This window comes from Schistocerca serialis, chromosome 1 (genome assembly GCF_023864345.2).
Source record: "Schistocerca serialis cubense isolate TAMUIC-IGC-003099 chromosome 1, iqSchSeri2.2, whole genome shotgun sequence".
NCBI classification, from domain to species: Eukaryota; Metazoa; Arthropoda; class Insecta; order Orthoptera; family Acrididae; genus Schistocerca; species Schistocerca serialis.
Window position 1 is genome coordinate 1021794893 of NC_064638.1, and position 72089 is coordinate 1021866981.

The following is a 72089-nucleotide window of genomic DNA, read 5'->3' on the forward strand; positions in this document are numbered from 1 at the left end:
CTATTGTTTATTGATAGCGCGTAATCATAGAGAGAATTTCCTTTGTAGTTGTAGTTTTTCATTGTTGTACAGTAAAACTGTCGTGGCATGCATGTAGATTTGCACCAAGTATTTCGCAGCTGCGCTGGCAATTAAGTAGACATTATTTCCATTGCTATGTTATTTTATTTTGCTCTTCAAATTGCGCTTTTCTGTGTTATCGTGTGAAATATTGTGACAATTATGGCGTGTGAAAAACGTAATACTAGGCTCCAAAGTAAACTGAGAAATGACAGTGAATACGAAAGCAGTGTGTTAGCGCCGCAGAGTAATGAATTAACTAATGTTCAAAGTAGTAAATTGGTAATTGCGCATAGGGAAATGGAGCGGGCGGCAAACAATGGTGTAGACAGTGAAACAGGTAGTGAACAGGGAAGCGTTATCGATCGATTGGTCGGCAACAGCTCGCCTCAGGAATCGGGAATGACAGAACACAATATTGCAAATACTGCAGACTCAGGTTTTGGGTTCTCACCGTTTTCTCAAATGAGTCAAGACACATTTTCCGCTTGTCAAAATGTGAATGTTGCCGGTGCATCTTCACTGCCGAAAAGCACTGAGGAACATGTTTCAGACACCAGTGCGTTGTTATTACAATTAATGCAAGAAATGGAACAAAATCAGAGACAAACACAGCAAAAGTTAGACACAGTGGAACAAAATCTTCAAAAGTTAGACACAATGGAACAACACCAGAGACAAACACAGCAACAGTTAGACGCAATGGGACAAAATCTTCAAAAGTTAGACACCACACTTGAACAAACACGTGAAGATTTAACTACTGAGTTACATAACATTGAATCGAAATGTCAAAAAGTCTGTAATGACGTAAAAACACAAATTTGTGAGCATTTTCAACCATTTTTTCGCGGCATGAAAATGCATTACAGAATCACGAAGCAGCCATAAAAGAACTGCAAACCATTGTTCATGAAAATCACGACACCTTGCAAGCTAAAATTGACTCAGTTGCATCTACCGATTCGGTTACGCAACTTAAGGAAAACTTAAAGGACACAGTAGATACTCTGAAACTTGGTTCAGAAAAACATACAGAGGAAATAATTTCACTATCGAATAAAGTAGACGAACTTTCAGATCAGTTCACTAACTTATCTACAAAGGTAGATGAGGATCTGAATAACACAACACCTGTAGCCTTCACTGACACTGAAGAGTATGTAGAAATTAGAAAATTCAAACAAAATCAAAATCAAATTAATACGCAACACAAAAGAGAAATCCGGGAAGTACAAGATCAGCTGACACAGGTAATACAAGAATTACGTATTTCAGAGGACACTCGCGCCCCAATACGGGAAGAGGGACACAGAAATACGGAACAGCCACAAAATAATAACACAGGGCATTTCGGAAGTTATGAAAGAAATTGGCAATGTGCACCGAATTTTGAGATGGAACGGCCGACATGACCTAACAATGACCGATATGCGACTCGCCGACATGATGATTTTGACTATAAGCTGTTCATTACTACATGTAAATTCAAAACATTTAAGAATTCTGGCAACGACATTCATCCACAAGCATGGCTCCATCAATTCTCGCATTGTTTTCCTCCCAACTGGTCGTTAGAACACAGATTAGAATTTATGTGTGGCTACTTGGAGAATGAACCAGCTGTAAGAATGCGATCGGTAATTCACGATTGCCACAGTGAAGGAGATTTTTACCATGCCTTCCTCTCAGCATATTGGTCTCAAGCCACACAAGACCGAGTAAAACATAGCATCATAATGATGAAACGTTTCGAACAATCTGAATTTTCCAGTCTTATGAAATATTTTGAAGACATGTTGCATAAGAATCAGTATCTTTCAAACCCATACAGCCCCTCAGAACTCATCCGCATTTGCTTAATCAAACTGCCTGAACATTTACGACATATTATTTTGGCAGGACGTTGCAAAGACGACATTGAAGCATTTCAGGGACTCTTACAAGAATTAGAAATTGACACTGACAATCGCGGAACGCAAAACCAGGAACACAACAATTACAGGTCACATCCGTCGCAATTCCGCGATGAAAGAAGTAATAACTTGACACGACAAGGCTATTCTCACAACACAAATCGTGACCAAAACAGACACCACCCGTATGACAACTGTTGGCAGAGTAGTAATAACTACAGAGAAAGATCGCATTTCCGTAGTAATGACTATCACAGAGACAATCAGAGAAACAGACAATGTGGGAACCAAAACAATTATTATCAAGGGAGACAGAATAACTTCAGATGCAACAGTTCAGCGCGGAGTTACGATTCAGGGAGAAATTCTCCACCACGTGACCGACAAGGAAGAAACTATGGAATCTACCGACATGACGACAGACGATATAATCATAACGACAGACGTCAATTTCACCAGAACTGGCGGTATTCTAACACGGCTGGGCCCTCTGGTCACGGTGAATTTGTAGAAGTTAGGTCTCCTAATCCCAATAACGGCGCGCGCCAACAAAGAGACAGACAATGACTCGCACCGCAGGCATCCGTGTGTGCCGGCTGGCTCAGAGAAAAATAACATAGACGATAACCTTGAGAAAAATTCCAGTATTCTTTACCGACGTATACCACATGATAATTGCGTTGAAGTTGAAACTCTGCGTACTAGGAACTGTTTATTGAAAGATAATCTACTTTTTAACTTTGTCTTTGCCATAAAACTTTTCACTTCACATTTCTAGTATGCTTTGTCAGACTTAAGAAACTGTTAACATGCAACAATGTTTGAAGTTAAATATCCAGTCAAGAACCAAGAGAACTTATTTAAACAAAAATTACGAATGCATTGTTATTGTGGAGAGACGACACAGTGTTATTGTGTGTGTGCATTCTTGCTTGTTAGTTGCACGATTATGGAACGACTATAAGGCTTACATAATTAAAACATTTACCAGTACTGCTAATGAGATTTTAATGCAACATTTTGGTTTACTTGAAAATATATTCTGGATTTAAAGTACTTTCAGTGAGATACCAGATGGCACAGTGGTTAGTTTATGTGACAGCTACACGATTTTATCACGACGCTACTAATGAGTGACAATTTACAATGTTGCTTTTGCAGTATTTCTGTTTTATATCTGCACAGTTTTCTGTTTTATTCTGGAAAGTAAAACAGGTTTTAGTAGTAACTTTTGTGGTATAGCTACAATGAGACTGCCTTTCCGTAGCACAACAATACGTTACAGCACAGTACTTTCCTCATCACGGCAATAAGCGTAATAACTATTTATACGCAAAGCATTTCACTTTTGTGTATTATGAGGTAAGTACATTGATTTCTGCAGAACTTAGCTTTCGGAGGATGATAACTACGACACTTCCACACAGATTATGTTGCAACAAGACGCACATTTAGCGCTACAGTACACGTATTTGTGTGATTAATTTTGTACTTAAAACATTTATTTTTAAAGGTTTTTGAATTATAAAGAAAGTTTTCCGTGATGCATTTCATTCCATTGCTGTAATCTGTAACACCTGAGAGTATAATTACATTAATCCTCAGGGGGGTACACGCTTACTTTGTGTACCATGTGTGTGGCAACCACAAGGAACCCTAGCTAATATGGTATTTGCTTATACAACTTTACACATCGGTACCATATTTCTCTAACACACAAATTACACAGCTATCTGATCATGTAACTGAGAGAGACAAACATTTATTTCATTACATCAGTGACAGATGTTTACGCAATTACACAGTTGGATAACTTCACACTTATGAAATTGTATTTTGTCTGTACTTTGTGAAATGCTCATATTTTTTCGGAACCATTGTGATACTATGAGAGCTTTGAATGATATATTTGGTAAGGGAGCATGATTTTAAAGTACGTTTGAGGTAGATGACACTATTGAAATGAGCAGAGAATTTTTTTTAGGTTTTGAAATTATTGGAGGAAGCTACGACGATTTTGAGAATTGACTGAGATGTTATGACATTATTACGACGACGATGTGTACTATGCTGTTGTGATATGTTTATGATCAATAAGATGATGCTACTGTATATGAGGAATAAGTAGTATGTTGGAAACCAAGAAGTGTACTTTAAGGGTTATGAAATGTGCGTAAATGCGTGACTGTATCACAATGCTGACGAATATTTTATTTGGACACTTATATTTATAGGGTTTTGTCTACACATTTGCAACGCAAATTCTCGACCTGTGAAATTTTGTATATGAGACTGTCACAGTAGCGGAAACTGCTGTCGTAAATATTTCCGTAAGAAAGTTAAGTGACCACCTGCACGTAATGCATCGTGGGCACGCAGCTGTGTCAGACGCCGGGAGAACAAGTCATAAGTGAGTGCCTCATCAGAAGCACAGGTAGAATAAAAGAAAGGTGAGGCCATTGTCCTCGCTATTGACATTTCCTTGTTGAAAGCATACTGTGGAGCTCGTAATTTATGATATTTACTAAAATGCCTAATGAAATGATTAGAAACATTTTACATCTATTGTCTTTGTAGTTAAGAGATTGCTCATTTTGTTTAATATCTGGTTTACAGCTGTGTTGCAGCATTGGTTTTATAAAATAAACTTAAATGCATCTGCTAATGTGAACACTTTCTGTCAACAGATTTATTAAATAATTATTTTCTGATCCACATTCTTCGAAAAAGGAGCTCTTGGAATGGAGAGAACAATAAGAAGGGACTAATAACAGTAACTGCATCTATAATGTTCTTTTCAAGTACTTGGTAATTTCTTTTGTAGAATAATTTGTGGAGCACCACTTTAATTACATAGACATTAAGGTGTGAATATACATTTCCCTTATCTGCATTGTTGTTTTTACTGTAATATTTTTTCTGCTTGAGCTATGTCATGTTAGGTATAAGTTACTGCTGTTTGCCAGGCATAATGTTACTGAATTTGACTTTGTGTTACTCTGCTAAGCCAGTTTTACTACTCATTTAATTTTATTGTTGCTGCACATTGGCTCATATTAGTTGTAATGTTGCATTGCTTGGTAATTTAGATTTACTGTAGCTTGCTTTGCAATTTTCCATTTTTTTGGTCATTGCTGTTTGTGTTACTTATTTTGTGCTGCTGCATTGCCTCGTCCCTTAGTTTAGCATCTGAGCTCAGTAGATTTAAGTTAGCTTAAGAGGGGGTATCCTCTAAGAGAATGAGTTGCGATGAATTGGAAGAAATGCATTGAGAAGTTATACGAAAAAAAGTACAGAAAACAGGTTTAGGTAGGATTTTCTTGGAAATAAATGTTGAGGTAAGAAATGTGTGAACATATAAATACAGAAAGCATGCTTAGATAGAATTTTTTTGGTGGAAACAAAGGATGAAATAAGAGGAAAGATATATGAAGTTTTGGGTTGGACTGCAGTACCAAATGTTACACTGAAAACGAACCCTGTCCTTTCCTATTGGTGTTATCCCACTATATGTTTGTGTACCCTTGTGTATTTGTTTTCTTCCTGTCTCTGTGTACTGTTTCATAGAACTTTTTTCTCTTGTAATACTAAGTTACATTCACTATGATGAGGAATACTGTTATCCTCAAATACAATTGGCATTAATAATGTGTTATTTACTTTGTAAAGATGTTTAGACATTATTTATTCTGTTTTGTGTTAATGCTCATGTGTGAAGTTGATGTTTCGAAAGTTATTCTGATCTTTTATGTATGTACTCATGTCATAATTCCTGTAACACTGATGTATATGTTATTTCGATTCTTTTGTAAAGCCCATATTACTACAAATGTTATCTGTACTATTATGTTCTTTAATGATGTATTTTGTACCTTTGTAATTGTATTTTCATGTTGTAAATTTATAATTGTATAGACACCAGTTCTTCAAATTAAGTTACATTTCACTGCACACGTTTCTGTTGGTCATAGTATATGGACAATATGTGAGAAGTAGGGACTGATAGTGTTTGCACGTGTGTTGGTAATTCAGCAAGGGACTGGATAACAGCATTGCTGGTTCAAAGGACAACTAGAAAAAAAACTTTCTGAGTGCACTAGTGGTGATTTATGGACTTGGCTATATTCTCTGCAAGACTCTTCGATCGTGATTTTGCACCTGCACAGTCGCAACAGATGGCTGCTGGCCATCTCTACATGGACTACAGTGGGTCTGCATCTTTGATGGCCCACCAGTACCATTAATTCTACAAGGACTGCAGTGGGTCTGCACCCGTATACTGTAATCTCTACCAGGACTACAGTGGGTCTGCTCTGTGATGACCTACCTACCAATACTCTTCAAAATTTCGACTGACTCTGCTGTGGGTTTGCTCTGTTGTGGCCCATTACCTGTCTGCATGTCAAGAGTCAGCACTGTCTTTCCGTTGGAAGGACAACACTACTTCTTCAAGACTGCATGGAAATCCACTACTTCTGTGTGCAATTTCTTTTACTAATGAGACTTTGCGAAAAAAACTGTAATTACTATTAATGATGAATGATCAGGACTGTCTCTATGGACTGTGACAAAATTTTAGCTTTTGACCAACATCGTATCAATAAGTGTGTGCATTTGATTTCTTTGTTATTGTAATTATGAAAAATTTTTTCAAATCTGTATTGGCCACTGCCCAAACCAATTTGTAAAATTTTTTGTGGGGAGCATGGGGGCTATGTAATTAGGCTGTTTAGGTTTTTTTATTGGTAACGCCACCTCTGTATGAAAATCACTGGCTGTGCTGTGTGCAGTCTGTGGCTGCTTTGCATTGTTGTAATACTCGCCATTGTAGTGTTGGGCAGCGGCAGCTGGATGTGAACAGCGCGTAGGGTTGCGCAGTTGGAGGTGAGCCGCCAGCAGTGGTGGATGTGGAGAGGGAGATGGCGGAGTTTTTAAATTTGTCATGAACTGCTATATTTATATATGATGATATCAAGGTAAATACATTGTTTATTCTCTATTAATATCTTTCATTTGCTAACTATCCCTATCAGTAGTTAGTGCCTTCCATAGTTTGAATCTTTTATTTAGCTGGCAGTAGTGGCGCTCGCTGTATTGCAGTAGCTTGAGTAGCGAAGATTTTTGTGAGGTAAGTGATTTGTGAAAGGTATAGTTTAATGTTACTCAGGGCCATTCTTTTGTAGGGAATTTTGAAAGTCAGATTGCGTTGCGCTAACAAAATATTGTGTGTCAGTTTAAGCACAGTCATGTATAATTGTTCAAAAGGGGACGTTTCAAAGACTAAGGACTATGTCGTGTCAAGAATCCAATGAAGATTGTGAAGCGAGACTCGCTGTGATCTGTTAACATCAGGCTTTAACGCACTCTTTGGAAACTCCTTCCGAAAGCGAGGTGCGATGTAACTCTTCTCGAGACCTTATGTATTTTGTCCCTCCTCACAACCCTTCATTCGTAGAGGCTTAGGTACTCCTCCCCAGCCTAACAATATACAAGCGGAAATTTTGACGGAAAGGGACACATGCGAGCGAGTTGTATACGCTGAGATCAGATTATTCCAAACAATTTACTATATTACTTTAAATGTATACAATTCACAGTGAATTTATGTTATGCCGTGACCATAATCAAAGTACAAGACTAGACGTTGCGTCTTGTGGGCGTGGACCACAGTGTCATCCGTTTTTCACACCACCAGCTCTGCTTGGCTCTCTCCCATGTTAGTGAAGGAAACAAGCTCTTCGTTCATACTACTTCAGAGATTGTATACACAGAAGCTAACTTCATTAGTCAAAAATTAGTTCCACGTTGCATGATGTCTCAGGCTCAGCTATAAATAAATAGCCGGGCAATGCACGGTACCTAAGCTAGTTTAACATAGTTCCGTATTTTTTTGTTTTTTTTTTCTTTGCTCTATCTACGTAATCTCCAATTGTTTCAAGAGATATACTTTCCTACTTCCACTTTGCTTGTGTAAAATTGTCAAAACTTCAGTTTCCAATAAGGAATGGTTAGTTACATAAATATGGATCACTACAGCCGACTTTACAAAAGTACTGACTTGAAATGATCACTGTACCTTGTAACCTCCCCTCAGTAAAAATAATATTATATATCATTCAGATTTAGTGTAACCTCCCAACAGTTAAAAGAATATAAGTATATAATTCACATTCAGCGTAACCTTCCAACATATACATTCCAAAACCGCCCAATAGTAAAATTTTGTAACCTACCAATAATACAATGTGACTAACTTCTCAATAAAATTTGCGCTCACTTATAACCTTCCACTTAAACTGGTGAATTTTGGACGTCAGCAGCGCTGCGTCATGGCCCTGAAAACCATTCTGAATAAATTGAAAATTCTTACCTCAGTAAGGTCACCGGATAACGCGTATATATCTGCTCCTGTAAGAAATTTTTCTGGCACAGCCCTGTGCAATGCTGGCCGATAGATTTTGTCATGTATAAAAGGAAACAACTGACTTTTCTTTACAATAATCGGGATGACCATTGATTGGAGAAATTAGTAAGTTCTTTAGATTGAGATGAATGATTATCAAAAGTTAATTTTTTATATGAAAGATTATTATTAAGAGATTTTTAAAAACATTTACATGGGACTTGGTTTAACAATACTACATATGCGCGACGCTGCTTTTACCTTATACTACAACGCTCAGGCTCCGCCATCGCTCCCCACGACCGGCCCAGCCAAAATGATACACCAGACTGCTCGCTAGCAACTACTTACTCCTACTGCTACGCAGTTCCTACTGGTGACAACACTGCTCTCTGGTCTGAGATTCTCTAATAGCTTACATATCGCAGGTAGCGCGTGAGCAACCCATCGAAATTACATCTGTTCGAGTGCGCTAGCAACAAATTCCTTAATCGTGGACCTCTTACATAACCCTCCACTGGGGGGGTGGGGGGGGGCAAAAATTTGGCAACGATGGTGAGTCAATTGGACTTGCCATGAGCAACAAATTTTTCTGTAATCTACTTAGTTTACTGAGTTTACAGTCACAGAGTATATACATATATATAACATTATTGATAAATAATATAAGTACAGAACATATTAAGAAATGAAATAGAGCGTACAAGCACCGAGTACAAAATATATTATCAAATGACATAAAGTGCACATGCACTGTATAAGTCTTTACCATTTGACAATAATTTAAACATATTGAGAAATGAAATAAAGTACACATATACTGCATAAATCTTTACTATTTTACAAGAATTTAAACATATTGAGAAATGAAATAAAGTGCACACGCACTGTATAAGTCTTTAGCATTTTTTTTACAAGAACTGAAAACATTAACAAATGAAATAAAGTGTACACGCACTGTAAAAGGCTTTAGCATTTTACAAGAACTGGATACGTTAAGAAAAGAAATAAAGTGCACATGCACTGTAAATGTCTTTAGTATTTTTACATGAATTAAATCAATCAGGGAGTGAAATAAAGTGCACCCGCACTGTAGACGTCTTTATCATTTTTACAGGAACTGAATACATCAGAAAATAAAATAAAGTGCATACACCCTGTATAAGTCTCTAACATTTTACAAGAACTAGGAAAGGAATGGGAAGGATAGCATCATGGTTGTAGCACAGAGGGTTGCACATAGCTGCACTGAAAGTCCATATCTTTCTACAGAAGCACAACGCCAAGTGAGACAATCTGAAGTTCTCTTCCCTGAAGTATTTATCAGTGTAGCCAAGACACTGAAATGTTGTATTAATATTCTATGTTATCATTTTGGTAGTACATTAGGTACACCAAACAGTAGGACCATGATGACATCTCCATCGTTCAAGGTGGTGGACAGCTTGATATGTCAACACCACATTCTTGCAGAATCCATACTCTTACGTCAATGTAGAATTATTGCAGATAGCAAATATAGTGCTCCATGATCTTGAGGATGGACAGGACATACGGATATTGCAGTAATTGCTGGTAATTATGTCAGATGGTGAAGGACATTAACTCTTATGCTAGTCATAATTCAGAATTGCACTAGTGTATCAACCGATTTGAATGATTATTTGCACTCATTGGCTAGTTACTAAACATTTCTATGTATGTATGTATGGAGTATTGCGGAACATTAATCATAAGTCATCTTATTACAGCAATTATTGGCATAGTATTTATGCATAAGTCATCTTATTACAGTAATAATTGGCAATGGAATTTATAGAGTATAACAAAACACCATTACAGTAATTATTGGCATCATGTCATCTCATTACAGTAATTATTGGCATAGCATTTATGTATAAGTCATCTCATTACAGTAAACAGTGGCATTCATTTATACATATGTCATCTCGTTACAGTAATCAGTGGCATTCATTTATGCATAAGTCATCTCATTACAGTAATCAGTGGCATTCATTGGCCAGTTACTAAACATGTAGCAAGTATTGAGTATTACAAAACACTATTCATAACTCATGTCATTGCAGTAATTATTGGCATTCATTTATAGAGTATAACAAAATATTATTTACAGAAATTATTGGCATAGCAGTTATGCATAAGTCATCACATTACAGTAATAATTGGCATCATAAGTCATCTCATTACAGTAATTATTGGCACTCATTGGCCAGTTACAAAGCATTTTTATGCATTATTCAGAAGTCATTATTCAAAACAAGAGTTCATTATTGGCATAGCACTTATGCATAAGTCATCACATTACAGTAATAATTGGCATTCATTGGCCAGTGACAAGGTATTTATTATGCATTATTCAGAAGTCATCATTCAAAACAGGAGTTAATTGAGTGTACCATCAAGCTACTGGTGTTTATATATGGTATCATGTAAGTGACCTAAGACATATTTAAAATGTAAGGCATTGGAACTGGTATCGAAGGTGTTTAGTCCAATAATACATAGAAATAATGGAATCAATACATCAGAGAAATTTGCATTATCCTTAGGACTAGAAATATACCTTAAACTGGTAGCATTATTTAGTTGTATACTAGTAATAGTTGGGACTGGTAATTTTTTTTTTAGCAATGCTTTGCGTTGGGATCGATAGTCAATTGCTGGGGCATGAAAATAGTTGCTTTAGACTTATTGCTGGAAATAAGGTTTAATAACGTCATTCGTCATGAGTCAGCTGTAGAAAGGTTATGAAACAAGTACAGTATATGTGATCACATTCATAAATGATAGACACAACTCGGTAAAAAATGCAAGTACTAGAACAGATTTAATAATTAAGTGCTTATAGCATATTAGTATCATGAAAACTTCTGCTGGAAAAAATACAAAGTGGATTATTAAGCTGAAAGAAGAAATGTATTCATATTATGCTGAAAAGAAGTAAACTTCGAATTAACAGGTAATGAAATGTGTACTTAATATGTATGTACTCTAGCAGTCTTTCCCAAAACATTCAGTCATAATACTATGCAACATAAGACATACTGTCAAAAGGAACTGTAACAAACACTTAAATAACTATGTAGCATCTCTTATCTAATACAAAATATATAAACTTTATCATTATCATGATCTGCAAAGAAAAACGTCATTATTCATATTACTATAACTTCATCATTACCATCATCTGCAAAGAAAAACGTCATTATTCATATTACCATATTCTTCATATAACTATTCATCATCATTTATCATCATCTGCAAAACACTGACACTTCATTATTCATCATCATATTACCATTCTCCTCTTACAACTATTCATTATCATTCATTACTTCATATATTATAGAGTTTCTTACTTCTAGCGTATTTCATCACTAAAATTAACATGTGCAGTTCTGTCTGACAGCCTGCAATAATCGCCTTGTATTCTGAAAGAAAAATAATTAGTTAAGACTGCTATTATACAGTGTGTATAGTATATTCTTGTTAATGCTTGTTAATTCTGATCCATTTACTCCTCATGACACAGTACTGCATTTTCTTTCGTTCATTCCGATGGTGAAATTTCCGTTTCATAGTAAACCACTGTGGTTTGTTTAACTTATTCCTTTTACACGTTATTGCTGTGTGAAAATGATGAATAGGGATTAATATCTTGCATTTAAATCATACACCCATTAAATAAAAACTTGTTTCTAGTGATACGACTAAGCATACAGCATAGCATGACAGAAAACGTATTATGTCAAAATCATAGACAATTTTCAAGTGCAAAAATGTACACACAGTATCATAATGTAGTAGCAAAAAATGTAGAGTAGTCAAGATATAGAGATATCATAAGGCAAAATGTCAAAGTCAACTGGTGTTTGTTACATCTTAAAGATTACATAGTGCATACAGCAAAAAAATTCTACTTTCGATAGGAAAACAATCATACATACACAAAAAAAATGGAAAATGTGCACGGTCTGATGTCTAACGACAAGAAAAGCGACCTGCTAACCTTACCTCGCCGAGCACTTGCCAAGAAAAATATAATAATCATCAGTAAGTGGTCATATAAATATCTGGAAATGGCATTACAGTGCGATAAATCATAAAGTATGTTCATTCAATAAAGGGTTTAATTTGGAGACATGGTGATTGCCCTTGCTTTTCCTGGTTCTCAAAGTTTCGACATGTGCTACATTGGCGTGAGGAATGCTTCGTATTCTATACGGACCTGCGTATAGAAGCTCAAATTTACTGCATCTACTCTTTCCTATGTTGGATAAATAATGCGTGCGTACTAATATCTTCCGTCCAATGTGAAAGTCACAGCGTGTACAAACCTGTTTCTGCTGTCGTCACCGGCGCTCTGCGGCACGTTTGATGTTGTTGAGCGCAATGTCAATTATTTCATGGTGGCGTAGTCGACGAGATGTAGGTAAGGATACTAATTCTTTAATTTTGTTAGGTGGTTCAACATTTTTCAATATAACAGTCGGAGATAGCATAGTAGATTCATTTGGTATGGAGTTAATTACATCCTGGAATGAGAATATGTGTGTATCCTAATCAATATGTTTTTTATGGCAGTATATTCTACGTAGTTTACCAATTTGGTTCATTAGTCGTTCAGAAGGGTTCGAAGAAGCGTGATACCTGATTATATAGATCGGAGAATTGTCTCTGGCTCGTAACATATGTGTCCATATCGCAGATCGAAATTGTGGTCCATTGTTGGAAATTACTTTCAATACATGTCCTACATGAAATAAAAAATGTTTTACAAATGCATTCTAAATAGCTTTAGTAGTAGGTTTGCGTAACGGAGTGAAGGTAACCAATTTCGAAGTGAGTTCAACAGCGACAAAGATGTAGCAAAAACCTCTATTAGTTCTGGGAATTGGACCAAAAATGTCTACAGCGGCCATGTGTCTCAATTTAAGGGGTACAATAGGATGTAACGGAGGAATATGTCAAGTCGTGTCTGATTTAGCTTTCTGGCAGATTTTACATGACGCTAAAACTCGTCGAATACGTTTCTCCACGTTGGCAAAATAACAGTTCTGTCTCATTAAAAGAAAACATTTTCTGGCTCTGTAATGTGCGTAACTTAAATGAGTATACCAAATTAATTTGTTAACAAGTTCGTCAGGAATGCATAATAACCAGTTGTTGCTGTCAGGGTGAGAGTGGAGAAACAGAATGTTATTGCGTACAGTGTAATGGTTTCTAATGGTAACGTTATTCTTATCTTGCCAAAGGTGTTTAATTTCTTTCCAAACGTTGTCTTTGCACTGCTCCTGTGCTATGTCTCGTAATGACGACGAAATGAAATTTTCAAATGCAACTTGTTGGATATACATGATTCTAAAATTTGCTTGGCAGAAGTTGGTTGCGATGTCTTGCTGATAGTTGCTGAGAGAACGGGATAGTGCGTCTGCTACAACATTTTGTGTACCGGGAATGTGAACAATTGTAAAATTAAATTCCTGTAAATAAAGTTCCATCTGCTTGATCTGTCATGTGTAAATTTAACGGAAAGTAAAAACTGTATAGCTCCATGGTCGGTGTAAACGGAGTATGTCTTCCATAAAGAAAATACCTAAATCTGGAAAATGCCCGTACAACACATAATGTTTCAAGTTCTGTAACAGAATAATTGCGTTCAGCAGGTGACAGAATGCGACTTGCCAAGGCGATGTTTTTAATTACTGTATTACCGTCTTCTTCCATTTCCTGAAAAATGTGTACGCCTAAAGCTGTGTTAGAACAGTCGGTGGCAATGGAAAAATTTCTGGTAGGATCATGGTGTGATAAAAGTGGTGCGTTCAACAAAGCTTGTTTTAGATTGACAAATTCAGACTGTGCTTGGCTATCCCACGACCAAATAGCGTTTTTACCCGTCAACTGGCACAATCTAGGGGTGTCTAAAGCAGAGTAATGAATAAATTTACGGAAAAAGTTAATTAAACCCAAAAAGCTGCTTAGTTGTTTCTTCGTCGTAGGAACAGTAATGTCACGTAAAGCTTGAAGTTTTTCCGGTTCAGGCGCAATGCCTTCTGCTGAAATTACATGTCCAAGTATTTTATAGAAGTTTTGCCAAAGTGTGATTTGCTAAGTTAGTCCTTGTGCACGAAAAGTTTGCAACAGTTGTTCATGAATCATATTGTGTCCAGACCAATTAGCTTCTGCGACAAGGATGTCGTCTACATACGTTGTCATTCTGTCTTAAGTTCTGTCGGAAGTATAGTATTTAAAACGCGAATAAATGCTGCTGAAGAAATTGTTAAACCGAACGGTAATTTGCAAAATTGATATCAATCACCAAAACAGAGAAATGCGGTGTACTTTCTGCAGTTCGGATGGAGCTGAATTTGCCAAAATCCCGATTTCAAATCTAATGTGGAATAAACAGCAGTACCATAAAATTTCTGGAGAAGTTCTTCTAGTGTCTGTGGGCGATCTGTTTCACGCGTAAAGCTGAAATACTAAACACCTTTTTCCAAAGCTGTTTCACAGAGGAAGACCGCACTGCAGTTCCTTCTCTAAATAATCGCACAAACGAAAAAATGGCTGACATCCAAATAAGTGTCCAAGGAATAGAAAAGCAACTGGAATCACTCAACAGAGGAAAGTCCACTGGACCTGACGGGATACCAATTCGATTCTACACAGAGTACGCGAAAGAACTTTCCCCCCTTCTAACAGGCATGTACCGCAAGTCTCTAGAGGAACGGAAGGTTCCAAATGATTGGAAAAGAGCACAGATAGTCACAGTCTTCAAGAAGGGTCGTCGAGCAGATGCGCAAAACTATATATCTATATCTCTAACGTCGATATGTTGTAGAATTTTAGAACATGTTTTTTGCTCAAGTATCATGTCGCTTTTGGAAACCCAGAATCTACTCTGTAGGAATCAACATGGATTCCGGAAACAGCGATCATGTGAGACCCGATTCGCTTTATTTGTACATGAAACCCAGAAAATATTAGATACAGGCTCCCAGGTAGATGCTATTTTCCTTGACTTCCGGAAGGCGTTCGATACAGTTCCGCACTGTCGCCTGATAAGCAAAGTAACAGCCTACGGAATATCAGACCAGCTGTGTGGCTGGATTGAAGAGTTTTTAGCAAACAGAACAGAGCAGGTTGTTATCAATGGAGAGACGTCTACAGACGTTAAAGTAACCTCTGGCGTGCCACAGGGGAGTGTTATGGGACCATTGAGTTTCACAATATATATAAATGACCTAGTAGATAGTATCGGAAGTTCCATGCGGCTTTTCGCGGATGATGCTGTAGTATACAGAGAAGTTGCAGCATTAGAAAATTGTAGCGAAATGCAGGAAGATCTGCAGCGGATAGGCACTTGGTGCCGGGAGTGGCAACTGACCCTTAACATAGACAAATGTAATGTATTTGAATACATAGAAAGAAGGATCCTTTATTGTATGATTATATGATAGCAGAAAAAACACTGGTAGCACTTACTTCTGTAAAATATCTGGGAGTATGCGTGCGGAACGATTTGAAGTGGAACGATCATATAAAATTAATTGCTGGTAAGGCGGGTTTCAGGTTGAGATTCATTGGGAGAGTCCTTAGAAAATGTAGTCCATCAACAAAGGAGGTGGCTTACAAAACACTCGTTCGACCTACACTTGAGTATTGCTCATCAGTGTGAGATCCGTACCAGATTGGGTTGACGGAGGAGATAGAGAAGATCCAAAGAAGAGCGGCGCGTTTCGTCACAGGGTTATTTGGTAACCGTGATAACGTTACGGAGATGTTTAGCAAACTCAAGTGGCAGACTCTGCAAGGAAGGCGCTCTGCATCGTGGTGTAGCTTGCTCGCCAGGTTTCGAGAGGGTGCGTTTCTGGATGAGGTATCGAATATATTGCTTCCCCCTACTTATACCTCCCGAGGAGATCACGAATGTAAAATTAGAGAGATTCGAGCGCCTACGGAGGCTTTCAGACAGTCGTTCTTCCCCCGAACCATACGCGACTGTAAGAGAAAAGGGAGGTAATGACAGTGGCACGTAAAGTGCCCTCCGCCACACACCGTTGGGTGGCTTGCGGCGTATAAATGTAGATGTAGATGTTTCATTAATAATAATATCAATGATGTGACGCGAATCAAGTACGAGGCGAAGTGAGCCATCCTTTTTCTTAACAATATGGAGCGGGTTTATGTACGGACTAACTGCCGGTTCAATGATTCCTTGGTCTAGCATAGCTTGTAATTCTTTCTTAACTTGTTCTCTGTAGATATACGGAATAGGATAATGTTTGGCTTTAAATGTGTCGTGCTGTTTAACTAGATATTCATACATAAAACCAGACATAGTACGAGGGACGTTATCAAAAACTGGAGCTTGCTGTAAAAGAATTTTGCGCAGTTGCGTAAATTCGTCGTCTGTATTTGCACTGCTCTATTTAACTTTATCAGAAATCATTTGCATAACGTCACTGTCGGCTTCGCCTGGTGTTTTGTAGTTGTGAACATACGTATCTGTGAACAATGTGGAATGACAGTCTATGTCACGCGATGTAGAAATGACTTCTGTTCGATTAATTGTTTGTTCTTCTGCGATAAAGCGTGCTGAAATTCTAATGCCAGTTGTACATTCTCATCCTTTAACATTAAATAGAAATTTTGAAAGTCAATAATTGCGTCATGTTGTACCAGAAAATTCGTACCTAAAATGACGTCTGTTGTCAATAAGGGAACAATCCAAAAATTTGTGTGGAACGTATGACCTGCAATACAAAATGATAAGTGTGTCTGTAATTTTACATTTACTCCTTTACTAGATACTGCTCCTTTTACTTTAGTTTTGCCTAATGGTAACGTAGGATAAATATTCCCTTTGTTACATTCGTTGAAGGTTTCTTCATTTATAACTGACATAGGTGATCCAGAATCGATTACTGCTGAAAATGTGGATGATCCAATCTTTACTTAAATGACAGGGTGGGAAATGGTTTTTTGAATAACGGGTTTTTCATGCAAAAGAGTGTCTCGGATGTCGTCAAAAGTAATAACATTTTCGTGAACAACATTCTGCGTGTCAAAAGTAGTGCTTACGTTGTTGGAAGATGCAACCTGTACTGTATCTCGTCAAATTCTTTCTTACGTGCTGTTATTTGCGGGAGGATACTGTGGCATCTCGACTATTTGTACTGTTCTGTTATTTCTTCCTGACGTATTAGGTTCGGGATGATACCGACTGTCTGGTTCATTCATGATAATCTGTTGTGGATGATTCTGCTGCTGGCAAGACAGCCTGTTACGCTATAAACTGTGCTCATTACTTTTACGTCTGTCATAATAATCATTGCTATACGGCGCGTTGCGATAAGAGTTGAAATGACGTGTTTTCTGTACGTACTGATTTCCTTGTAGCTGTGCGTTACTATTAGTCGGACCCGACGCTATACGTGTAGGCGGCGAAACAGTAAAGCTTGTTTGACCTTGAAGACTACATCATTGGTTGGGTATGTCAACTGGCTGGTTTTGTTGCTGTTGTGGTGAAAACCCTCGATTGTTGCCAAAATGTGTTTCCTGTTGCTGATAATTTTGACGATACTGATAATTAAAATTTTGTCTGTTATTAAAGTTCTGGTGGTTGTCGTTCCTGGAGCGTCTATTACCTTTGCTATTGAAATAGCGTGGCTGAATGTAATTACTGTATGTTGGTTGCCCTTGGTTGTGATGTGAAAAATTTTTGTTTATGAAGGAATAATCTGATTGCTGAACTTCTAAAAGCTGTAACAGATTTCTAAATGCCGAAATATTTTCTTTCTGCTGTCCTGTTAAAAGTGATACTCTTAACGATCGTGGCAATTTAGAAATACATAATTGGATAAGTGCTGATTCACTGTATGGCTCACTTAAGTATTGGTTTTGTTGTACCATGTGTTCAAAAAATTGCATGACAGTGGAAAATTTTAGTTGCCATAATTCGGTAAGCTAATTAATTGATCCTTGATTCCGCGCTGTGTCGTCTTCGACCAATACGCTGACAGAAAAGCATTCTGAAATTCTTCTACCGAGTAGCATTATCTCGCGATCGGTCTCATACGAGTTGCCGGTTCGCCTTCCAAAAAACTCCAAATAAATTCAAGTTTGCGTGTTACGGGCCAAGTTGGTGGACGAGCAAAGCTAAATTGTTGTATCCAATTCAAAGGGTGAATCTGCGTTCTGTCATTTTTAAATACCTTAAATTTCCTAACGGATAGAAAGTGCTAGTAATCAAAATTATCGTCTCTGAATGTCTGAACAGGTTCAGGATTGTATAATAATCTGTTTGTCTGTGACTGTTCGGAATCTAAGTCACATACTCTCTGTAACTTACCTAAGCTATACTGGCTGTGTAAATGTGACAAATGTTCAGAATGTGGCATATGCGGTGACGTGTTAGAGGCTGAAAAAATTTTCATTTCTGTCACTTCTTGCTGTAAAGATGACAATTTTTTACGCAATGTATTGTTGGACGATCCTATCTCACTGCTTGTCTGCTGTAAATTTTGGAATTTGGGTGTTTGATTAAACGAAACTGGTGAAGTATCGTCTGATTTGATGTCATTGTTACTTTCGATAACGTCAATACGACTGGCCAATTCATCAAATTTTTCAGTCAGTGCTTTTACGTGATCGTCGTTTTTAGTGTCACAAGCACTAATTTGTTTTTGTATTTTACGTGTGGTTTTTTTTCAATTTCTTAACGTCTGCTTTGATGGCATCGGGATCCTGTATTAGTTCCAACTTTTCAAGTCTGTTGGTCATTGTCTGAAAGTCTAATGTGTGTGTGTGTTTTTGTTTTAAGACCGGAGACTTCATCTTGCAGTTCGGTGTTCAACTGTTTGATTTCGTCTGATACTGTAGCAATGTTGTTGTCTACGTATGTTTTTGCTTTCGTAAACAACTTTCGCTTATCTCTTTGTCTCTGTGCAGTAATTGTTTCCATGACTTGTTTCTTTACTTTATTCTGTTCCTGTATAAATTTACGGTAACGCGTTTCAATGTTTTGTAGGTGGTGATTAAAACGTTCGTCAATTTGGCTGTTTTGTTGGTCAAATTTGGTGTCTACTTTTGCATCCAGTGTGCGTGAAAGTTCTGCTGACATTAACTGTAACGTACTATTCATTTTATATGGAGCGTCAACTTTAAACGGCTTAAACATGTCAGTTACATTCAGCGATAAAGTATCAAAATGTGGAATCATGATTCTCTTGTAACGGTCTGCGTAACATAGTGAGTATCTGAACTTAATTATCAATTCTTAAATTTAACAAAACGATGACCTCCCACCCACCACGGGTAAGATACAATGTAACAATGGCATTAATGCAAATTCTGTGTACCAAGAGCCAATAAATCTTGCTAGGAAATATATTCATATTATCATTTTATAAAGTAACTTTATATTTATTTTCCTTAAAAGTTAAAAATAGAAGATAATCTCTGATCTGCCTTAAAACGTGATTCTTACTCAGTGTGTAGGGGCACGCCCAGTTCGCGTGGAAAGTACGAGACGCGATGAAGAATGTAAACAAATGAATTATATGATAATGGCCTTCTTGCTACCTCAGTCAACTGCGATAAGCTAAAATATTTTCTAACAGGCAGCAGAGTAGGCTTTAATCGATGTGACGAAGGCTGAAATTTTTCATTCAGTATTCAGCCCATCTGTCTGAAAGTCAACGGGGAACGCGATAATATTTAATCCGTAGCGACTAACGCTTAAGGATTTTCTCATACGGCAAAATCAATATTTTCTTTCTTCCTACTTTTCTTAAAATGTTTTCTTTCTGTTAGATTCTCGTTAATCTCGGAAGATACAATAACATCGATTGCTTGTCCTATGCCTGCTCAAACGGTATGATAAATGCACTTAATACCTACCTCGTGGTAGGCGCCATGTTGCTGAACGCTTGAGGCCTCATGGACTTACTGGCGAAGACAGAGCCTTCGAAAATCGAGCATAACGGTCACTGTTCAAGAGACGTAAATGATCCACATGATTTATAGGCTCACAGTAGAACCGACGGTCGCCGTTTGCATAACACAAGATGCCACTGCCTGCAGGCTGGGTATTACGCCACCATGGTCCACTGTTGCTCCTCATTGCTGGTTCTCTGTCTCGGCAGTCTCAATCTTATAGTAGTTTCCTTGATATCATTTTTTAATTTTTGTTTTTAAGTGATACACACAAATGACGCTCGATACTGAACATGAGTGCACTATTTCCTCCGGATTTCAGTGCCCAATGTTCGTTTCTCTGTTTGTACGTAATTCTTAAGTGCGGAATACATTGTAGTCAATGAATCAAATCTTGGCCCCTCCCATTGTTATGATTGTGAAATGGCCATTCCTGTTCATCAGCATCGTAACCATAAAGTTTGATCAATCCATGTTCATTTTCACTGATTGATTCACGCCTGTAAGTAGATCCAATCAGATCCTTCCAAGACGACGCAGTGCGATATCACTTTCGTTAGGTAATATTGGGTAGGCAAGATGTACTACACTACAAGTGTAAGATGAAGGAGCCGTATTTCGGAGAGATTCCCAATTTCGAATAAGGGAATTCCTCATACAATAAGATGCTGCTATCTACTGGATACCGTTTCAGTTATCTTCAAGGAGCGGTAGGAGGGTATTCTGGGAGTTATTCAGTTATACTTTGAGATCCAGTGGAGTTGGAAGAGTCAAGCGAGTTTTGTTCAGTTTCTAGTTTTTTGTGGTGTTTTCGGAGCCATGTTTTTATACGGAAGGTAAGTTCTTATCATATTCTTAGAATAAATACGTTGCTTAGGCATAAGTAAAATATGATAAGACCTTACCTTCCGTATAAAAACATGGCTCCGAAAACACCATCAGTGTGTATCACTGAAATTACGATCACATAACTTACACATTCGAATCGGCCGTGTTAAACGCAGGATTGTAACATTTCGAACTTAGGATATTGGTGTTGCTTATTTTAGGATATACGAAATTAGGAACAATTTGTGTGGCGTTTAAAGAATTGATTTATTTTCATAAAAAGCAATTATTATTAAGGAGCATATACGTTAAATAATAACTAATTGATAAGTCGCTCGAAATTAAAGCGTGTGGAAAATTTTTGTTTTAAGAGGGCTTCTAAAATATTTGTAGTTGAATCTTGTTTAGTGTATACGTGTTAATAACATATTTACCTTATAATACTTTCTATTGACTGCCTTTATTCGATTTTCTTATCCTCCTCACTTGATTATTGCGGATGGCACCCGGAGTTAGGATACGTTCATCAGAAGAATCTATGGAAAAGGCTGTTCCAGCAGTAAAAAGTAAGCAAATTTTACGTCTCACTTTCTACACTAGAAAATTACTTGAACCATAAGAGCAAAGAAACTGGTTCTTTGTTAAAGACAATGATTGGCAGAAGGATCCTCTGGGAGATAAATTAGAAGACACGGACTAGTTTCCAACTACAAAATTATGGATAGACGTTACTATGGGCTTCGAATGGAGGATATGAGACTAGCTTTTCTATTGTTGGTTGATAACGACTGGTAGGAAACGACCTCGATCATTCTTTTCAACCTGAAAAGGGCCTTCGCAGCAAAACCTGATCCAGAACGTCATGAGAAACATCAAGAATTGGCTTACTGAACGCCGCAGTTTGTCTCCTTAGCAAGGGCGAAAGGTTTCACAGAACAAAACGTTGATTTAGTTTCCAATCTTCGGAAACCGGAGCTTGAAAAAGTGAAGTTCGATCCTTTAAAAGTGTATAATGTGGACTAGAAAGGGCTGACTGTGGTCCAGGTGTCACGCACAAAAGTAATCACAATTAAAAGGAAAAATCAGGTCGCCAAGTTGTCTTATTCAGAGAGAGGTAAACTGATTACCCAGGTAACGTTCATGGTTGCTGGCGGAAACTTTGTCCCATCTGTAACAGTGTTTCCGAGAAAGAATATAGAAGGTCAGTTGTTGGAAGGTGCTACACCGGGCACAATCGCAGTTTGCCGTCCGTCCAGTTGGATTCAACTTCCAATATTCACAGAATGGCTGCGGCATTTCAACGAGGGCGTTCGGCATCAGTCGAGGACCCAGTCATCTTGGTATTCGATGGTCACCATTTTTACACCCGGAGTATCTTGCTACACAACGTGTGATAACAGTGTCTCTTCCTCCGCATACAACACATCGACTCCAACCGTTGGACATCGCTTTCATGAAGCCATTACAAGATTATTATTCAAAGGACAATGAAAGCTTCCGACCCCTAACTATCTATCAAGTAAGTGAGCAACATTATAAGTTGATGGGTTCAGAAAAAGTAGCGTATCACCTTTCATATTTGAAGTATTTGGACCCAACTACTTCCTACAAGAAACACAACTCTCTTCAACCGCATATGCATCTGATGGATATTCTTCTAAATAGTGTAAGGTGCCAGTTACCGTTTTTCAAGTAAAGCTGAGTCTTCTTTACATTGCAAAAAGCAAGTATCACGTTGTTCTACTGTCAGCTGTAAAGCGTAAAAGCTGTAGAGGAGGACAGAGATTGGAATACATCCAGCAAATAATTGAAGATGTATGTTGCAAGTGCTACTGTGAGATGAAATGGTTTGCACAAGAGAGGAGTTCGTGGTGGGCCGTGTCAAATCCGCTGGGGACGCTTTCAATGAGGTATCTGAATGTCTGTGGAAGAATTCGAGCTATTTTTCTCAATTCTGGAGTCCATAGTGATGTCGAATTTGGACAGTCCAGTCCTTTTCAAGGATGTTGCTGTCCATAAACCAATGCTTGACAGGTGCCGTTTTATGACAGGGAGAATTGTAATGCTGTTAAAGTCATCGTGTCCGAACTGTCCCTCATTGTACTCAGTATACAATGTCTTAATATCCGTCTGCAATAAGCGTTTTCTTAAGTGCTATAAGGAAACCATACCCTTGCGGCAGGAAACAATACCATACTCAAATACCTTCCCCACTGTATTTCAGTGTTGGCGCTAGACATGATGGCATGTAATGCTCTCCAGGCATTCACCAGACCCAAACCCTTCCATCGGTTTGCCACAGTGCATATCACGGTTCACTAATCGATTCCTGTCACCCACTGTCCAGTGGCATCGGTCTTGACACCACGTCAAGCATCGCTCAATACTGTGAGGATCTACTCGGCCAGTGTAACCCATCATTTTAGCTCCCTAAGCGCGGTCATTCTGCAAGATAGATTTCTGGTAGCACTTTGGAACTCGTGAGTGATACCTTCTGCTGATTTAATGCGATTTTTTACAATCACCCTCCGCAATGTCAGACGGTCTCTGCCCGTCAGTATGGTGTGCGCCTGGTCTTTGCTCCTTTGCGTATAAACTTCCCAGTCACGTCTTCAGCAGTCGGCTCGGGCAGCTTTAGAAGGGTATAAATGTCCCTGATAGGTTTACTATTCAGCCGACACCTTATACCACGTCCATGTTGGAAATCATTGAGCTCGCCTGACGGCCTCATTCTGTGTTACAGCCTCTCTGCTGACAACACAGTACTCCCTGCCTCTGTTTATACTGGCGGCTCTGCCTCTCGTGACACCTACTGCTCTTTTTTGCTTTACATATAACTGTATGGATACTGTTGATCAAATAGTATACACTATGTTGTATCGCACTCTGCATGTCTCACGTGCGTACTACTCCTTCCACCTCAAAACTCGGGACATGTATATCGCTGTAAAATCTTTAACATCTCTCTTGTCTGTGTCTTACACAACCGCACGACAGGCAACATCGCATCTCTATCTCTTTCTTGAATGACTATGTGTCTGAATAGCACACCGACATATTACGACGTTCTGTTCGGTTCTTTGTTACTATTTTGCTTAGCAGTTGTCAGCTTATGGACCATGTTACAGTTTAGTTACCTGTGGCGGTCGTTTTGACTTAAATACTTTTACACTATCGAGATCACGTGACTGATAATGCTTGAACATTACAACATTACGTCTTCCAGAAGGAAGGATATCTGGAATATAGGTAGTTGGTATAGCATTATAAGCAGTGTATTACGTAAGATAGTGCACACTAACATCCAGCCACAGCTGTTTCTGTAAATCGATTATGAGACCCTGTCCAAGAATTTATTTCTAATTCGACGGAACAGAGGGGCTGGAGCCGGAGTTGATAACAGATATCGCGGATGTAATTCAGTTATATGGGTTAGGACGAGTAAGTGGCTGTGATGAGATTAAATTTCAGGTCTTGTCATCCAAGAGACTTATGTATTGTGCGTGATTGTGTGTGTGTGTGTGTGTGTGTGTGTGTGTGTGTGTGTGTGTGTGTGTGAATTCCTGAGGGACGAAACTGCTGAGGTCATCGGTCACTAGACTTAGACATTACTTAAACTAACTTTAACTCATGATAAGAACAACTTACACATCCATACCCGAGGGAGGACTCGAACGCCGGGAGGGAGAGGCCGCACAATCCGTGACATGGCGCCTATAACCGCGCGTCCTTACGTTATTACGGGGTTATTTTTAGCTTATATGGCAAACAGTATCCCCAGTAAGATTCTGCCACTACGAAACTGTACGCTAAATAAATTACTAAATTCTTACCGTCAATGGGCCTGAATAGCATAGTAAGAGCCGTAACAAACGGATCACGCAAGATCTGGAGAAACCTGTTTCGATACCAAAGTCGCTGCAAAAATCAGGTCCGTAAATATTGAACAAAGTTATTAGGTTTGCCCAAATGAAAAGGAGGCTACAGTTGTATGTAAGGAAATCTTTAGTAACAATATTCTATGATGATGATTAGTGTTTTAGGGCGCACAACAGCGAGGTTATCAGCGCCCGACAATATTCTAATATTAGTTTTTGTGTGACAGTACAACAATGCAGAGTCACCATGGACGTCGATGTACCGACCCCAGCGTGCAGGAGGTCTGTGGATGGTCTTAGGAAAGAAACTCCTGGACTGATGACGGACTCCGTTTCCCACACCCTCCTGCACTTCCTTGTTTTAAGGAGCCAAAGATATGCGAGCCACATGCGGAGACATCGGGGCTGTACGGAAGAGATATCAGGGCCACAGGAGCTCTAGGGTCTTGTTGGCCACATGTGGCCTGGCTTTGTTCTGGAGAAGAACTATCCTATTGGGGAGCTTTGCTCCTGCACCTGTTCTAGACGACCAGTTTGAGCCTCAGCAACCTCTTGTAACATTGCTCAGTGTTCACTGTGGCACTCCGCGGAAGCCAGTAGCCCAGCAGAAGTCTTTCGTCGTCTACAAAGAAACTGATCATCACTTTACCGGCCATCGGGGGGTAGTGTGCTTGTTTAGAACGAGGGGAGTGGGGATGGCGCCATTCCGTGCTCATCAGTTTGGAGGCAGGGTCGAAGCAATGAACTCCGTTCCTTGCTCCACGAGTCTTAACAGACGGAATAGCCAGACAGTTTTTCTCAACGCCTTCCGTTTCCTTGAAAGATGTTTCGGCGCCCACTGAGCACAAACTTTCCCATAACTTCCTTTCCTTACTGACAGCTGAAGAGCGGTATCACGCGTGGTGATTCGACGACTCGTCCATATGACCTCCTCCATTGCTGGAATCGTGGCACTGGTGGTGACAGGTGACAAAGTGCATCCGCCCCAATTCATGGCATGTCCTTGATGTTTACAATTTCCGCCTCATTACGCCGACACACCAGAATAGTGTGCAGCGTAAGAGACACTGCTCTCTGTACAACTCTTTCATCCCGCAATAAGCCGGCCCGTGTGGCCGAGCGGTTCTAGGCGCTACAGTCTGCAACCGCACGACAGCTACGGTCGCAGGTTCGAATCCTAGCTCGGGCATGGATGTGTGTGATGTACTTATGTTAGTTAGATTTAAGTAGTTCTAAGTTCTAGGGGACTGATGACCTCAGCAGTTAAGTCCCATAGTGCTCAGAGCCATTTGAACCATGGCTCTGAGCACTATGGGACTTACCTTCTAAGGTCTTCAGTCCCCTAGAACTTAGAACTACTTAAACCTAACTAGCCTAAGGACATCACACACATCCATGCCCGAGGCAGGATTCGAACCTGCGACCGCAGCGGTCGCGCGGTTCCAGACTGCAGCGCCTAGAACCGCTCAGCCACCTCGGCCGGCCCATTTGAACCATCCCGCAATACATTTGTGAAGCACGCTCTACTTTTGTGCGAAGAAACTGGATAACTGCCCTTTGTAATGATCGACGGTAATCCACCATACAACGAGCTGCGGAAATACCTCTCCAGAAAAGACGAAACTGCTCTTGTGCAGATGAGAATTCTAAGACGCCGTCCCTCGGAAAATACATTCACCCACTGGGATTACATAAAACGCTGCTACAGCGAAGGTCTCCTTTTAAATTGGATATACTCTGTAGTCTGAAGGCATCGACTGCACATCGACCAGCGCAGCACCGCGAAACGGTATTAAGAAGGCGCTGACCCGGGCGCAATGGAAAGAAGTCGGCCCCAGTTCGGTCGCAAACTTCGAGAACATCAGTACTGAGTGGTAGGAAGACGTTACATAGCATGCGTCCTGAGAGTAGTAGTAAAGTACTTATTTGAAGGAAGCACAGGAAGAAAGTTCTGTTACGATTCTCACCTTTTTAGAAATAAAGTGTTTATTAATCAGCATGTGATATGTACAGATTTAGGACTGCTGCCAGCGGCCATCGCAATTTCTCTCCTTCCTTGTTTGTGTCGGTGCTGACTCCTACAGCAGCCGACACAACATATACCATGTAAAAATACATAAATTACGTAAATGCCATGAACACATTTCAAAAATATGCCAAACAAATATTAATATTGTCTAAACATTGGAAAGGTAAGTAAGCTCACTTGCGACTTTGGGAGTGTTGCAGTACGACGAGTTCGAGAACGTAAACCTGAGTTCCTACCATAGCAAAGGAATTAGATTTAAAATTTCCGCGTTATGTAGACCTTGTACCAATGTAAAATGACCTTGAGGGGTTGGGCGCCATAGCTCGCATGTATATCGCGGGGTACAACATGAAAACATCTAAAATTCTGTGACGTCTTACAAAAGACACATATAATGGCAAATAAAAGCAGCGAATGGCAACTCGGAAACGATGTGTCTCAGTTACAGTACGTTAGTATGTAGTGTCTTTAAAGAAAAAGCTGAACAACACCAAAAGTATGACCGTGTTAACAAAATGAAACTTTAATCAAAGTGTTTTGGTCTGAAATAAAATTACTTAAGACTCTCATACTTTGCTCGAGCCTCCGACTATCGCTTTATCACTTTCCCTCACTGACCCAACCAACCAACCAACTCGCGCACGCGCGCCCTGACCGTGACATCGCTGGCCACAGTTCCTGTCGCGTCTCAGGGCCTTGCCGCAGACGGAAGAGGTCGCGCCATGGCTGAGCTCGGGTCCGCAGCGCCCTCTGCCTTTTGCATTTAGGGAGGAGCGCTGGCCCCGAGACGGACAGTCTATTGTCGATTGTGTATTTCTGGCCTTTCGTGGAGTTTATAGCGGAGCCATTGCAGTGTGATATTTGCTATTGTATTCGACTAGGCTCAGTACACGGATTACTCTTGGATATTACTTGGACTTGTATTGCTGGTGCACGTTTCGTCAGAAATAACGATATCTCTTCATTCTAGCTGGCGCAATTCTTGTCATTAATTATTTTTCGGACAACAGACATACAGGGTGTTTCAAAAATGACCGGTATATTTGAAACGGCAATACAAACTAAACGAGCAGCGATAGAAATACACCGTTTGTTGCAATATGCTTGGGACAAACTTACGAAATTATAGTAGTTACAATTGTCAACAACAGATGGCGCTGCGGTCTGGGAAACTCTATAGTACGATATTTTCCACATATCCACCATGCGTAGCAATAATATGGCGTAGTCTCTGAATGAAATTACCCGAAACCTTTGACAACGTGTCTGGCGGAATGGCTTCACATGCAGATGAGATGTACTGCTTCGGCTGTTCAATTGTTTCTGGATTCTGGCGGTACACCTGGTCTTTCAAGTGTCCCCACAGAAAGAAGTCACAGGGGTTCATGTCTGGCGAATAGGGAGGCCAATCCACGCCGCCTCCTGTATGTTTCGGTTAGCCCAAAGCAATCACACGATCATCGAAATATTCATTCAGGAAATTAAAGACGACGGCCGTGCGATGTAGCCGGGCACCATCTTGCATAAACCACGAGGTGTTCGCAGTGTCGTCTAAGGCAGTTTGTACCGCCACAAATTCATGAAGAATGTCCAGATAGCGTGATGCAGTAATCGTTTCGGATCTGAAAAATGGGCCAATGATTCCTTTGGAAGAAATGGCGGCCCAGACCAGTACTTTTTGAGGATGCAGGGACGATGGGACTGCAACATGGGGCTTTTCGGTTCCCCATATGCGCCAGTTCTGTTTATTGACGAAGCCGTCCAGGTAAAAATAAGCTTCGTCAGTAAACCAAATGCTGCCCACATGCATATCGCCGTCATCAATCCTGTGCACTATATCGTTAGCGAATGTCTCTCGTGCAGCAATGGTAGCGGCGCTGAGGGGTTGCCGCGTTTGAATTTTGTATGGATAGAGGTGTAAACTCTGGCGTATGAGACGATACGTGGACGTTGGCGTCATTTGGACCGCAGCTGCAACACGGCGAACGGAAACCCGAGGCCGCTGTTGGATCACCTGCTGCACTAGCTGCGCGTTGCCCTCTGTGGTTGCCGTCCGCGGTCGCCCTACCTTTCCAGCACGTTCATCCGTCACGTTCCCAGTCCGTTGAAATTTTTCAAACAGATCCTTTATTGTATCGCTTTTCGGTCCTTTGGTTACATTAAACCTCCGTTGAAAACTTCGTCTTGTTGCAACAACACTGTGTTCTAGGCGGTGGAATTCCAACACCAGAACAATCTTCTGTTCTAAGGAATAAACCATGTTGTCCACAGCACACTTGCACGTTGTGAACAGCAAACGCTTAGAGCAGAAAGACGACGTACAGAATGGCGCAGCCACAGACTGCGTTGTCATCTATATCTTTCACATCACTTGCAGCGCCATCTGTTGTTGAAAATTGTCACTACTGTAATTTCGAAAGTTTGTCCGCCTGAAAATGTACTGTTGTCCCAAGCAATTTGCAACAAACGGTGTATTTCTATCGCTGCTCGTTTAGTTTTTATTGCCGTTTCAAATATACCGGTCAATTTTGAAACACCCTGTAGCTACTTCCTGGTCACTACCCACGCTTTATTCAATTTGTGATGGCTGCCGCGGAGGACATTGGGTTTGGGAGCCGTCACAAAAATACTCATTGTACTTCATATAGTTACCACAAAGGTTCATATGAAATTAAAATATTGCACAATAAAAAAACGAGTTAGGAATATATACACAGTACAACATAGTACAAATGATGGACAGTTATATATTTTAATACAGACCAAACACATAAGCCAAGAAAGACATGTATAACACGTATAAAATTCTCACTTTGCAGTAATGTAAAAGGAGAAAAAAATATATATACTGCGCTGTTAAGCCCTCTCAAATGTTTGTTATGAAATAAGTACTGGGATATAATACCGAACAAAGCTTAAGCCGTTTTTAGTTTTAGATGACGTTGTAATCCTACAACTTCAGTGTCCATTTTGTCAGCCTTTATGAAGGACCAGCATTGACATCAATGAAAACTTTATTGCTTAATTGAGAGTTTGGATACATGTTGTTTTTTGCTCTGACGATTTGGTAGTCTCAGATAGTGCAAACAGTTGTTTACGCTAGGGGGCAAATTATCGTTCATAGTTAGCGTCTGATAGTTCCTTGCGAGTACTTTCTGTAAGTGTCTGAGAGTCGTGCGAAAGCAAGCGCCGAAAGCGTTGCACAGAGCAGACACTTCTGCGAGAACTGAGAATCGCTCTCCGCGAGATTTTTATGTCGAAGTTCTGTGCGCAAAGGGAGACGTTGCGATAGAAGAGAGTCGGGCTGCAGCTGCGTTTTTAATACTTTAAATAGTAAAGAAAAAACCTTACCGACCGTCTTCATGTTGGGTAAGAGAGCAGATTAGCGGATTAGTCGGTGGAATGTAGAGCTTTTCCAATATCCACAACAATATCAAAATTTTTCTAGAATGGGTACTATTTACAATTGGACCCAAAATTATCAATCTGGATACTGTTGTGCGTAAATCAATTAGTGTTAAAGACAGGTAGCTCGCGACACTAAAATTTCTATCATTAACAAAGTTTATTCTCTTTAATAATTGGTAAAGTAACAATTACGATGAAATAACATTACTCAGGTTTCATCTTTATACTGTATCCATAATGTTCAAAAAACAAATTGGCACATACCTGATAAATCAAGCATCTGCACACGTATATTCATTTAAATGGTTTGCCTTGACTTAAGGAACCACTCGTACATTCCTGAAAATCCGCTCTTCATCACCCTATATAATAAAATAATCTGTAATTACCTTGTCATATGAATTTTGTTCTGACAGGTCCACGCGGCATGTGTTGACAATTTCTTTAGAAATTCATGATTGACTTGTAGAGACGATCAAGTTAATTTCAGAACAGGCTCACACGGCCTACTTCTATTCTGAATCATATGTGTTAAGTTTCTAGACCCGCTTCAGGTTGACAGGCCCCTTCTGGGGCACAGACAAGTACCTTTCGCTCATCTAATAGAATGGTTATTCTGGTGAACTCGAATGTGGAATATACGAATGTCAGTGTGTTTAACCTTCCGCCCGAAGTTAATGACAGTTTCCTCAAGACCCTCCTGCTTCTGTTTGGGAACATACAGGCAGACTGTGATACACGACTTTAAACGACACTTGCAAGTATTCAACTGAATTGTTTTTCCAATTAAGGGATGTAGGCCTCTACGTTTCTTACCTTGAATGTGAGCAGAATTAGTTCAGATTTTCGACTTGCGGTGCTGCGACAGTTTATTTAAGATTCAGGTGTACACATGATATTTTCGCAAGAAGTGTTATTTCATCATTTTTTCTCTTCTCGGCTTTGATAGTTTTTTTAATGTGGCTCCTGAATTATCTACTGGCGCTGCGTTATTTTACAGAAAGGGAATACTGCTGACTGATTTCCAAATTCTTAGAAATATTGATAACGGCTGAGAGATAGGATGCGCTTTGTGTGACCTTATTTTAATTCCTCTGTATGCTCCTTCGGGATCTGGCCATTCCACAGATCGAGCACTTTTCTTAAGAAGAGGATATAGTTCATTTATTTCATAAGACTCAGCAGAAACTTCCGTTAAGTTGAGATTTTAATTATGTTTTTCGTCCTGTGGACCAGGACTCCATTTTTAATTTCAATAAGGAACGGTTTTACGCGTTCTTCGCGAATATGCTATGCATGGATCTGTCACTACAGCACACTCGTTATGCAGACGCGTTTTACAGCTACATGCAGCAGCAGACTTGATCGTTTTTATCTTTCTGATTCGTTATGTGGGCAACTATTAGCGACAGACGTGATACCCACTTGTTTCACTGGTCCCTGTACCGTAGCTACAACCTTAAAACATGTGCCAGCAAATCTGTATCGCCTCCACTGGACGTTAAACACCTCTTAAATGACTCCTCCCTCGATATTACCGTTAGAGAGGTTTGGTCCCACAGCTTGCGATCGCTGTAGGTTATCCTTCTCTTATGGAATAGTGGTGAGGACATGCCAAACCTCTGATCGGGAAAGCGTTAATACATTAAGGCGCTGAGAGGTCGAGAGATCTCCGTCTGACTCAGGAATTTTATTATTCCAGCTTTATGAAGATGTCAGACAAGCTCCCTTACGGATTATGGACGTCAGCCGTGTTAAGGCGAAGTTTCTGCACTTAAATAGGCAACAAATGGAAGGATTCAAGATGCGATCAAAATCCCTCTTATTCCTACAGTGTGAATTGACCTCCTTACATCATCTTGTGCGGTTGCGGGAGCGTCGAAAAAGAGAATGTATCGCGTCCCTCACTCAAACCGATCGTCAAGTATTGAAGTACCAACCTGACATTTCCATAGCGATTTATAATTATTTTACCGACGTTTATGAGGTCCGTGCTACTGATACGATTGTCCCCGACGCCTTTGCTCCTCTCCTGGATTGCGTGGTAAGTGCAGCGAAAATGACTTTACACTAGATGATATGTAGCGCCTACTTGTTGGTTCACTACCGCAAAAATTCGAAAGGAATTTTATTTCAGTTTCGGCCTCTGGTAGGTGATATGTTAATGGTAAAAGAGGAGATACTGGGGAAGGAAGGGTTGATTCCTGATCATTTCAAGATCGATCAAATCAATTTCGAAGACAACTAGACGGCCAGACTTTGATAAATTTCGCCCGACCTTATTACTTAGTTTCGATTAAAATACTGCCTCCCGGGCGGATAAATTTCCTGATTTCTGTAGTCGAATGCCGGAACATCGTCTCTGTGGCTGCAGTGACTTCTATTTCTGGAGCCTCACTCTTTACTGATTTCAATAAGGCGTTCGACGAGGTCTGTCACAGTTTCTTGATGCAGATGTTCGAGGCGACCGACCTCAATCAAACTGCGTGTCAGGTATTATCCAATCTTCTTACTGGTATCCATTGCTACGTATCCTGTAACATCAGGGATATCCGGAGGTAGTTATGTATCGTCAGGGTGCCAGCATCCTGCATCTGTAGACTACTTAGTCGTAACTTAGTTACGTTGCCCAGGGTACACCACTGGTTGGGCAATCTATTATCGTACCCTGGTGGCATACACTCTGAGTTCCCTAAACATGCTGGTCAAGGTGCAGTGCAGTGTCTAGCTTCACTGTTTACCGACATCCTCGTAAAAAGCAGACTGCGAAATCCTTTTAAGAGAACGATGATAGTTGTCATCCTGAAACCGTCGATATCTGGTAACAGTTCCGAAGATTGTAGATCTGTTGCATTTCTGTCTGTCATAAACTGTTGCAGAGAGTACTCTACAATAGGATAGCCAAAACTGTCTTGAAACACAATCCTTTAGAACAGCCTGCCCTTAGACTAGACCGCATGTGCATCCATGAAGTACCAGCATCGTCAATTTACACAGAGAAGCACTTCCAGGATAAGAAGAAAACGGGGCTGTGTTTATTGATTTAACATCAACATACGATACAGTGCGGCGGAAAGGCATGTTTCTAAAGCTCTTAAGTGCAATTCCACGTAAAGGAATTTGCACGACTACTCAATAATATGCTGACTAACAGGAAATTGCTACTTCATCTAAATGGTCAAATAAGCAAGATGATCAATTTATGTGAGACTACCACGTAGGCCCCACTGGCCCCACAACTTTTCCATTTATGTGTTACCGACTTATCAAAGAACGAAAGCAAGAACATTTATCTATGCTGATGACTGCATCTCGGAGACGCAGTCCAATGGTTTTACAACTTAAGAAAGGACTTTTACTCATGATTTTCCAATTATAGATGAGTTTTTTTAATACATGGCGCCTCAAAGCATATGAAAATAAAACTGAATCTGAGTAACAGGCATTCTGGCTATAAGATGCAAATTGCATTCAGAATTCAGTTTCTGTCATATAACCCGTTCCCAAAATATCTTGGCGTGACCCTGGACTGCTCCCTAACATATAGCACACATTTAACTGAAACAGTCTCAAAAATGTGAATCATAAACAACTTATTACGCAGACTCTTTGAAACAAGTTGAAAAGCTAATTCGTCAGTTCTGAAAACATTTGAGTTTTGTAAGTGAATACCGCTGCCCCTTATGGTTGAATAGTGGTCTTACAGACATGGTTGATACACAGCTGAATGTGGCCATGAGAAGTAAATCTGCCACAAAAAAATCCATACCCACAGATTGTCTGCCTGTTCTGTCTAATATCGAACCACCGAAGATACTGCGTCAAGCTGCGTCGAAAAGGGAATAGGAGACGTGTTTCAGAAATACCTCTCTGCCACTACACCAGGACTGTGAAACCACTCAAAGGCAATGTTTTAACTTTAGGAAAACCTTCTGGAGGTTTGGCAAAAAGTTCAATTCTGGATGATTCCAGCCAGAAACAGCATAGGCGGGATGATTCGTTCGCATCCAGTCCTGACTCTGAAGGTCTCATTGAAGCACTGAAGATGTCAAGACTTGAAGCAAAAGTGGGTAATAGCTGAAAGTGCCAAGTGTGACAGTAGAAATCAGCGACAAACAATACACCACGTAGTCACAGAATGTCCTCTACGGAAATATGCTAGATGCAATCTCCTAGATGGAACCTTCAGGTATCCACCTATAACAAAATGCTTACAGACATTTAAAGAAACTTTCCTATCTATTAGAACTTTAAACTATTTATGAAAACTACCTTCTTCTCTCATGCGTAATTCACCCACGTGTATTTTAAAGTTATTCTATCCACATGAATAACACTGTTTTATGGACGTAGTGTAAGACTCTCCTAATCAGGAATGATTGCAACCTATTTTATCTGTACCTTACGTATCTTGTAATACCATTGACTTCATTGCGGCTCAATCTAAGTTATGTATTCTTGATGCCTTACGAAACAAATAAAAGAAGTCGTAGTGAATGGACAACTTATGCCTCAGATCACCATCCGACAGGGCTTACAGCAAGGAGTCCCCTCTACATTTCGCTTTTTGTCTTGCCCCTAGAACATCTGCATCTCTGTGTTGCTGATCAGTTATGTGGCTGGAAGATACTGGGAGATACCTTCTCGGTACGAACGTACGCGTATGAAGTTATGGTATTGGTACATCATATCTATGACATATCCTTGTCCATATACATACTATATTCGTTTTATTCACTGGCAGAGGACCGCATTAATGAACAGCAATATAACCTGTTGACGTTGCAGGATTTTCATCTGGTTGTCGTCCCACGGGCAATGGTAGTTACTCGCCACAAATCATTGGGGATTACCATAGATCTCTACCCAGTTGCACTCAATTGGCTACGGATCCAATTCAAGGGGCCATTCTTGATCAAGAACGCTGTTTCCTTAGTTTTCTTCACAAAGTACGGGTCTTAGAATCCTACATATTCAGGTAAATTCAGTGTTTTTCACAAATATTCACGCTCCCGCGATGATGGCTCGCAGATTGATTCCGTTATCGGGTCATTTCTTTGTCAAAGTCATATTTGTCGACGCCGATATGAAGTGGTAGCGAGGCCCCGTCCCTTTGGAGGGTTGGGGCTTCCCAATATTAAAGTAAAAGCTTCTGTATTGTTTGTGCGGCGTAACGTTTTAACATGTACTCGAACTGTTCATTGCATTACATCTAGCCTATTTTAGTGCATTTGAATTGCCACTCTGACTCCTCCTGCTGATGTTGGCTGGATAACTTCTAAATTGGGGCACATAAGTTAATTTTATATTGTAATAAGTACTCTGGGAGCCGACATTTTGTCAAAGACGCACTTTATCACTAGATCTTTTCTTTCTCGTTGGGGAACACCGCCATCCCTCTCCCCAGTTGAAATGGCTGCACTATTGGTTTCCTGCAAAAAAATGTGTTTTCACGTTAATCTTCCTATCCTCCCGATGGAAGTCGCCTCATCGTGGCAGGGCTTTCGACTAACGAATGCCTTCATCGTATTGGTCGTAGTCCGACTGGTCTTTGGGACATATCATTACCACACACACTTCTCTCTTGCGGACGAGAACAATAGCACGGGATTTGCCTACATCTGACTTTTCTTACCCGATCAACTGGAGCTGCTTTCTCGGTTGAACTGCGTCCGGACTTTTCCGTTTTCTTTCAGACGAAGATTAATTCGATCGTATGGCTACTCGGAGACTACATACCACTTTATAGTCGCGTGTGACTACGATCCCGGCCTCCGTCTATTTCGTCAATATACGGTCAACGCACATTGGAAGTGACTGAGACTTTAAGATTATCGTGTTTTATTTACAAATATGTTGCTCTTTGTCTTTAATCGTCAAGGTATTGGACAGCCTTTTTCCTTTTTTTCTGGAGCCTTCTCTCAGTGCGTTCTTCCCAGATAAAAAAATTGGTTTTCTTTTGAGTCCCGGAACTGTGGAATTTATGTATACAAAGTTTTATTTTCATAAAAAATAAAGAAAAATTAAAAAAGTAAATGAAAAGTAAAACAAAGAGCAACCAGCCAAGTACCACATAAGGGCCGGCCGGAGTGGCCGAGCGGTTCTAGGCGCTGCTGTTTGGAACCGTTCGACCACTACGATTGCAGGTTCGAGTCCTGCCTCGGGCATGGGTGTGTGTGGTGTCCTTAGGTTAGTTAGGTTTAAGTAGTTCTATGTTCTAGGGGACTAATGACCACAGCAGCTATGTCCCATAGTGCTCAGAACCATTTGAACCATATAAGGGGCCCACCTTGTCTCCACCTAGCCTTAAACTGACTGTGTCCTTTGTTTCCCATAATGTAATATAAAAACAAAACGAAAGAAAAAAATCAAAAATGTGGACGGCATCACGGCTCCTTAATTTTGCGCCATAAAAAATTACTCAGCCTCAAAAGAAAAAGGAATGGATAAAAAAGATGGTTGGTACGCTAGTCTGTCACTCAAAGTTTTTTAATTATCATAGGGTCGGGTCTCGTCACTGACATTTTTTTATTTTATTTTCTTAATCGTACTTAATAAGACTACTATGTTTTTATGTTTTTTTCCGTAATGCATTGCTCTAGTGTAGAACTTTCGAAATAGAATAATTGCTAGCGCTGACGTTTAGGAGATAAAACAGGTGGTTTATTTGCTCAGAAACATGCTTACGGCCACATATTATGGCTCCAAACATGCAGTTTCGTGGGTAATTTTATTTAATTTGTGCACGAGTGCGGCAAAGTATATTACCTAGACGTGGCAGTGTTCAAACTATGAATTGCGGCACAAGTCTGGGAGGCAGTATGGCTGCTCAGCACTTTCCGAGATCTCTCGGCTTTCCCTACAATTGGAACGACACAACTTCAGAGACTTTACTGGTCTCATACAGATATGATTTTGTGTATATAGGCTGAAGCGGCGAGCGTAAATTTGTGCAAAGGCCTAGAAAGCTGGAGACTTGGGTTCGATTCCTCGCCTCTTGACCCGCTCTCGGACACTGTCGGCGAGCTGACTGTCGGTGCTGTTTATTCGCAAAGGCTCTCTGAGAGTGAAAAGCTCTCAAGTGTATACCTGGCTTAACATCTGGCATAGCAGTTAAAGTAGACACGTGATGTATAAGAGTTCACTGTAAATTTATTTGTCTTGATCACAATATAAATAGTTAGAAAATCCGTTTCTGTAGTTGAAAGCCATCTTCCGACTATTGCTTCTAATGGAACAGATGTTACAAAGCGTTTTGTGAGGCGTCACCAAAATGGCTCATAGAAAGCAGCAAATTGTCGGGGTCCTCAAAATATGTCCAGTGCACTACCACCATGATACGCAGTCACCAGATGACTGTTTCTTCATGTTATTGAGACAAAGTAAACTTATAGGAAATTTTTAAGCCACTGTTAAACGTTCACAACGTCAACACTTCATTTTTCGTTACTAATGTTAACAAATTTACTCTGTCACCAATTTTAATTCGGTGACAGTTAATGTAGTGCACTTAAATAAACTCCATCTTCGTCTTCAAACAAAAACGGTGATGCAGATGCAACTAGATACGTAGTCACTAAATTACCTTCGCTGGTTGCCCTACATTTGTCTGACGCCAGCGGCCGCTCGCAGCGCTATATAGCTTCCTCGATTTCAACCTCGCTCGATTCATTGCAGGACTCCTGCATTACTCTAATTAAAATAAAGTCAATACCTACAGCTAAACTGCTCACCACACACTTTTTAATTAAACGTTTTATGGCGCTGACGGGAATTAAAGTTATACATCAGTACGGAAAGTCTGTCGGATAGTACAGCGAGAGCCCCATCCCCTACGTTAATTGTACCATGATGGATAGTCGACGGCGGCATTAATGACTGCTGTGAACGTTTAGAGACTGGTGCTGCAAACCAATAGTTAAATGTAAATGTACCGAGGCAAATAACGGTAAAATTGCGTTCCATCTGAGGGCAATTATTATTCTGCTGCATTTCTGGAGTTCTTCGAGAAGTCAGATAAAGGAAGAACAAGTGAGAAAGAGAGACAAATCAAATGAGGTGTATTAAAATAAGCTGTGGAAAGGTTAGAAGGGCATCGTGATATTAAAAATGATGATTAACAAATAACAAACAAATACGATGACGGTGTTTTAACAGCTTAAACTCATGTTAAAACAATTTAGAAATTTTTCTCCTATATCTAAACACATAGCCCTAACAGCTAAGCACAACAATATCCCTAAAATATTAGACCGGTTAATACACACGTAGGATGTTCAATTTATCTGAAAACATTGAAATATCTCGAAAATTTCGGGTCGGATCCAAACAATATACAATTAACGTTTGTTCGTCTCGGAGGAGACTTCTAGTGATACCAAATTCTACCCCTCTCTCCCTCCTCAAGCATGTATTGGTACATGCTGCTATAAAGCATAGCAACACGTCTCACTGTCCTTTCACTAGAAAGATGAAGATTGTGCGCGTAAAAAACATGGCTTTAATTAGTATCAGCTTAAAGAACGTATACTGTGCGCGGGTTTGTTATAATTATGTGCAGATATGAGAAAGAAAAATGCGGACACACCGCAGAAAGTGACGACGGATATGTAATTTGGACTGGCCGGTGAGGAGTCACTTACACTTTGCCGTCAGGCTTTGGGGTTGCTGTAAACTCCAAATAAGAAAGGGGTCTGACGATAATGGTCCAACAATAAAGAATAATGAATGTTGTTGTATAGACTCCACGCTATGCTGTTTTAAGTAAGAGCTTTTTGGTTTTGGTCAAGCACTGAAGCATCATGTATGAACATGTTGTCTAAAAAGCTTTGTTAGTTATCATTTGGTGTGAGTTGAGAACTTGTTTGAATATAGAAGAATTACGGAAACCGTGTTTCGTGATGTCGTTGTGAGTTGTTTAAATAGAGAAGCTCTCTTATAGCTCTCACCCCTCTGCAATCGGATAAGAAATCAACCGTCAAATACGCAGCACCGAGTAGTAGGCCCACAACATCGAGAGAAAACAAGGCGGCGACCGTGAAATTGAGAAAAGAAGGTAACTATTGTTACAGAAAACGAGAAGAGAATTGGCTTCTCTCAGTATATGGATAACTTAAAATCAACCCACAACAAGAAAAACACCTCACACATACCCTGTGTGTGTGGTGGTTGGGTGGGGGGAGGGTGGTGGGTGGAGGGGGGAGGGGGGAGGGGGGAGGGGGGAGGGGGGAGGGGGAGGGGGAAAGGTATATTGAATTCTTAAAAAGGAACCCCCATTTTTTATTGCAGATTTGGACTCTACGGAGAAAAATAAGTAAGTTTTGTCCGAAACATTTACTTTTTTCGTTTCGCGACAGATGGCAGTGTAGTCGGAAAAATTGTAATCGTAAAAATCAAAATGGGTAGAAAGTCATATGTCTCGAAGGACAGAAGCATATCTGCAGGAATTTCTGCACAAGCTCTTTTTATGCAGTCTACCAAGCTTTCAATGCCTGTTGGAACTTGTTGACAATCCTTACCTTCTAAGTAACTCCGCGGATAGAAATCCAATGAAGTCAAATCAGGCGACCTAGAAGACCAATAAATAAGTGCACCTCTGGCAATCACCCTTAGCGGGCTCCCATCTGTGGAGTACATTCGTTAGCGACCTTGGTCCCCGAGATGAGTTTGACACTACTTCCATTAACCTGTGTCAAACTTCTGTTTTCTTTCCTGTGGGCCTCCCTTGGCTAACTCTTTTTTTTACCACAGTGCTATCAGGTTTCGAGGCACGAGAGAGTCTATAACACCATTAGTGGCGTTGCGCGTGCGTGTGCTACACTGTTTCCAAATAACAGAACTTACAAACTTGTCACAAGAAAGCCAAATATAACACTACCGCTACAAGTTGCCTAAATATGACTTAAACGCACAGTAGGTGTTACCCTCTGAGAGGATTTTGAAAGATTTGACTTTGTGTTACTTAACAGACAGAGAGAATCGAACGTGAATTTCATAACTAGGGCTGGTTGTAGAAATTAGAAGGACTTGAATCTTCGTAAGAAATTACAGTAACAGATTTAACGTAAATGAAATAATAAACGGTCGCCAGCCTAATTAGACATAATAATGTGAAAAAATTATTTCCGATAGATTTTGTCTTTACTCTTGCAAAAGGGAACTTTCATAAGTACTTTCCTGTACAGTGCAATGAACACCCGTTACAACTAGATGAACTGCACAGCGAGTGGCAGTAGTTTCCAACAGCTTATATAAGTAATCATAGAAACAAATAAAAAGAAGTATGCGGACTTTATCCCTATTGACCATAATCTTCACTTTTACCTTTCACTGCCTTAGCACAGCAATTGTTCCCAAAAAGTCTTACACAAGATTAAGTGATCTTTGATAAGAATTAAAGTTTGGACAACACTCATATACACGTCACAATAAGATAACACTGAACACATACTTTTTATGCACATTCTTTTAAATGATTCCTTTAGGTTCCTTTAGCTAGAAAACAATTATTCTGTTTGGTTTCTTCCCAACATAAAAGAATGGAATAGGGAGCCCACAACCTATACTTTCTTTATATATTCAAACTATACACACTTTTCAGAAACATTTTTCATTAAGATAAAAGCTGAATTACTGCCCCACTTAAGATAATTTATCTTGAAAAGTTATTTGAACCGACAATACCCTCTACAACTGCAGAAATGTCTTCAAGTAAAAGTTCAATTTCAATTAACTTCAAGACCAAATGCTTTATAACACCACTTGTGAAGCAAGTGATTTTCACTGACAATTTTTATACTGCTGAACGTTAAAACACTGATATTTGTAAAATGGAAGCAAATCGAAAGACATTGGAGATTTTCATGGATTCAATAATGTCTCTATTTACATCACTGAAATTAATAATCTAACTACTCACTTCTATATATTTTTGCATTCAGAACTATGCATTGTTAAATAACAGAAGTGATCATAATTTTTTCACACAGGATACTCGGATATTGGTCATTATGAGGAGAGGACCCTGATAGGTACCATGAAAGGAAACAATTCATGGTTCTAACGCGAAGTTTGATATTATTTGCATTATTATTACAAATTAATTCGCACAAATACGCTGGTTCATACTGATATACAGTTCTAACCTCTGGAATCTGATGAAGTGGTGGCGCAATAGTGGTGGCGAGTACGTGGCTGCTACCTTGTCTGTCCTTTGGCAGTAATATGCTCTATTAAATTCTTCTTGGCGACGTGAATACCACTTTTAGAGCCATTTCCAGTGCGAGACTACCATTTTACGACCGCAATTACACCCGAGGCCGTTCCATCTCAAATTAGGCACTGAATGTCTCGCTCGGCACCTGCGCTGTCCACTCATCGGCTGCTGGCTACTGACTCCTTCCTGTGCTCTCTCGCTTGCCACCCAGATTGAGCGCCAATTCCACCTTTTGCCGCGCGCCAACTCACTGCCGTTGCGGAGGGGAAGTACTAGGTCTTTTACATTATACAATGCAAGTTCCTTAGTATGAACCAGTTTTTTTTACATTATTATCTCCTTTACATAAACAAACCTACTTTAGAAAGTCTCATTATTTAAGGAGACAACTACAATTCTACAAAACATGTTTCGTAAAACTCTATTTCCTTACAGTAAATCAATGATATTAAGCAGTAAAGGGAAAACACTTTACAATTCACATCATTAATTACACTGAAGAGCTACTCCCTATCGGTCATTGTGTCACAAGTCTTTCTTTTTCCAATTCAGACCGTCAAAGCTGCAGCTTTGCAGAATGGGGCGCTGGATCACCAGAAGCTAAGGGCAGGAAACTCTGAAGAAAAAAAAAATCATCGCATCTTGCTGCCTTGCAGAATTAGTGTTCTGGAGCACCAAAGACTAGGAAATTCCAGAATTCCAAAATAAAGCAGCCGGCCTAGAGAAAGGAAAATCCTGAAAATAAACCAACCCATAGCCTGACCAGCGAGCTACTGGAAGTTTAACTTCACTGCTCAGAGTACCAGTATTGTGCTTCGGAAAGAACGGACTAGAAATATGACAATCAAGGGTAGGAAAAGGCGTAACACATGGAAAAATAATTATAAGAATTGTAACATAGAACATAAAATCCTTTAATAACAAAGATCAAAACTCATAGCAGAATTGAAACATAGTAAAAAATCTCAATAAGCAACATCTAAGAGTGGGACAAGTAAAGGCAAATGGAAGACGGATTATGGCCAGTACCTACTCTTTCATACTGGAGCTGAGAAAGAAACAAGAGCTAAGCACGAGTAGCGATAGGTCTACTTATCCACAAGAAATGCAAAGTTCTTATTGAGGAGTGCCAATGCATTTCTGAGGGAACAGTTTTACTAAAACTAAAACTAGCTCATCACAAGCTGAACATTATCTCTATGTACAGCCCAGAGGGTTGTAAAGTAGGCCTAGAAGAGAAAGAGAGGCTTTCTACGAGCAGTAACAAAAAGTTATCAGTCTGACACCTTCAACTGAAATGACAGTATAGGGTAATATGCCGACACGGTAGCTCAGCGTGTTCGGACAGAAAGCTGGCTCATCTCTGTAATTAAAAAAAAATTGAGTGAAGAGATCAACAACGAACTTCAACGGATGTCATGTAACATCCGCTACAACCAAATACAACGAATAATAACGAGTAAAAAATAAGTGTTGAGTCTTTGATCAGTGATCAGAACGTTCTCGGTCCCAGGTTCGCTACCCACCATCGCTTAAATGTTGGTTAATAATCAGCATTGGTGGTCGAAGACTTCCGGCGTAAGAAATCAACCGCGTTCTGCCATCGGCATTTTCAAAGAGGGCAGAGGACCCGACACAGCTTCAGGGCACTCTCTTATCCTTGGGGTTGGAAACTGCCCATAAGGTGGAAGAATCAGCAATGGTCAACGGCATGAGGATGCAGAAGGCAATGGAAACCATTGCATTAAAGACACATAACGTGCATACAAACGACATGTGGCCGGTAATTGAAAGTGTCATGATGATCTCTCCATTCGCAAAAGAAAAGATAACGTTCTACGAGTCGGGGCGTAGAATGTCAGAAGCTTCAATGTGGTAGGGAAACTAGAAAGTCTGAAAAGGGAAATGCAAAGGCTCGGTCTAGATACGGTAGGAGTCAGTGATGTGAAATGAAAAGAGGACAAGGATTTCTGTCAGGTGAGTATAGGATAATATCAACAGCAGCAGAAAATGGTATAACGGGAGTAGGATTCGTAACGGATAGAAATGTCGGGCAAAGAGTGTGTTTCAGTGAACAGTTCTGTGACAGGGTTGTTCTTATCAAAATCTACAGCAAACCAACACCGACAACGGCAGTTGAGGTATGCATGACGACGTCGCAAGCTGAAGATGAAGAGATACAGAAAGTATATGAGGATATTGAAAAGGTAATAGAACATGTAAAAGACACGAAAATCTAATAGCCATGGGAAGGAGTAGAAGAAAAGGTTACAGGAGAATATGAGCTTGGGGCAAGGAATGAGAAAGGAGGAAGATTAATTTTCTGTTACAAGTTTCAGTTAGTAAAAGCAAATACCCTGTTCAAGAATCCCAAGAGGAGGCGGTATACTTGTAAAAGACAGGATGATACGGGAAGATTACAGTTAGAGTACATCACGGGCAGTCAGAGATTTCGCAGTACAGACTCTGGATTGTAAGGTGTACCCTGGAGCAGATACACCCTCAGATCACAATGTGGTAGTGATGAAGAGTAGGCTAAAGTTCAATAGGTTAGTCAGGAAGAATTAATACGCAGAGAAGTAGGATATAGAAATACTAAGTGATGACGATACACTCTTGAATTTCTCCAATGCTATAGATACAGCAACAACGAATAGCTCAGTAGGCAGTGCAGTTGAAGAGGAATGGACATCTCTAATTAGGGCAATCACAGAAGATGGAAACAAATACGTAAGTACAAAGAGTGTAACTGCGACTTAAAATCAAATAAGGCAGAAGAGATAGATAATATTCCATCAGAATATCTAAAATAATTGAGGGAAGTGGCAACGGATCTACTATTCGTGTTGATATGTATAATGTATGAGTCTGGTGACATACCATCTGATTTTCGGAGATATATCATCCACAAAATTCCTAAAACTGCAAGAGCTGACAAGTGGGAGAATTATCACACAATCAGCTTAACAGCTCATGCATTCAAGTTGCTGAGAAGAATCATATACAGAAGAATAGAAAACAAAATTGAGAATATGCTAGATGACGATCAGTTTGACTTTAGAAAAGGTAAAGGCACCAAAGAGGCAATTCTGACGTTGTGGTTGATAGTGGAAGCAAGACTAAAGAAAAATCGAAACATGTTCATAGGATTTTCCGGCCCGGAAAAAGCGTTCGACACTGTAAAATGGTGCAAGATTTCTCTGACTCTGAGAAAAATAGGGGTAATATACAACATGTACAAGTGCCAAGAGGGAAGAATAAGAGTGGACGACCAAGATCGAAGTTCTAGGATTCATAAGGGTGTAAGACAGGAATGTAGTCTTTCGCCCCTAATGTTCAGTCTGTACATCGAAGAAGCAATGATGGAACTAAAAGAAAGCTTCAAGAGTGGAATTAAAATTCAAGGTGAAATGATATCAAGGATACGATTCGCTGATGACGTTGCTAGTGAAAGTGAAGAAGAATTACATGATCTGCTGAATGGAATGAACAATCTAATGAGTACAGAATATGGATTGAGAGTAAATCGAAGAAAGACGAAAGTAATGAGAAATAGCAGAAATTAGAAAAGCGAGAAACTTAGCATCACGATTGCTGGCCACGAAGTAGATGAAGTTAAGGAATTCTGCTACCTGGGTAGCAAAATGACCAATGACGGACGGAGCGAGGAGTACATCAAAAGGAGACTTGCCCTGGTAAAAAGGGAATTTCTGGCAAAGAGAAGTATACTAGCATTAAACATATGTCTTAATTTGAGGAAGAAATTTCTGAGGATGTACGTCTGGAGCACAGCATTGTATGGTAGTGAAATATGGACTGTGGCAAAATTGGAGCAGAAGAGAATCGAAGCATTTGAGATGTGGTGCTACAGACGAATGTTGAAAATTAGGTTGACTGATAAGGTAAGGAATGAGGAGGTTCAGCGCAGAATCGTAGAGGAAGGGAATATGTCGAAAACACCGACAAGAAGAAGGGACAGGATGATAAAACATCTGCTAAGGTATCAGGAGTGACTTCCATGGTACTAGAGGGAACTGTAGAGGGATAAAATTGCGAGGAAGACGTAGATTGGAATAAATCCAGCAAATCATTCAGGACATAGGTTGCAAGTGCTCTCAGAGAAGAGGAATTCGGGCCGCATCAAACCAGTCGGAAGGTTATTAGCTAAAAAAAGAAAAATGACGACAGGAGTTCATAAATCTACACTACATTACATTGCAACGAACAGAAACATCCATTCTCAGTCAGTGATACATGTCAGGGCTTTACATTATGCCAACAGACGACTCATTGCAAAAATGAGATTAGGACGAAACAGGACTGCTAACGAAGCAACCTTAAAAGAAGCAAAATGTAATATTCACTCATTACGGAAAGAAACTACAAACTTTTTATATCAGAAACGGTGAGCAGAGGAAATGAAAGAGAAACATATTAACACACATGAAATCGTAGATCAAGCTTCAGAGAAAGCAGCACCTCAAGAAGTACCAGATACATGAGTTATAAAGCAAGAGAAGAAAACAAATACAGTAACATGGTTTCGCAAAGAGGTTAATGAAATGTGTAAAAAGAAAAGAGGGGGTATGCCTATTTTGAGTTGTTGTTGTGGTCTTCAGTCCTGAGACTGGTTTGATGCAGCTCTCCATGCTACTCTATCCTGTGCAAGCTTTTTCATCTCCCAGTACCTACTGCAACCTACATCCTTCTGAATCTGCTTAGTGTATTGATCTCTTGGTCTCCCCCTACGATTTTTACCCTCCACGCTGCCCTCCAATACTAAATTGTTGATCCCTTGATGCCTCAGAACATGTCCTACCAACCGATCCCTTCTTCTTTTCAAGTTGTGCCACAAACTTCTCTACTCCCCAATCCTATTCAATACTTCCTCATTAGTTATGTGATCTACCCATCTAATCTTCAGCATTCTTCTGTAGCACCACATTTCGAAAGCTTCTATTCTCTTCTTGTCCAAACTAGTTATCGTCCATGTTTCACTTCCATACATGGCTACACTCCATACGACTACTTTCAGAAATGACTTCCTGACACTTAAATCTATACTGGCTGTTAACAAATTTCTCTTCTTCAGAAACGCTTTCCTTGCCATTGCCAGCCTACATTTTATATCCTCTCTACTTCGACCATCATCAGTTATTTTGCTCCCCAAATAGCAAAACTCATTTACTACTTTAAGTGCCTCATTTCCTAATCTAATTCCCTCAGCATCACGCGACTTAATTAGACTACATTCCATTATCCTTGTTTTGCTTTTGTTGATGTTCATCTTATATCCTCCTTTCAAGACACTGTCCATTCCATTCAACTGCTCTTCCAAGTCCTTTGCTGTCTCTGACAGAATTACAATGTCATCGGCGAACCTCAAAGTTTTTATTTCTTCTCCATGAATTTTAATACCTACTCCGAATTTTTCTTTTGTTTCCTTTACTGCTTGCTCAATATACAGATTGAACAACATCGGGGACAGGCTACAACCCTGTCTTACTCCCTTCCCAACCACTGCTTCCCTTTCATGTCCCTCGACTCTTATAACTGCCATCTGGTTTCTGTACAAATTGTAAATAGCCTTTCGCTCCCTGTATTTTACCCCGGCCACCTTTAGAATTTGAAAGAGAGTATTCCAGTCAACATTGTCAAAAGCTTTCTCTAAGTCTACAAATGCTAGAAACGTAGGTTTGCCTTTCCTTAATCTTTCTTCTAAGATAAGTCGTAAGGTCAGTATTGCCTCACGTGTTCCAGTGTTTCTACGGAATCCAAACTGATCTTCCCCGAGGTTGGCTTCTACTAGTTTTTCCATTCGTCTGTAAAGAATTCGTGTTAGTATTTTGCAGCTGTGACTTATTAAACTGATAGTTCGGTAATTTTCACATCTGTCAACACCTGCTTTCTTTTGAGTATGAACCATCAAAACACAATAGTCTTATGAACCTTACAAAATAAATCGCAACAAGATAAATTCACTAGCTTTGTACAGGAATGCTGGGAAATCTTCTTCAAAAATTTAAAACATGACTTAGAGAGGCTGCAGAAACAAATGTGGAGAAAGATACGACAGCAAAGAATAGAATTAAAGAAAATGGTGAAAGTAAACGACACAGAATGAGGAATCATGAGTTAAATTTTAGTACAGTTGTGTAAAGGTAAAAAATCGTGAGAAAAGTAAGAGAGTTCAGAGATCAGTAAACAAGTAAATGATGATGTATCTGTTTCACAAGCACAGGTAGAAGAACCTGTAAGTCTCACAAAAATTAGGACACCTCCATGGAAAGATAGGATTCCAAATCAATTACTGAAGTGAAGTATGGAATATATACAATTACTGAATAATTAACCAAGTTCATTGACTGCTAATAAATCTCCAAACGAATTGAGGACTAGTATTACATTTCTCGTGTACGAAAAGGAGGTAAGACTCATACAATCACAGAGGGATAAATCTACTGACTTCAGTTCTTAAATTCGTAACGAAAATAACACGAAATAAAATAAAAAAGATTACAATCCTTGCAGAGCAGTGGTAAGGTTTTACATCCCCTATGTTAGCACAGATACATGTCGTAGAGGAGTCCACTGAATACAACAGACCAGGCTATCTTTGTTTCATTAATTTACAGAAGGCTTTCAATAGGATTAAGTTAATAGGTGTTTTGACCCGCTCTACATAGGAGGTTTCCTTCCAACTTAATAAAAACAGTTGAAAACATTTGTTCCAACAACTACATCCAGATGAAAATTAGTTCCATCTTAACTGGCTGCACAACAGATAGTAGTGATATTAGACAAGGTGACTCTTTGAGCACGCTACTCGTTAATATAGTCATGTACGAGATGTCAAAGGAGGTATTGCCTGGTAGTGGTGACAGAATAGGAGATGGAGAAAAAAAAAAACATTCGTTACGCTGACGATGCAGTTCTGCTGGTAAACACTGAAGATAACCTGCAGAAAATTTTATGTATATTTAACATAGCGGCCAAACACCTAAACATGGACATATCCACTCAAAATCCAAATGTATGACGACATCTATGGAAGCAATTAGATTCAAACTGGAAGTGGAACGAAACATTATTCAGCAGGTAATTATGTTTAAAAATCTCTGTGTTGGACTGACCGGCTATGGAAATGTCGAAAAGGAAGTTAGAGAACTAGTAGCAAAACCAAATAAAGCGGCAGGATGTTTAAATGATATTATTTGGAAAAACAAGCATATAGGAAAAGATGGAGAGGCAAAACTATACAAAATAAGAGCGAGACCAATTATACACAGCTAAGACAACACTGGAAACATTAAAAACAAAGAAACTTTTGAAAACCACGGAAATGAAAATTCTGCGAAATATTACAGGGAAGACGCCAAGAGATAGACACGTGAAAGCGTTAGAAATGGATGAAAAGTTGACTCCGTTAATGAGTGGGGGTGTAAGGGAATGAATGAATGGAAGGAACACTTTGACAGGCGGGTAAAAGGAAAACTGTGAAAATTGTAAGAAATAAATCACCTACTGGTAAAAGGAACATCAGCCGTCCAAGGAAAAGATAGCGAGACAATCTCAGGGTAGCCTCAGTGGTACGGAAGTAAACAGGCTTTAGCCTAGGAAAAACGGAAGAAGAATGAGAAGAAGAAGGAGAAGAAGAAGAGGTTTTCCAATCACTGACTACTGTAAACATGGTCTAATACTTCCCGTGCTTAAATTAAGTAATGCACTGGGGAACTGCTATGCTAAAAACACATATATTGTCGAACGTCCAAACCAACATGCTCAAGTTGTGTTGGTGGTTCCCGGTCCAGAAATTTTCGATATTTGATTCATTCCAAGTCTCTTCAATAAAATGTCAAAAGAATTTGTCTCCTACAATTGCACACCAATCGGTACCTTACCAAGGGCATTGATGTTCAACTTTTGGTAAATAGTGGGGGATTTCCTACACCCCATTAATCATGTAAAGTCGATTAATGCAACCATCGTTTTTAAATGTAGATTCATCCAAAAATAGTACATAAGCAAAGAAATTGGATTGGTTTGAATTTGTTGAAGTGCCCATACACAAATATTACTCGGTTATGAAAATCACCAAGGAAGTTCTTGATGCAGTGAATTGTGAAGTGGATGATACTTATAACTATGCAATATGTCGACAATATTACCTAGTGAAATTCCGGAATCACGTTGTAATCTGCAGCTTTTGATGAAAAACGTACATTTATTTCATTACGTTCTCCTGTTACACTTTTTCTTCGTTCCCTGGAAAACGTTCAGCATACCAGACAATCAGCATCGTCAACGTTTCTCCTACGTTCACTATAATCAGAAACAGTTTAGGTTTTTATTCTGCGATTGCAACAGTCATTGTCCGCTTGCAATACTGTTCTACAAATGAAGAGCAGAGGTACAGGAAACAAAACCACTCATCTAATTAGATGTTTAGAGATGCTCTCAGCCTAAGTCAGAAAAAAAGTAAGCTCAGATTGCACTGCACTACGTGCAATGATAAGTCGTAGTTCGCTACACGGTCACAGTGGCGAGTCGAGCATTCCCCTTTTCGTTTTTTCGGAGGAGTACAGCGTTGAGAATCGGGTTTCCCATTTAAAGTTATGAAATATTTGCCCCATCCTACCCTCGCAGCTTGGAGATGGAGGACTAACTCAGGTACCAGTGGACAACATTTTGAAACATACGAGTTACCACCCATTTTGCTTTTTTCCGATCAGTGCGTCGCGAAATGAAAGAAACTGTTACACACAAAATTTATGTAATTTTGTTCTTAGAGTAAAATCAGCAAAAAGAAAGAAGAAAAGAATGGGAATTCCATGTAAGATTTCAAAGTTGCCCCCACCCAGCATACACACACACACACACACACACACACACACACACACACACACACACACACACACACAGAGGGTTCTGAACACTATGGGACTTAACATCTGAGGTCATCAGTCCCCCACAAACACAGACACACACATACATACACACATACACGGGGTAGGGTGGGACTCAAGTTTGGTAACACTGGATGTCCCCCTATGAGACGAAAACGTTTTATTATAAATTGTTTGTATCCGATGTGTACCGGACGTGAAATTGACAGTTTTCAAATCAGTCACAAAGGGCAATGACAAGAAAATGCAAACACATGCTTGCAGTTCACAGAGATTTATTACACATATCCCTAAAAACAGATTTACAAAATCTGTTACAAAACCGGTCTTCCAATAGCTACCTATTATAAATATAATTAAAAACTTTATACTGTCTTTACAAGAGTGTATGGCATGAAACAATTTAAGTAAGGATCCTTCCTTTTAACTAAATAACAAATAGCCCCAGATAAATATGGATGACAAGCATAACTGCCCACTAATTTAATAGGAATTTACCGGGAGTACTTCCCCATTGGTAGAACAAGCAACAGCACAGAATATTAATTAACAAATTTTAAGTAAAATAGCATAATCCCCAAGGGGAACCTTAGACCAATAAACAGATCATAGATCAACGGAATTCCATGGATTGTATAGTGACTTATTCCACTGATCCCACTCGTGAAATCCCTTTCAAGTGTAACAACAATATTTAGGTAGGAAAGACCGTTATCAAATGTTCAAATGTGTGTGAATTCCTAAAGGACCAAACTGCTGAGGTCCTGGGTCCCTAGACTTACACACTACTTATACTGACTTACGCTAAGAACAACACACACACCCATGCCCCGGCGGGAGTGGCCACGCTATCCCTGACATGGCGCCTCAAACCACGCGGCCACTTAGTAGTCAATTTAAGTTCCACGCAACAGTGGGCACACCCCAAAGGATAATATATCCTAATACTAGAGTGCCCAAACTACAAGGAACAGGGGACGCACCTTGTCGCAGCCCGAACACATTAACGAGAGGAAATTCCAACTAATTTCAAGAGCGACGACTCAACTTCTGTCAACTACTGGGGCGAGCAACGATTGTGACAGGATACAGCCAAGTACTGCCGAGCGTCGGCAAAACGTAACTGGCCGAGCTAATGAAGTCCGTACATATTTCGACCAAGGCAGCGCCCCCTGTATTGGTCAATCCAGAACTGATTGTGGCCGGCGCTCTTAGTACACTATAACATTTAAAAAACAAAAACAATAAAAAGACAACCAAACCAAAGAACACAGCACAAACCCTCTTATTTCAGAGTTATGCCGCCCCCTTTAATACCCTTAACAGGTGCAAGACCTCAAACAAATAGCAGGGAAAATATTTACTTCTTACAGCTCATAATTATTTACTCTTAGAGGCAGATCCCAATAACAGGCATACAGTCTGCAGGAGTTAACGGCCTGCCGAACCAAGAGCGTAACGACCCATAATACGAGACACCAAGGTCACGGCCCCTTCAAACGAAGACCACAGAATAAATCGTAAGACACTCAAGTAACATTACAAGCACAACACTAAACATGGCCTGCGCACTATCCCAGAATGACACTGGCAGCCTTAATATTATTCACGCTTAGCACTCCCGGCACTGAGTAGTGCTTTACACCACCTCTCAACATATACCGGAACCAAGAGTGAATTCCTTATTCCCGCCACAGCGGGTATAATCACATACAAAGCACTGTTTCTGGCTGTGGATACAAATTATGATCAGATTGATCACAAGACACAACTTCAAAGAAATAGCAAATACCCACCGTAAATATCAGCAAACGACGAGTGTCCACACAGCATACACAGGCATTCAGCATCAGGTGGTACAACATGTACACTTGCTAGTCATTGGAGGCCATCACCACCAGCCCGCCGCCAACACACTCCTCAAACCGTAACACAGCACAGAGAGCGACCAACGCTCCACCGTAACGGTCACACCAAGACTTTCCAGTACAACATGCCCAAGCAACGGGCAATCACGACCACTAGAGCCCCGGTGCGGAAAACCAAGAGAACCATAGCTGCAAGGGCCGCACCTTAATAGAGGCCAGAAGAGGAAAAACAAAGAGAAAACACGCACTCCAGTTCTAACGGGATTACTGCCCCCATTAGATAAGAAAATCACTGGCGCCAGCGACTCCCCACGGCTCAGTGTAGTGTCCGAGATATATCAGTGTCGTCGAAAACTTGAACATCCTGTATATTTATGTTTATTTCAGGTATACACCTCACGATACGACAACACACAGCGGCTTTAGTTTCCTGGTTTTTCATGCACACTTTCCATACAATATATGCAAGAAAGGAGACTAACAAATTATATTTAACATCAAACACATGCAATTGAAAGAAACTTGTTCGCCAAACGTCTGTAGCCTCTATTTTACAGAGGAACTATACATCCTGGCAATGCTTCGTATTGCTAACAATTTATGGGAACTGGCTTTTGTAGCTGGATAGTTTCTTTTTTGAGTCATCAGACTTCTGACTGGTTTGATGTGCCCGCCACGAATTTTTCTCCAGTGACGACCTCTTCATCTCCGAGTAGCAAATGCAGCCGACGTCCTCAGTTCTTTGCGGGAGGTATTCCAAACACTGTTTTCCTCTACAGTTTTAACCTCTATAGCTCCCTAGTACAAAGTAAGTTATTTTTCTGATATTTTAACATATTATTTCGTCCTGGCCCTTTATCTTGTCAGTGTTTTCGATAAGTCCATATGCTCGCCAGTTCAGAGGAGAACTTCCTCGTTCCTTATCCTATACGTCCACCTAATTTTCAACGTTCATCTGTAGCCTATTATTACATAACTGCACGTCCATGTTGTCCTAACGTCTTAATCGTTATTCATCCTAACATTTGTTAAGCCTTATGGTGCGAACAGGGGAAAAGTTTTAATTTTTCTAAATCGTCCTTCCGCCCTTTTTTAAAATTGTTTTTCTCACTTGCGTTCGGTTCATTGGCATTTCTGAGAAGGTGTCCTTTCGGCACACGCTATCTCATTGTTCGCTGTACTTATAGCCAGCAGCAGCTCATTGTTTAACGCGCCCGCCGCAGCGACGCAAGCGCCACGGGATCAGCAGCACTGCCTGCGCATCCATTATAATGACGCTCCAGGCTTATGAAGTCGGTGCTGTATATGCCACCCAGACCGGAGAGTGGATACGACTGATTCAGCTCCAACGCTCAACCCGAACACCAGTACCTCATCTCGCACCTAGAGGAGGTTTTCGGCCAGTGGACTTGAAATAAGGGCCGCACTGCAGAACTCGGCATTATCTTCCGTTGTGCATTGTACTTCGGCGGTCCTCACACATCAACTAGTGGTTATACGGAATTCCTCTGATTTCTCCGTCGCACACGCATCACACTCACAATATTCAAACTGGCTCTGAGCACTATGGGACTCAACTGTTGTGGTCATAAGTCCCCTAGAACTTAGAACTACTTAAACCTAACTAACCTAAGGACATCACACACATCCATGCCCGAGGCAGGATTCGAACCTGCGACCGTAGCCGTCGTGCGGTTCCAGACTGTAGCGCCTTTAACCGCTCGGCCACTCTGGCCGGCCTCACAATATTCACTTCGCTAGACTGAAGCGATTATTCTTAACACGGCTCAGCCATTATTTTCACTATTATCGACATTACTATTTTTGTATCTGAACCGTAAATTTGCTTTCAAAATCTTTTCTTAAAGAATTCACTTTATTTACTACCGATTCGTCAAGAACATTAACACATTTGATCACACTAGGTGAGCGTGGAAGTAGTTGTCAGGAAGCAACTGATGGAAAATGGAATTACTTTTAACAAATGTGAATTTTATTCCTAAAAGCCTTTTCAAAAACAGATTTAAAATTACAAGCAGAAAAGCACCCTCGAAATATCAAGTTACAATTTTATTTAGAGGCAAGAAGAACAATATTAACAGTATGAGCCATCGAGCTGAGAAGCTTGCCTGCTCCCTTTCAACACGGCCGTAGTCATGACCGCTCACAACAACCTCTGAAAGAGTACACTGGCGCAAATCTGCAACACACCAGATTACTTTAAACAAAACAAAATTTTTGCAACTCACACAAACACGTAAACTATGCACTCCGTAAGAGGTATGGAAATGGTACAACACTCAAATTATTTGCCACCGAAAGTGCAATTTTTTTTACGGTGCAAGGGTGGCAACCTTATAACCTAAAATGTCTATTTAAACAAAACTCATAAAATGGAGACGTACATAAAATGTACAACATGCTCTACATTACACATATACCAGCTCGCAAGGTGATAGGCAAGATAAAAACATATTTCAAGAATTCGGCCTTTAAGCAATAAATTCGTTAACACCGAATCCGACAAACACGACAGAGGCAACCATTAACGTATGGCAGATTGACAGGGGGGGGGGGGTTACCAACCCCAATTCCACAAGGGAAAAACGGACCACACAATTCACAAATAACCACCTTCCCGCGGGTGGGCAAACGGAGAAGAATGGTGGGACGACCCCAAAACAAAGCGGCTGGTGACCTCACCAAGAAAACAAGTAGAATTTAACAAGTAAATGAAACAACATATCTCTAATCACTTAACTTCTAATAAACTGCGATTTCTGGCGAAGACCTGGCGCAGCACCCCCAACGCTCTCCCGAACCGTCCGCTGCCAGCCGTTTCAACGGACACAGGAAGGCGCGCCGATCTCCCGTCGCAGCTCGCCCCGGCCAGCACGATGTCGTGGTTTCGCTGCTGTTGCTCTCGTGTGAACAGCGAAGCCACTACCCCTTTCTATACGGCGCTGCCCACTGGACCCACGTAGGGACCTCACATGCGCCGACGCTCAAGGCGGGCAAGTCATCTCGTGTCTCAATGCGCGACCAACCAACCGACTAATTCGACCGCCAATGACCGTTGCCCGAGCAACTCGAGCAGACTGGCGGCCTAACGCGCAGACTCAGATGCAGGAACTCATCCCCGACCGGGTGACCACTAGCTGAGTTCTGCTACTGGCGGAGTGACAAGACTCTCATTTTCTGGCTTTAAAGTTTGATCCAAACGACAGACATACTAGCACGCCGACGACGGACAACTGCTGCACAAATGCAAACAAGAGACAGACCAGCAACTGGTGACGCGAGACTGACCCAGTCTCACTCCGACTGACCCCCTCCGACTGCCGAGCTCATCGCGCTCCTTAAATGCACGTGAACAGGCAACTTTTCCCCTTTCCCACCTGAGGGAGACACCAACGCTGCGATTGCCACTGCAGCGCCACCTCCAGAAACGGAAGGCGACTGCTTCACACAACGCGCTGCGGCGCACTCTTCAAAACAGCAAATTTTACCACGGCTCAGTATCACTTCACGCGTGCGAGTATTTTACTCGTTCACAGCGTTGCACTTCATATACTCACATACATACATAAATGGTTCTTCTTCAAGAATACAATTTCACATAAAATTCACAACAGTACATTAATTTTACATAGACACAGACAAGGATAATAATAAAGTTGACAAATAAATGTACCATTAACATTCACATTTCATATATAGACTCCATGACATGCACCATCTTACATACTAATATAAAAATCAGAAGGAATTTTGCATTTATTCTGAATATTTGGATTTTATTTTCTTGTCTTGCAGGACCAACCTCCTGCGCAATTTTATCTTTACAACTACAAATAGAAAATACGTTCCAGCACTACTCACTACATAGAAGAAAGAGGATTTGCTAGGGTCTGCTTCAGAGATTAAGCTGCTTCTAAGATTGCTACTTGTAGTGCGTCGTTAGTGTACTTATTCTTTCCTTGGCATTTGATAAATCTTCATACTATGCACAGTATTGACAAGTGCTCGTTTGTCAACGAGTATGGGGAATGTTTTATCCCTTGACGATCCTGACTCCCTCACTACTTGTTAATCGTAGTAATAATTCACAATCGTGCACACATATTTCAAGCTGCATTTTCGCCTTATTGGTGCGACGGCATATACATGTTTACCTTCTTAACGTGTGGCCGGTAATACTAATGTATTTTTGTAGTGTGTAATCCCATTCATAATTAATTTCTGATAAAGAACAAAGTGTATTGTTTCTAAACTCGACATTTTTGAATTTATTGTGCTCATGTCTGCTTTATTATTATTTATGTCTGTTTGTATTGCGTCTAAACTCGACATCTTTGAATTTATGAAATAAGGCTTGCATATCTTCCCTAGTCACTTCTGGTCTAACCTGTCAGCATCTGCGTCTGTAGAACGCGTACTACGTGGGAGAGTTGGAAAATAAGTTTCCCCTGTCGACTGTGGTCAGAGTTGTGTGTGAAAGAAAAAAAAAGAGAATCAGACATTAAAGATAGACATATCTTAATTTTTCTACATAATTTGCAAGTACATTGCGACATTTGTCATACCGCTTTATAAGCTTCAAAAAGCCTTCCAGGAAAAAATCAGGGCGTTGCATACGGAAGAAGCGTTGAATGGCTTGTTTGACGTCAGCATTGCTGCCAAAGCGCCTTCCGCCGAGAGTCATCTTCAAAGCAGGAAACAGATGGAAGTCACTTGGTACGAGATCCGGACTGTATGGCGGATGGTGTAGGTGCTCCCAAGCAAGAGTGTGGTCTTACATTGTCATCCAACACCAGAACGCCAGATCTGAGAAGGCCAGGCCGCTTTTTCCGAATCACCTCTTTCAATTTCGACAGAGTGGCACAGTACCGCGCAGCACTGATGGTTGCATCCTCCAGAAAGTCCAGCATCAAAACTCCGTTGGCGTCCCATAAGACGGTGAGTAGCAATTTACCTGCAGATGGAGTGCTTTTGTACTTCTTTCGGGCAGGTGATGTCGGATATTTCCACTTCATGGATGCAGTCTTCGATTCGGGCGTGTAATGGTGGACCCACGTTTCATCCCCCGTCACAATCCGAAACAGAAGATTCATGGTAAAGCATGAGACGTTCCAGGCTGAATGCCATGTGTTGATCCATATGAGTTGCGGTCAGTTGGCGGGGCACCCATCATGCTGACACCTTCCTGTATCGAAGAATGTCGTGGATGATATTGTGAGCACGCTCATGTCCGATTCCAAGTTCTGCCGCTACTCCATCGATGATGATACGCCGGTTCGCATTAATCATGTCATCCACATTCCTGAAATTTGCATCTGTGGTGACGGTGTGCTTCCGTCCAGGTCTCGGTGTGTCCTGCACTTGCTGACGTCCATCACTGAACTGCTGGCACCATCTCCGCACCATTTGCTCATACACCTCAACAAGGCGGTTATGAATTTCCGTGCCTGATACTCAACGTGCCCATTCATAGCGGATAACAGCTCTCACTTCTGCCTTTGACCACGACTCCAAAACGCACCTTCTCTACATAGCTCCGGGAAAAGACTGAGCTGCTGGCCTCCTCTTTGCGTAGGCAGTGTGACAGCGTCATCTGCTTGATCGCGGTCGACCTCTACCCAATGGTGTATCGGTGTCTTGCACGTGCGCGTTCACCTGCCGTGCTGTCTTTCGCCCGTATCACACAATCTGCCCACATTCGACAGGGGAAACATATTTTCCAACTCCCACTCGTATTTTCCTTTAAAACATTCATTTGCCTTGTGGTGTCATTAATTTCGTCTACTGTAAGCAACATATTACTTGTAATGGAATGTTCCGTATTCATGGGCGTCGAATGCAACAATGGCATGTCGCGCCCTGCATCCAAATGCTCATCGTCTGACGGTTCCAAACCACGTACTGTTGCGTTTTGCAAATGCAAGGCTACTACATTGGCGTTTTGATTTTGCAATAGCATTTCCGTATTGTTTTTTCCATCCATTATAGAAATACTTAAACCTTTGCAGTTATCAAAATTAAAATTTTCTCTATTTGGATTTTACTTCCGCGCTTTTTATCGTGCGACAGAATGCCTATACAGCTATATGTAACTGTAGTCTCAATTGTTGTTCACTCAATATGCTTTTCGTACTGATAAAGAAATTTAATTTTTTCTACTTCATTGCAGTTGCGTTAACCTCTGAAGCTGGATTTTAGGAAACAGGTGCTTGGATTTTATAATAGGTCTACTAGGAACGCATTTTGTACATGCATTGCGCGGGCCTATCTTTTTGTTGTCTAGTGACTGGCACTCCCTCTATTGTACTTTGTTGACCACTCTTGGTATTGTTGTCCTCTTCCTTCTAATTTATTTGTTATTTCTTTTTGTTTCAGTCAGAATTTTCCCAGTGTTACATCATCGTCTTCGTCATGTCATCAGCGTACATGGAACATAAAGAAATTATTAACATACAAGTATGTTCATTGTCTTAATAATGCTAGTACTCACAGTTTTTCCCATTACGTATACTGCCTGTCACTTGTCGCCACTTTACAATATAATAAAAAAATATTTTAAAAGATTTTTGGATATATGGAATTAATGAGATTAATTTTTCGGCACTCAGACAAGCACAATAAGCTGGGCTATGCCTGTAAATGGATTCATATTACTTATATTAGTTCTGCATGAACGAAATATTCTTTTTCTTGCCGTAGATTTGTGTTTACCAATTAATAATTCTACGTCCGATCGCCGTATCCACCTGCAAAAGCTTGACCGTGTCCATGTTGCGTTAATCGGATCTTCGTGAATATTCCGAAGTACACAGGTGGGCTTCAGATCTTCGTATTACAGTACTACTTGGGATAATGACTCATACGATCTTTCAGTTAGTAAAACAGTATTATATTCTTTTCTTCGATGCACACAAAAATTACAGACTTTTCAAAAAATGGTTCACATGGCTCTGAGCACTATGCGACTTAACTTCTGAGGTCATCAGTCGCCTAGAACTTAGAACTAATTAAACCTAACTAACCTAAGGACATCACACACATCCATGCCCGAGGCAGGATTCGAACCTGGGACCGTAGCGGTCACTCGGCTCGAGACTGTAGCGCCTAGAACCGCACGGCCACACCGACCGGTACAGGCTTTTCACTTATTCACATAACCCAAAATGGCTACCCCCAATTACGCTCTAAAGTAACATGCGTCTACCGTCGTTCATTAGCAGAGAGCGAGTCCTTCCTCTTACCGAGGAACAGGAAAAACATGTTTGTTTTCTAACATTTGAAAATCAAAAATATACGACGGTACGCGCAAGCTCTACGCTGAGCTACCGCTTCACCTTTTCTCTTTGCCTTTGAAGAATACGAAAACATAAAAGCAAGAAATGCAAAAGGTACATGACAGGATACATATTATGTCTCTTTAATACAGTGGTTTCCGTTGCCTTCTGCATCCTCATGCGATTGATCATCGCTGATTCTTCCGCCTTTTTGCGACTGTTTCCCAACAGGAATGTTCTGAACCCCTGTCCACTCCTTCGCCCTCTTTGACAAAGCCGTTACCAGAACGAGGGTAACTTCTTACGTCGGAAGTCGTCGGCTGCCACTGCTGGCGATTTTTATTCAAAATTTAAAGAGGGGCGAGATTCGAATCGGGGACCACGGCGTTTTGATTTGTAGTAAAAGACGCTATCATTTTTATGTCCCAGAAAAAAATGACATATGGAAAAGAAAGGAAAGAAATATATGGCCGAAGTGACATCCTCGTCATTTCACTGGGAGTAACATCCTGTACCGCGAAACAACATAAACCTTGGACTCCTCGTCGCTTCGGGGCGGTCATTAAAGATGCTGCCTAGAATGTTCGCAAAGTACGTCGGATGATTTCGTGTTGTTTTAGTAGATAATGTCAATAGTCCATGCCCGATATCACGCTCCGCGAGAGCACTTAGTGCGTTTCGTGTCCTCCAGTCCAGCGGATTGCCGGCGTTTTCTGTGACGGGAAGAAGACAGCGTCTAGGAAAAATATAGTGTACGTCGTGATCGTGGAGTTGTCGGTGCGTCGGAGGAGTGCCATGACGCGTTGTGTCAGCCGCCAAACACCCTTTGCTTCGCCGCCCTGCAGAGAATATTCTTCCGTGTCCTGCATACAAAGGCAGAGCGGGGAATCTGCCATGTGAATGTCCTACAATCGTAGGCGGGTGACTGTCTTGCCGTGGTGAGGAGAGGCGTGTGGACATCTCGCTAAATCTATCGCCAATACCTCGTTGGGTATTTAAGTTCGACAAGATTGCTGCCCGCCTCAAATATCGATATATCTCACGGGTAGTAGGAACCCTTGTAGAAGGTATCTGTAATTGAACATAACTAAAATCAACAAAGAATAGCACGACGCCAGAAAAAGTAGGCGATATTTTGTCTGCCGCCACCGGTGGATCAAAGGACGGGGGAAGGAGCTCGTCCAGGATCGCCAGCGTGATGGCGTGTTGCCGTTGGTTCCATGTCAGTAGCGTCGCTGGCAGGTATAGAGACAGAGCTTTGTTCCGCACATTCGTGAGATTAAGTCCTCCAGAATGGTGTGGGAAAGTTAAAGTCTCGTATTTGACCTTAAACAACATCCCTTGACCGACATAGTATCCAAACGCCACCACCAATCTGTCAGCAATACCATGTGACACTGGCAGTACCTGTGTCAGGTGCGGCAATCGCGAGGCCAGATGAACATTAGGAGCAGACCGTGGGTTCTGAGGAAATTGTTGCTTATGTGCAGTCTGACGTGGTGGAGCAGACGTCGACAGCTCGCCGCCGCTGATTGCCGCAGCGATCGGGTGAACAATACTCCTAAGCATCGCAAGATGTCCACGGTCGTAAACGCAATGTGTAGAGCGTCCAGACCCCTATGGGTGTACATAATCTTGATTTTATTCATGTTGACCCTGCTACTGGCCATTACTCCGTGCGAAGTAAAAAGGGCAGCCACCCCTCGTTCTCCGACGGGACGAGTATTATCACGGTTCCTCCCGCCGGAGGTTCGAGTCCTCCCTCGGGCACGAGTGTGTGTGTTGTTCTTAGCATAAGTTAGTTTAAGTAGTATGTAAGTTTAGGGACCGATAACCTAATCAGTTTGGTCCCTTAGGAATTCACTCACATTTGAACATTTGAGTATCATCAAGTCGTCGGCAAATGCACGACACCTGAACGAACTCGCACGGAGTCGGACGCTTGTAAGAGTACGTCTAAGAGTCTATATCAATAGTTCGGGTGCTATTGCAAACAGTATCATCGACAAGGGACTACCTTGCCTAACTGAGCTACGAAGAGACGAAGAGGAATCGTTCCTACCTCCGTTCCATTGACTCACACCGTCGAAGGAGCGCCGCGAAGGAAGCGCATGAGGAAGGTAATAAAATCCGGAGGTATTGCCATGCGTCGCATGGCCGAGTCAAGGAAATCATAGTTCATCCTGTTAAAGGAACAATCAAAATTCTCTGATACGAACGCCCCTTGCATGCGGCAAGCTTCTGTCAGGGAAATGATGTCACCGTATTCGCCTAAGATAAAATGATGCTGCTCCGAAAATCTAGACAAGCCTGGTCTGGTTACAATGTCCTCGATATGACAGTGCTGAGCCTTGTCGCCTACATTCGCGCAAAGGTCTTATAGTCAGTGAGCTGTGGCGCCATTAAGTTAGTAGACAGTTCTGTCTGGCGCCACAGTCTCAAGTGTAGTATCGACTATCCCTCTTGCGGCCCCATTACGAATGTCTACGAGGAAGAGTTGTGGGTTGTGTCCTTGAAGGTCTTTCCTTGTCGATATATATACGGGGATCGATGGCCCGACATATCCCTTCTCCCCCCCAGTCCTTTTGTATTCCCCTCCTCTGCCTACCCCACTCCCTGTCGCGTCTGCCCCTCACCCCTCTTATGGGTCCTCATCCTCCTTCAGCTCCTTTCCCGGCTCCCCCCTTCGCTTTTAGTCTCCTTTCCCCCCCCCCCTTTTTTGTTTTCCCATCTTCTGTCCAGTTTCCCCCCACCTGCTCTCGACTGTGGTGTCACATTTGCCAACTTTTTAGTGCAGTGTTCCAGTGACTATTCAGTGTTGTTTGTCTTTCTCGTGTTGCGAACAGAAACCATGCTGTCGCTCGGTGTGTATTTTATGTCCTTTGCGAACAGAATCCAGACTGTCGCCGTGTTTTTTTTAATTGTCTATTGTTTTCCCTGTCTGCTTCGTATGTATTTTTATTAGCGTCATCATCCCTGTGTTGTTGTTTTAAGTTCCACGATTTCTTTTCGCCTTGTTACTCTCTAAGTCTCCGATTTTATCGCCTGTTTTTTATTATTTGTTCTCTTGATCTTTGTCACAAAATCTGTCGGCTGAAGAGCGGCGTACTAAGCTGCTGCCAGCCCGCCCCCTTCGGGGGGACTTGAAATTCGATAAATGAAAAAAAAGGCCCGACATAGAGGCAAGAAGTCTGGCGATTGGCGGTAGCGTCGCGACAAGAGGTGGTCACGAGGTCCAAGCGGCCCAAACAACGAGCTGCGCAAGGAGGGCTGTGCAGAGCCAAGATACTGGAGGTCAGTGTCGACTACAATCAACACGGCGACATTCCGTCGGTTGGTTGGCAACATTCGTGTCGCACGACCGCTCGTGGCCTAGGTGCCCCCTTCTACCTGGCTACTCTCTTCTCCTTGGATTACATCGGCACCACTCAGTAACCGCTGCGACGCACCGTGGATCCATAGAACTGCTTGCTGAGAAAGGCGAGTAATATTCTGTAATCCTCGTGGTGATTTGTTTCATTGTCTACCTGCCCTCTTATTATTTTCTTGTTTATAGCCGACCGTCAGATTTTTACTCGGTTGGCTCTTTGGTCGTAAATATAGCCAGTAGTATTGTACTAAGACACTAGTTGTTGTTTAAAAATTTGTCCCGCTATTATATTGCCTTTCCTTTGGGATTGTACCCCATCATTAATATTCTAATTAATCAGCTCTTGTTCGTAAATACAGCCGGAATAATTGTACTAATGCACAGGTTGCCGCTAAACAAAAGGGGGACCTTGTGGTTAGATTTAGTTGTTAACCGGTTCTATTCTTTCATTGTAATTGCATTTCACAGTCATTAGTTAAAGAGCTTATTTCAGTAGTGGTACATGTCCATATATGTTCATTCTGAGATACGGAGTCCTAAAGTTAAAAGAGCGCTGAAAAATCTGCTGTTGAGATACCAGAAATATTCAAGTATATATACTATTCAAGACTATATACTTGAATATTTCTAGTATCTCAACTGCGGATTTTTCAGCGCTATTTTAACTTTAAGAATGAACAAAAATGGACTTGTACCACTATTGAAATAAGCCCTTCAGTTATCATCTGAACAACCCGTTGTACGAAGCTGTTGGTTTTTGTGATTGAAAGATGAGTCATTATAAGTGTATTAAAGCTGGATCTTGTGGTTCCGCCGAGTGAGTTCCCTTGTAATAAGTGTTCACGAGTAATGTTTCAAGACGTTCCTTCAAAGCGGTCTTAATAACTGACAATCAATTTAACTTTAAGAATATTAACAGCCAAATGTCACCACGGCTTTAGTCAAAATAAAAGTGTCAGAAGGGACGGGTTGGGATCCAGTCGCAGCTCGGTTGCCGATTGAAATTAAGAGGTTAGTTGCTTTGAAGTAAGCCTTACCATTGTCATATTGTTTGCTAATCTGTTTAACCTTTAATCACAGGTGCGTATCTTAACCCCGAACCTTTCAACATACAGCTTTCAAAATAAAGGTTAAGTCATCAGTATTGAGTAACTAAATGACTCTTGTCATCAGTGGTGATTATATAGTTTCCAACTGTTGCGGAAGGGCATTTAATAAGACAAACTATGTCCAGCTCGGTAGTAAACACCACAGTTTCACCCGATAACGGGCGGCCGGCCGTTGTGCCCGTGCGGTTAAAGGCGCTTCAGTCTGGAACCGCGTGACCGCTACGGTCGCAGGTTCGAATCCTGCCTCGGGCATGGATGTGTGTGATGTCCTTAGGTTAGTTAGGTTTAAGTAGTTCTAAGTTCTAGGGGACTGATGACCACAGAAGTTAAGTCCCATAGTGCTCTGAGCCATTTCAACCAGAGCCATTGATAACGGGCGGGCTGCAGGATCGGCTGTCTTGTAATCATTGTCATATTGTTCGGTGTTTTGCAATACAATACTTTTCTGCAAAGATTAAAAGCTTATTCAACTTAAGGTTTAAGGTCAAAAGAATTCTCCAAATTTCTTCATTTCGTTAAAGAATATTTTATGGTTAAATGCTTCTATTATTTGTAAAACAAATTTTATATAGTGTGAAATAAACAGGTTGTGCGAGATGATAGTTATATTGGTGGGTCCTCCCTTCCACATTGAACGGTGAATTTGCTTTCAAAATCTTTTCTTAAAGAATTTACTTTTTTACTAGCGATTCATCAAGAACATTAACACTTTTAATCACACTAGGTGAGCGTGGAAGTAGTTGCCAGGGAGTAACTGATAAAAATGAAATTACCTTTAACAAATGGGTATTTTATTCACAAAAGCCTTTTCAAAAACAGATTTAAAATTTATAAGCAGAAAAGCACCCTCGAAATATCAAGTTACAATTTTATTTAGAGGCAGAAAGAACAATATTGACAGTATGAGCCTTCGGACAGAGAAGCTTGCCGCTCCCTTTCAACAAGGCCGTAGTCACGACCGCTGACAACAACCTCTGAAGGAGTACACTGGCGCAAATCTGCAACACACCAGATTACTTTAAACTAAAACTTTTAACAACTCACACAAGCACATTAACTATGCACCCCGTAAGAGGGAGCGAAATGGTACAAGCACTCACACTAAGAAATTATTTGCCACCGAAAGTGCAATTTGTTTTTAAAAGCACTCTTACGGTGGAAGGGTGGCAATTTTATAAAAATGACTATTTAGATAGAACCCATGAAATTCAGACTTACATAAAATTTACAACCTGCTCTACATTACACATATACCGCTTCGCAAGATGATAGGCAAGATAAAAACATATTTCAGGAATTCGGCATTTACACCTTAATTCTATAAATTCGTTAACACCGAATCCGACAAACATGACAGAGACAGCTATTAACGTATGGCAGATTGACAGGGGGAATACTGAACAACCCGAACCGCAGATTGCTCTAACCTTCCCCAACTCCACAAGGGAAAACGGACCACCCAATTCACAAATAACCACCTTCCCGCGGGTGGGCAAACGGAGAAGAATGTTGGGACGACCCCCCAAAAAAAGCGGCTGGTGACCTCACCAAGAAAACAAGTAGAATTTAACAAGTAAATGAAACAACATATCTCCAGTCACTTAACTTCTAATAAACTGCGATTTCTGGCGAAGACCTGGCGCAGCACCCCCGACGCTCTCCCGAACCGTCCGCTGCCAGCCGCTTCAACGGACGCAAGAAGGCGCGCCGATCTCCCGTCTCACGGCGTCGTATCTCGCCCCGGCCAGCCCGATGTCGTGGTTTCACTCCTGTTGCTCTCGTGTCACACTAGCTGAGTTCTGTTACTGACGCAGTGGCAAGACTCATTTTCTGGCTTAAAGTTTGATCCAAACAACAGACACACTCGCAAACCGACGACAGACAGACACTAACTGCCGCACAAATGCGAACGAGGGACAGACCAGCAACTGGTCACGCGAGAGTGACCTAGCCCCACCCCGACTGACCAACTGCCCTGCTAATAGTGTGGTGTCACCGCCAGACACCACACTTGCTAGGTGGTAGATTAAATCGGCCGCGGTCCATTTAGTACATGTCGGACCCGCGTGTCGCCACTGTGTAATCGCAGACCTAGCGCCACCACAAGGCAGGTCTAGTGATACGAACAAGCACTCGCCCCAGTTGGACGGACGACCTAGCTAGCGACTAGATGTACGAAGCCTTTCTCTCATTAGCCGAGAGACAGAATAGCCTTCAGCTAAGTTAATGGCGACGAACTAGCAAGGCGCCATTAGCCTTACAGTGATTGTAATTAAAGTCTCCTGTGTATAGTCAAGAGCGATGTACCACAATGATTGATTAAAGATAAGTATTAATCCAGCTACGTACTTTTCTTCATAGCATTAATTACGTAGCCTGTTCCAGTACTTCACGCCCCTCTGCGTTAGTCTAGCGTGCATTTTCAGCCATCTCGACCTACAAGGTGTTGGCCCAGCTGCCGACACATCACATGGCGACGAGTCTACAAAGGATCTTGTGTTTTACTTTGCCCTAATTTATTTGTGTCATGGCTTCGCCACATTCTCCAGATGTACTGTCCGAATTTTATCGCTTGCAGAATCAGCAGACGCAGGCGTTATTGGATGCCCTTGGACAGGTCGTCCAGGGTCAACGTGCCATTCAAACTGATGCGGCCGCCGCCGCTTCACCGGTCCCGCAGCCCCAACCTGCCGTTGCACCACCATTTCGAAGTTTTGATGAAACCCACGAGACTTGGCGGGAATGGTCCCGCCAGTTTGCCTTCCACCTCGCCGCCTACAGAATTCAAGGTAATGAGCGGCAGCCGTTTTTGCTTTCTTGTGTCGGTGTGTCCACCTACCGTGTGATAGTGAAATTGTTTCCCCGACGCGACATAGCAACCCTGTCCTACGAGGAAATTTTGTCTGCTTTAGATGCCTATTTCAAAGAAACAGATAATGTGGTTGCAAAACGGTATACGTTTTTTCGTACAAAACATACGGCCGGTCAAACTAATAGGGAGTGGGTAGCAACATTGCAAGGACTTACTAGGGACTGTGCCTTTGACTGTGACTGTGGTCTTTCTTATTCAGATACAATGGTACGTGATGCAATTGCACAAAACGTTTCTGATGTTCGCATACGGGAGCAAATTTTGAAACTAGTTCATCCCTCCCTTCAACAAGTGATCGACATATTAGATAGACAAGACACACTTGACTGTGCTCAGGAATCTTTTGAAACTTCGCCAGCAGTGTGTAACATTAACCGGCCCGCCGGGCGAGCTGCGCGGCCCGGTCAACTGCCCTCGCGCAAACAAACGCAGCTGCCGCCGCGTTATAAACCGGGTGTGCCGCGCCAGCCCACAAATGCAGTGAAATCGTGCCCGCGGTGTGCTACTAGACATTCGCGTGAACATTGCCCGTCACGCCAAGCTATTTGCTTTTTCTGCAATAGGAAAGGACATGTTCAAAGTGTTTGCCAGAAAAAGCTCCAATCAGACAATCACAATCATTCCAGGCCCTTTGCTTCGCGCCGGAATCGAACCAAGGACACTCAGGCTCGTGGACCTTCGCCCATGGACATTCATGTCGTTAATTCCACTTCGTCCAGTGACACTCTTTCTACCAGTGACTGTGTTCGTCCCACAAAAACTGTGCGTCGACGTCGCCGGAAATCACGTCAATTAGCAAGTGATTCTGTACCAGTGTCTATTCCTATTGCACAAAACAGTCGCTCTTGTCGTCAGCAGAACAATAAACTTTTTGTGGACTTCGACTTTGAAGGCAAAGTGATACCATTCCAGCTCGATACCGGAGCTGCAGTTTCATTGCTCAATCACGACACGTACAAACAACTGGGCGCCCCTCCGTTGCGTGCCGCAAATGTTCAGTTAAAAAGTTATTCCGGACAGACAATTCCTGTGTTAGGACAGTGCACTCTTCTTGCAACATATAGGGGACAATCAAAACTTGTGTCATTTTACGTTCTTCGTTCTTCTACTGCAGTGAACTTGTTTGGCTTAGATTTATTTCAGTTGTTTAACATGTCTATTGTAAATCAGGTACCATCAGTGATTCACACTGTGCCTACAGACAGTGGTTCTAGTGTATGTGAAGAATTTGCAGACATTATTGCACCGGGCTTAGGTTGCGCTAAAAACTATGAAGCACATTTGGAACTGAAGGTCAACGCGCAACCGAAATTTTTCAGAGCGCGCAATGTTCCCCACGCACTGCGTGATGAGGTCGCAAGAACATTAAACAATGTAGAATCACAAGGTGTGAGTGAATGTGCGCAATGCCTCTTCTCTTTCAGCTCCGCTTCATCGCTTACGCTGTGCAGGTGTTCCGTTCGTCTGGACGACGGAATGCGAACGCGCCTTTCGCCAGTTGAAATCGGCGTTGCTTTCTAATACTTGCCTCACGCCTTTCGATCCCCAGAAACCCCTTTTGTTGATGGTAGATGCATCGGATTTCGGGATCGGTGCTGTGCTTGCGCACAAAGTTGGCTCCCATGATCGCCCTATTGCCTTTGCGTCCAAATTGCTCTCGTCTGCGCAAAGAAATTACTCGCAGATAGAGAAAGAAGCATTGGCTCTCGTGTTTGGTGTTACTAAGTTCCATGATTTCTTGTATGGTCGTCACTTCACCATCATCACAGACCACAAACCTTTGACATCGCTTTTTCATCCGAACAAGCCTGTACCTCCGCGTACAGCGCAGAAATTCATCCGCTGGTCTATTTTCCTCTCGCAGTACCGCTACGATATCTTGTATCAGTCCACTGCTAAGCACGGAAACGCCGATGCGTTGTCCCATTTGCCGGTTGCTGAGGATAAAGCATTCGATTCTTCCGAACTTGCTTGCCTGTTCATTGATTCGGAAACCGATGAAGTGGTCGAATCGTTTCCGATTGATTTTCGTCGTGTAGCTACAGCCACCGCTGCTGACCCTGTCCTTGCTACTGTTTTGCGTTTTGTTGCTACGCAATGGCCTTTGTCAAAGTCTCGGATTGCGGATCCGTTGGTTCGCCGATTTTTTGCTCACAGGGAGAGACTTTTTGTTCGACGTGGTGTTTTGTTGTTGCGTTCTGATAATGATCAGTCCCGAGTCGTGGTCCCACGTTCGTTACAGTCCTCTGTCTTACGGCTTCTTCACCAAGGACATTGGGTTATAGTGCGAACGAAACAACTTGCTCGTCAGCACTGTACTTGGTTCGGAATCGATGCTGCGATTACGAATATGTGTTCTTCTTGCATGGCGTGTGCCGAACAACAATCCGCACCGCCGCGGAAAGTCTTTGCATGGCCAAAAGCCGCTTCCCCTTGGCAACGCTTGCACATTGATTTTGCTGGTCCATTCTGGAATGCTCGATGGTTGGTTCTGGTCGACGCCTTCAGTAATTTTCCTTTTGTTGTCCGGATGTCTTCCACGACGTCATCCGCCACCATCCAAGCGTTGTCTGCTATCTTTTGTATTGAAGGTCTTCCGCAGACTATTGTTTCCGACAATGGCCCACAACTCATGTCCGCAGAATTTCAGTCATTCTGCCAGGCCAATGGTATTCAACATCTGACATCCGCGCCGTTTTCGCCTCAGTCTAACGGTGCCGCTGAACGATTGGTCCGGACTTTCAAGGCACAGATGTTGAAATTGAAAGAGTCGCATTCTCGGGAGGACGCGTTGTTGCTCTTTTTGTCTTCGTATCGCTCTCAGCCCCGAGATGGTCGCTCGCCGGCTGAGTTGCTCCATGGTCGTCCTCATCGCACCTTGATGTCTTTGCTGCATCCACCGCATCAGGTTCCTTTGCAGCGGCAGACTCCTGCTTTTGCTCCTGGCGACGTTGTATTTTATCGCACCTATCGAGGTTCACGGCGTTGGCTCGCAGGGCGCATTCTTCGCTGCCTCGGCCGTGCGATGTATTTGGTTTTGGGGGCCTCTGGTGAGGTGCGTCGGCATCTCAATCAGCTGCGCCTCTGTCGTCGCACGGGTTCTGCCGCTCCCCGTCTGCTTTCAGCGACGGTGCCGTCCGGTCAGCGCCCTGGGGACCCATCTACTGGCTCGCCTCATCCCCAGGTGTTACTGACGATGCCTTCCATTTTACCCCATGGCGACGCGCCGCCGCAGCAGCCGCCGCCGCCGCCGCCGCCGCAGCCGCCGGTCCTCCGGCCGGCGCCGCCCGCATTCGACGCTTCGCTGCAGCCGCCAAGCGCCTCCCAGGGTCACGCGCCGCCGATCGCTTCCCGTGACCAGCTGTCATCCGCCATGGAACTCCCGCCCGCTCCGGATCACATGACGTCATCGCGCGTCGGCTACCCCGACGCAATGGAGGTCGACCCTTCGGCCCCTCCTGTTTCTTTACGGGGGCATACACCGCATGTTGACGTGCACCTTGGACAAGGTTTTCAGGCGTTTCCTAGCTCCCCTCGGACCGAATGGCCGGGTGCGGGTGGCACAGCCTCGCCTGTTGTTAGGCTCCCCACCTCATCGCATACGTCAACATGGGGTCCTCCCCACAGCGGGCGGAATCCTTATCTCACGACCGTTCGCCGATTTGCGGGGGAGGAATGTGGTGTCACCGCCAGACACCACACTTGCAAGGTGGTAGATTAAATCGGCCGCGGTCCATTTAGTACATGTCGGACCCGCGTGTCGCCACTGTGTAATCGCAGACCTAGCGCCACCACAAGGCAGGTCTAGTGATACGAACAAGCACTCGCTCCAGTTGGATGGACGACCTAGCTAGCGACTAGATGTACGAAGCCTTTCTCTCATTAGCCGAGAGACAGAATAGCCTTCAGCTAAGTTAATGGCTACGAACTAGCAAGGCGCCATTAGCCTTACAGTGATTGTAATTAAAGTCTCCTGTGTATAGTCAAGAGCGATTTACCACAATGATTGATTAAAGATAAGTATTAATCCAGCTACGTACTTTTCTTCATAGCATTAATTACATAGCCTGTGCCAGTACTTCACGCCCGTCTGCGTTAGTCTAGCGTGCATTTTCAGCCATCTCGACCTACAAGGTGTTGGCCCAGCTGCCGACACATCAAATAGCGCCCCCTCAATGCACGTGAACAGGCAACCTTTCCGCTTTTCCACCAGAGGGAGACACCAAAGTTGCGATTGCCACAGCAGCGCCAGCGCAAGAAACGGAGGGCGACTGCTTCACACAACGCGCTGCGGCGCGCTCTTCAAAACAGCAATTTTTTTACCACGGCTCACATGTTTTCCTTAATTCCAGTAAGTACCACGTATAAGCCAGTACTGAGCATTGTCAGATGTCAAATTTGATGAGGGCTGACACTCCAAGCCGATTTCGGTATTGGTATAAGCATTCCCTCCATGAATTACGACGGGAAGTCCGTGTCCGGTATCAGTAACTCATTATCCATAATCACCCATTGAGACATCATTACACCCGCAAAATCGCGATAAAATTAGAGAGTCAACTCATCTGACCCAGGGGATTTGCGCACTGAAACCTTCGTGAGTGCCCTCCGTATATCTTCCGTTATGGGTTCCATTAACGACTCTGCGTCCGGACAGTCCGCCTCCGTTTGCATCTGTCGCAAAACTTCTTCTTCTATCCGATTGTCCGTCGGGGTCCCAGTGGAAAGGAGTCGGTAATGCTCCAGAAAAGCAGCAGCAATGTCCTGTTCTGACGTCAAGGGCCGACCATCACCCACATTTAGCACTGTGATCAAGGATAGGCGATTACGCGCATGTCTCTTCGACACATGACGCGTGCTAATACCTCATCGACGTTGTCCAAGTATCGACGTCTCGTGATCGGTAAGGTGCACGACTGAATGCGATGGACTTCCGCTTGACTTTTGGCCGATGGGGCACTGGAGGACAGG